Here is a 72,089-nt window from a genome sequence, read left to right as displayed (position 1 = left end):
TCTTTTTATGACTTTTTGCTTTTCACATAAAGAAGACCTTTCAAGTTTTTTTTATTGTTGTTGTTTGTTTGTTTTTTGTTTTTTTTTTTTAAGAATTGTGAGTGGTGACAAACACTTTCAGTTCTTGATTGTTTGGGAAACTCTTCATCTCTTCCTCATTTGTAAATGATAACCTTGTGGTGTAGAGTATCCTTGGATCATCTTTACTATCATTACTCTGAATTATTTTCATGTACTTTGCTTCTTTATTCTTCATTAATTTTGACTTGTGGGTTTCTAAGTTGTTCCTTCATTTGGACAATGTTTCTCTGTCTTTTCTTTTTTTTTTTAATTTAATGTGTTTGAGGTCTCCTTTAGTCAAGCTTCAAGGTTGAATTCTTTTTTTCCTTTTGGTTTCTGTCCTCAGTGGGTAAGGTTTTCCAGGATTTTGTGTAAGTTTTGTGTAGAGTGTTACTTGTGCTTGTGGGAGGAAGTGAGTTTTTTTTTTTCTTTTTAATGAACAGGGCTGTGTGAGGTGGTAATCCTGTCTGCTATTGATTGAGGTGGTATTTTGTCTTGTTTGTTGTTTGGATAAGGCGTCCTTCAGAGAGTCCTGCTGGCTGTTAGGTAATGCCATCTCTTTTATACAGGTGGTTGCCTTTGTGGGCATTTTCACTAATTAAGAGTTTTCTGGTAGTCTAGGTCTTGGATTCAGTGCTCCCACTTCAAAGGCTCAGGACTTTATCTCTGGCTGGGGAATTGAGATTCCACAGGTGGTTTGGTATGGCATTAAGTGGGATTAAAACAAGTACACAAAAACAAGAAACAAAACACACACCCCAGACAAATGCAATTTAAAAAATCAGGCAAATAATTACTAAAATAGTAGAATACACACACATATTTATATACCTATGAACAAAATCAAAACAATCCAAAAAATAAAAGTAAAAAATACAATAGATTCACTGTAGTGGCAAAAGTCTATAAAAGAAACTAAAAAGTGTGATTAAAAAATTCTCAAAACTTAAATAGATTTAATAATACTAATAAAATCAATAACTACAGCAAGGGTGGCGGGGAGGAAACAAAATAAAAAGAAAAAATCTGGAAGCAATTACAGAGCATGTCAAATAAAGTCAAAATATATGAATAATAAACATTTTTCTTAAGTCTCTTTTGTCAATGTCTCTTCCCTTGCTGGGAGTCACAGTTTATCTCACATCCCTAGGATGCCCTCTAATATTGGACTGGTCTCTGGATCTTCTGTATGGGCAGCTCACTACTCCTGTGTGATTTGCCTCCTATGTCCACTTCCATCAGAACTAGTGAATTTTCTTTTGTGGGAATTCTCACTGTCTTTTTATATATTCCATAGGTACAGAGTCTGCCTAATGAATCGTGTGTGGGAAGCTTTCTGTCCTCTTCCTTAGCCACAGTGCCCCTGGGTTTCAATTGTGGTTTTATCTCCACCTCTGCGTGTGAGTCGTCTACAGGGGTTTGCTCCTGAGGCTGCCCTGGAGGACTTGAGTCTGTCCCAGTGAGAACCAGGTGGTGGCTAGGGCAGCAGGAAATGTGGTGCTCTAGAAGAACATGGCAACCCACTCCACTTTTTTTTTTTCCTGGAAGATCCCTTGGATAGAGAAGCCCACAGGCTATGACCCACAGGATCCCAAAGAGCTGGCCACGGCCAAAGAAACTCCACTCATACTCATGCAGGATTTTTTTTTTTTTTCTTTTTCTTTTCTCTGGCAACTCTGTCCCAGTGGGGATCATGCATGGAAGGCATGGTTGCTTGGATCAAGGGGACCCTGGCAATGCCAGCCATACAGGGGCTCCAACAGTTATTATCACAGGAGATATGGTGACATATGAGATATGGTGACACAGAAGATACGGTGATAGGGCTTTTTCTAGACTGTGGCAGCTCTGTTCCAGTGAGGATTGAGTGTGAAGGTGCAGATGCTTGGGGTGCAAGGACTATGGCAGCACCAAGGGTGCAGGGACACCAACTGCCTCAGCCACAGAGCGGTGGCCCTAACAGAATATTTTCCTAACCTCTGGCAACTTGAGATCAGAGGGCCTCTTTGGCCAGACCCTCTCTGTTGATCTGCTCATTCAGGAATTTAAATGACCACCCTGGGTAGGATCCTTCTCTTTTGCTCGGCACATCAGGCACCTCATGGAGCCCCCTGACTGGGGTTTACTCCGTTGTTCAGCTGTGCATCTGTCACTTAAAGGCCAACTTCTCCATTGTTCAGCTGCCAGTGCCAGTGTTTGGGGAGAAGGAGACTACCGTGATGGCTCAACAGGATCGCCTTGCCTTCATGGCTGCCTGGTTTTTCTCCACAGGCATTTCTCGCCACAGTCTCCTCCCTCACATCCCCTTGGACCCCTCTCTGTGCCATAATCCCTATACTCCAGCTCCTAGGTGCTGTACTTTTTAGGGGACTTGCGTCCCTCTCAGGGTTAGGTATGGCTACAGCAAGGATTGTCTGTGTGATTCTTACTCCATGTAGACTGCCACAGGTCAGCTGCTTCACTCTCAGCCTCAAATGTTTCTCCTCTGTCCCAAACAATTGTCCCACTGTAGGGATCAGAACACTACTTCAGTTTTCCCACTTGGCAAGGGCAGGTCCAGTCCTGGTAACTCCACTTTTCCCCCCTACTTCCTTCATCCTACCGAATTTTGCATGTTGCTATATATCCTTTTCCAGTGGTCTGGTACTCTTGTTCACTCTAATCTGGTTTTCTTCAAGATCTTCTGTGTCTGAAGATGTAGTCCTGATGTATCCATGGAGAGAGATGTACTCCATATCCACCTGCTCCTCTGCCAGCTTGTTTTCTGTCTAGAGTATACTTGGTTTTAGGTTGTCCCTTTTCATTATTTAAATATATAATGTCACTTCCTTCTGGACGACACATTTTCTGCTATTTTTTTTTTCCCAATAGCTTTATGTGGGTTCCTTTGTATGTGATTCTTTATTTTTCTCTAGCTGTCTTTAAAATCCTCTCTTATCTTATTTTTTGACACTTTAATTATGATATGTCTTGTGTAGGTCTCTCTGGGTTCATCTTGTTTGAGATTCTATGTTTGAGAACCCAAGTATATGTTTTCTTCTTTCAGATTAGGGATGAGTTCAGCCATAATATTATCAAATACATCACTGTCTATTTTTCTCTTTCTTCTTCTGGGACCTCAAGAATCTTAGTGCATTTGATGTTATTCTAGAATCTTCTTAAATTATTTCTCAATACTTTTTCCTATTTTAATTTGGTGATTTCCATTATTCTATTTTCCAGGTGAGTTATGCATTCTTTTGTATCACTTAATATACTAATTCCTTCTAGTGCATATTTCATCTTGGTTATTATATTGTTTAGTTCTAATAAATTATTTTTATGCTTTCTAGTTTTTTGTTGAAGTTCTCATTGTGCCCCTCTATTTTTCTCCATGTTCAATAATCATTTTTATTACCAGTGCTTTGAAATCTTTATCAGAAAAATCATCTCCGTTTCATTGGTGATTTGTCCTGAGATTTTGCCTTATTCTTTCATTTGAAACCTATTCTTCTGTCTTCCTATTTTATTTTATTTGACTTTCTCTTATGTATCTCTATGAAATTAGGCTAAACTGTTAGATATCCTAGTCTTCTTGTGTTCAAGTTTCCATATAAAGTCTCTATGTACCTAATGGCTTTGGCAGGAGAGCTGGATTTGCAGCGAGCATGATCTATGTCTGCTCTTGGAGTGTACTGTCAGTCATCTCATTGGTTGAAAATACCATTGGAAAGGGAGTATCTAGAGCCAAAGCTAGGTGTGAACTACGGCTTCCCCCAGGCTCAGTGACTGTCATTCCCTGTCAGGCTGATGGGGCATGAGCAGGCGACCTGAGGGAGTTGGACTTCTCCCTTTTATGCTGGTAGTCTGTGCCTTGGGGTAGATTCAAGGCCTAAGTGCTGAAGATGTACTTATGAGCTGGCGTTGCATTGTCCCCAGTGTGCCTGAGAATGCACACAAGGACAATGGCAGTTTCCACCTTGGCTAGACTTGAGGGTGGAGCCTGAGGGGTTGGAGCCACACTTCTGATGTGACTCTGATGTTCCCTGGGTGCATGCACAGACACGGAACAGTAAAGGCAGTCCCACTCACTGGAAAGCAGGGCCGCACGGGAAGGGCTGGTTAAGAGTCCAGTTTAGGCCAAAGGAGTAAGGAACACTGGTGCTGGCCTGGCAAGCTGGCCAGAACACCATGCAACTTTCAATTTGCTGAGTATACCCTGGGACTTTGAGGAAGTAAGTTTGTGTACACTCTTTTAGAGTGAAATTTCAGCGTATATCAGCGCTCTGGTAAGCCCCATTGCCTTTCAAACTAACTAATAGTGCTCATCTAATGGTGGCAGATCCTAGGGCTAGGTTACCTAATAAGGAGCTCAAACGCCTTGCTGCTGAGGGAGGATCCCCAACCCTCTGGTATGTCCCTTCTCTTCTGGATTAGCTGATGGAGATTTGGGTCCCATCTAGATCACTTCTCCTGCCTGCCTCCCAGACACTGTGTAATTCTTGAACACGAAGTTGTAGGAAAGTCCTTCTGCTAGTCTTCATGTTGCTTTCAGTAAGAGTTGTTCTATATATAATTGCAATTTTGATGTGTTGTGGGGATATGTGAGCTCAGGGTCTTCCTACTCTGCCACCTTAATTCCACCCTTGTATACTTCTTTTGACCATTTCTCAAAAAGAAAATGTATTCATGTCTGGAAAGGTATGAATAATGTCCATCCTCAAACTTTTCAAAGAAAATAAGCAAGAGGTCAAGTCTGGTATCTTATTGATTTCCATTGCCATCTGTAAACTTGCTTCAACCCACCAACATAAGATTTTATTTTAATACTCATCAACACATTTGTTAATTAAAAAAATATGTCTTTAAAAATCAGCTGAGGTTATTTTGCATAGCTTTTATCCTTACTTGACATTTTATTAGACATTGGATGATAATTTTACTTCTGTTTCTTTTCATATTTGAAGTAAAGCTTTTATTCCTTCATTTAAAACCTTTTATCTCCAAACTCTCTATAACTTCCAATCTACTCTTAGTGGAAATGGTAGATTGCACTTAAATTTTTCACTCTTAATTTCTCATTTACCCTTCCTTGATCTGTTTACTAATGATGCGCCAAAGACAAAATGATCCACTAGGTCACTAATAATTATTCTAAGAATAAATTTGTGAGATGCATCTTTGACTTTAACTTACTCAGTTTTTCTTCCTGTGACATTATACTGTACTTCCTGAATTTTGAAACTTATTTCCCTTTGATTCTAAAAAAAATCAGAAAAAGAATTTTGATTCTAACAAAAAGTTTTGTTTTCCTCTAGCCTTTTTGTTCACTGCTTTGAAGTTTCTCTTCTCTCTTTTTCTCCTTAAGCCCCTTTTTTTCTTCCTTGCCTGCAGAAAGTTTTCTTTTCAGGTTTCATTCTTAGAGATGGTTTTATTGATCCATACAGTTTTTATTTCTTTAAATCTTTGGCTGTGCCATTTATATTAAAAAAATAAATATCATAGAATTGATGACGATATTAAATTATTTTCTTGTGCATTTAAGTCAGAGAATTTTGACTTTGGTGTCTCATCCATACCTGTACTTATACATGTTAACATTCAATTTTCATCTCTCCTTTGGCATCACTGTTTTCTCCAAAGTTTTTACATCAATAGTCTAGCCATTGATTTTCGGACACTAAGTTGCAGTAGTGCTTTGTGAATTTTAGGTACTACACTGTTCTTAACTGTATATTTTGCAAACATTTTCTACAAATCTATGCTCTCTCACATTTTATTTTGGTTTTGGTTTCTCTTGCTATGCAAAAGCTTTTGGGTTTAATTAAGTTCCATTTGTTTATTTTTGCTTTTATTCTCATTGCTCTAGAAGTATTGAAAAAGATATTGTGATTTATGTCAGAGTGTTCTGCCTATTTTCTCCTCAAATATTGTTATAGTATACAACCTTACATTTAGGACTTTATTTCATTTTGTGTTAATTTTTGTGTATGGTATTAAATAATGCTCTAGTTTCATTCTTTCATATGTAGCCAACCAATTTTCCCAGCACCACTAACTGTAGAAACTCTCTCTCTCCATTGTGTAGCCTTGACTCCTTTGCTGTAGATTAGCTCACCATATGTGTTGTGGGTTTATTTCTAGGCTTTGTTTCCTATTTTACTGAACTATCTTTATATTTTTGTGCCAGTACCATTCTGTTTTGACTCCTGTTCCTTTGTAATGTAGTGTGAAAACAGGGAACCTAATTGTCAAGAGGCACATGGCAAGATGTCCCACATTGCCAATTACTAGTGAAATGCTAATAAAGCCTACAGTGAGATATCATCTCACACCAGTCAGAATGGTCCTTATTAAAAAAAAAAAAAAATCTACAAACAACAAATGTAAGAAACTGCATTGCATTGCGTGTGTGCTTGGTAATATCTGATTCTTTGCAACCCCAAGGACTGTAACCCACTAGCTCCTCTGTCCATGGGTTTCAGCAGGCAAGAATACTGGAATGGGTTGCCATTTCTTTTTCCAGGGGATCTTCCTGACTCAGGGATTGGACCCTTGTCTCCTGCATTGGCAGGTGGATCTTTACCGCTGAGCCACCTAAGCCACTTGGGAAATGCTGGGAAGGGTGTGGAGAAAAGAGAATTCTATAGGAGAGTGGGGATGTAAATTGGGACAGCGATTATAGAAAACAATGTGGAAGTCCCTTAAAAATCTAAAATCCAGAAATCCCACCCTTGGTAATATATCCAGAGAATATGGCTTGAAAGTATCCATGAACTCCAACGTTCATTGCAGCTCTGTTTACAGAAGCCAAACATGGTATCAACCTAAATGTCTATCGATGGAGAAATGAATAAAGAAGATGTGGTTCGTATATACAATGGAATATCACTGAACTATTAAAAAGAATGCAATAATGCCAGTTACAGCAGCATAGATTGACATGGAGATTATCATACTGAGTGAAGTGAGTCAGACAGAGAAAGACAAATATCATATAATATTTCATACATGGAGTCTAAAATTTTATATATATATAAATGAGCTTATTTACAAAACAGAAACTAAACAAACTCGCAGTCTTAGAGAATGAACTTATGGTTACCAGCAGGAGAGAGATAGACTGGAATGTGGGGATTGACATGTACACAGTTAAGTTCAATTCAGTCCCTCGGTCGTGTCCCACTCTTTGTGACCCCATGAAACGTTAGGCTTCCCTGTCCATCACCAATACCCGGTGTCCACCCAAACCCATGTCCATTGAGTCAGTGATGCCATCCAACCATCTCATCCTCTGACATCCCCTTCTCCTCCTGCCCTCAATCTGTCCCAGCATCAGAGTCTTTACAAATGAGTCAGCTCTTCGCATCAGGTGGCCAAAGTATTGGAGTTTCAGCTTCAACACCAGTCCTTCCAATGAAAACCTAGGACTGATCTCCTTTAGGATGGACTGGATGGATATCCTTGCTGTCCAAGGGAATCTCAAGAGTCTTCTCCAACACCATAGTTCAAAAGCATCAATTCTTCAGCACTCAGCTTTCTGTATAGTTCACATATTATTAAAGCCTGTCTTGGAGAATTTTGAGCATTACTTTACTAGAGTGTGAGATGAGTGCAATTGTGTGGTAGTTTGAGCATTCTTTGGCATTGCCTTTCTTTGGGATTGGAGTGATAACTGACCTTTTCCAGTCCTGTGGCCAATGATGAGTTTTCCATATTTGCTGACATATTGAGTGTAGCACTTTCACAACTTCATCTTTCAGGATTTGAAATAGCTCAACTGGAATTCCATCACCTCCACTAGCTTTGTTCATAGTGATGCTTTCTAAGGCCCACTTGATGTCACATTCCAGGATGTCTGGCTCTAGGTGAGTGATCACACCATCGTGATTATCTGGGTCATGAAGATCTTTTTTATACAGTTCTTCTGTGTGTTCTTGCCAACTATTCTAAATATCATCTTCTTCTGTTAGGTCCATATCATTTCTGTCTTTTATTGAGCCCATCTTTGCATGAAATATTCCCTTGGTATCTCTAATTTTCTTGAAGACATCTCTAGTCTTTCCTGTTTCAATTTTTTCCTCTATTTCTTTGCATTGATTGCTGAGGAATTCTTTCTTATCTCTCCTTGTTATTCTCTGGAACTCTGTGTTCAAATGGCATATCTTTCCTTTTCCCCTTTGTTTTTCACATGTACACATTGCTGTACTTAAAATAGGTAATGGACAAGGACCTACTATTTTTTATATTTATTTTTTTAATTTTATTTTAATTGATGGATAATTACTTTGCAATGTTGTGATGGTTTTTACCATACTATAGCATGAACTGGTCATTGGTATACATGTGTTACCCCCATCCTGAACTACCCTCCCATCTCCCTCACCATCCTATCCCTCTGCCCCAGAACAAAAGGCAGAACATCATCTTTGTCTGTCCTTCTTCATACATCTAACTTGCAATTTCCATCCATTTTACTTGTGGTAATATAGATGTTTCAATGTTGCTCTCTCAAATCTTCCCCCCCTCAACTTCTTCCAAGGAGTCCAAATGTTTGTTTTTACATCTGTGCCTGTTTTGCTGTCCCACATGAAGGATTGTTGGTACCATTTTTCAAAATTCCATGTATATGTGTTAATATACCGTATTTGTCTTTCTCTTTCTGCCTTACTTTACTTTGTATAATGGGCTTTAGTTTCATCCAGCTCTTCAGAACTGACTCAAATGTGTTTCTTTTCATAGTTGAGGAATATTCCATTGTGTGCATGTACTTCCTTACCTTACAAAACTTACAAACCTTCTTTACCCATTCATCTACTGATGGACATCTAGGTACCTCCATGTCCTAAGTTATTGTAAATAGTGCTGCAATGACTATGGGGTATACATGTCTTTCAATTCTGTTTTCCTCAGGGTGTATGTCCACCAAAGGGGTTGCTTGGTCACATGGCAACTTTATTCCCATTTTTTTTTTTAAAGAATATCCACACTGTTCTGCATAATACCTATACCAGTTTGCACTTGTAACAGCAATGTAAGAGGGTTTCCTTTTTTTCCAAACCCTCTCCAGCATTTCTTGTTTCTAGAATTTTTGATGATGGCCATTCTGACTGGTGTGAGATGATACCACATTGTGGTTTTGATTTGCATTTCTCTAATAATGAATGATATTGAGCATCTTTTCATGTTTTTGTTAGCTCTCTCTATATGTCTTCTTTGGAGAAGTGTCTATTAGGCCTTTTGCCCACTTTTTGATTGGATTTTTCATGTATTTGTTATTGAGCTGCATGAGCTGTTTGTATGTTTTGGGATCAATTCTTTGTCAATTGTTTCATTTGTTATCATTTTCTCCCATTGTGAGGGCTGTCTTTTCACCCTGCTTATAGCTTCCTTTGTTGTGCAAAAGCTTTTAAGTTTAATTAGGTCCCATTTATATTTTTGTTTTTATTTGCATTGCTTTGAGATGTGGGTCATAGAGGATCTTACTGTGATTTGTGTGGGAGAGTGTTCTGCTTATGTTTTCCTCTAGGAGTTTTATAGTTTCCAGTCTTACACTTAGGTGTTTAATCCAGTTTGAGTTTATTTTTGTGTATGGTGTTAGAAAGTGTTCTAGTTTCATTATTTTATACATAGTTGACCAGTTTTCCCAGCACCACTTGTTGAAGAGACTATCTTTTCTCCATTTTATATATTTGACCTCTTTGTCAAAGATAGGTGTACATGGATTTATCTCTGGACTTTCTATGTTGTTCCATTGATCTATATTTCTGTCTTTGTGCCAGTACCATACTACCTTGAAGACTGCAGCTTTGTAGTATAGTCTGAAGTTAGGTAGGTTAATTTTAATTCCTCCAGTTCCATTCTACTTTCTCAAGATTGCTTTGGCTATTTGTGGTTTTCTTGTGCTTCCATACAAATTGTGAAATTATTTGTTATAGTTTGGTGAAAAATAATGTTGGCAGTTTGATAGGGATTGCATAGAAATCTATATATTGCTTTGGGTAGTATGCTAATTTTCACTAATCAATATGATTGTTCCAATCCAAGAACATGGCATATTTCTCCATCTATTTGTGTCATCTTTGTTTGTTTGTTTGTTTTTAATCAGTGTTTTATAGTTTTGCATGTATAGGTATTTTCTTTTTTTTTCCTTGAGGTAAATATATTCCTAAGTATTTTATTCTTTTAATCACAATGATGAATGGGGTTGTTTCCTTCATTCCATTTTCTGGTTTTTCACTGTTAGCATATAGAAATGAAAGGGATTTCTGCATATTAATTTTATATCCTGTGACCTTACTTTATGCAGTGATTAGTTTTAGTAATTTTCTGGTGGTATCTTTAGGATTTTCTATATAGTCATATCATCTGCAAACAGTGAGAGTTTCATTCTTCTTTTCTAGTCTGGATTATTTTATTTCTTTTTATTCACTAGTTGTTGCCACTAGGACTTCAAAAACTATGTTGAATAGTAGTGCTGAGAGTGGATACCCTTATCTTGTCCCTGATTTTAGAGGAAATGCTTTCAATTTACCGTCATTGATAATAATGTTTGTTGTGGGTTTTTCATATATTGCTTTTATTATGCTAAGATATGACGCTTGAGTGCCCATTTCTGGAGATTTTTTATGGTAAATCAGTTTGAGTTTTGTCAAATCTTTCTCTGTATCTATTGAAATAATCATATTTGTTTTAATCTTTCATTTTGTTAATATGGTGTATAACATTGACTGATTTGCAAATATTGATGAATCCTTGATTCCCTGAATTAAAGCCCACTTGATGATGATATATGTTCTTTTTAAAATGCTGTGAGATTCTGTTTGCTAGAATTTTTTTTTGAGGATTTATGCATGTATGTTCAACAGTGATATTAGTGTGTAGTTTTCTTTTTTTGTGTGGCATCTTTTTCTATTTTTGTTATCAGGGTGATGGTGGCCTTGTAGAATGAGTTTGAGAGTTGTCCATCTTCTGCAATTTTTCTGGAAGAGTTTGACAAGGATTGGTGTTAGTTCTACTCTAAATTTTTGGTAGAATTCATCTGTGAAGACATATGGACCTGGGCTTTTGTTTTTTACAAGATTTTTTTTTGAAGTTCCAATCCCCGTGCTTGTATGTGGTCTGTTCATATTTTCAGTTTCTTCCTGTTTAGTTTTGGAAATTTATACTTTTCTAACAAGTTGCCCATTTCTTCTAAGTTGTTCATTTTATTGGCATATAGTTGCTCGTAGTCTCAAGATTGCTTGTATTTCTATGTTGTCTGTTGTAATTTCTCTGTTTTCATTTCTAATTTTATTGATTTGAGTCAATAAATTTTTTACCTTTTTTACTTTATGAGTCTGGCTAATGATTTGCCTATTTTTTTTTTAATCATCCCAGGGAACCAGGTATTAATTTTATTTATCTTTGCTATGCTGCTGCTGCTGCTGCTAAGTCACTTCAGTCATGTCCAACTCTGTGTGACCCATAGACGGCAGCCCACCAGGCTCCGCCATCCCTGGGATTCTCCAGGCAAGAACAATGGGGTGGGTTGCCATTTCCTTCTCCAGTGCATGAAAGTGAAAAGTGAAAGTGAAGTCGCTCAGTCATGTCCGACTCTTAACGACCCTGTGGACTGCAGCCTACCAGGCTCCACCGTCCATGGATTTTCCAGGCAAGAGTACTGGAGTGGGGTGCCATTGCCTTCTCCCGATCTTTGCTATAGTTTCCTTCAATTCTTCTGCATTTATTTCTGCTCTGTTTTTTTGTGATTTATTTCCTTGTACTAACTTTGGCATCTTTTTGTTCTTTTTCTAGTTACTTTAGATGTAAAGTTAGATCGTTTATTTGCTGTTTCTCTTGTTTCTTGAGGTAGTCTTGTGTTCCTATGGACTTCTCTCTAATCACCGCTTTTACTGAATCTGATAAGTTTTGGGTTGTTGTGGTTTCATTATCATTTGTTTCTATGCATATTTTGATTTCCTTTTTGATTTCTTCCGTGAACTGTTGGTTCTTCAGAAGCTTGATGTTTCGCCTCCATATGTTTGTGTTTCTTTACAGTTTTTATTTTTCTTGTAGTTGATATCTAATCTTACAGCTTTGTGATCAAAAAGGATGCTTGAAATGATTTCAACATTTTAAAATTTATCAACTCAAGATTTGTGACCCAGGATGTGATCTATCCTGGAAAATGTTTCATGTGCACTTGAGAAGAAGGTGAAATCCATTGTTTTGGGGTGAAATGCCCTTTAGATATCAGTTGGGTCAAAGTAGCACAATGTAGAATTAAAGCTTACATTTCCTTGTTAATTTTGTGTCTGGATGATCTGCCCATTGGTGTGAGTTGTGTATTAATGTCCCATTATTATTGTGTTCTCATTTTCTCTCCTGGAAAAAATGAAAGATACGTCCATTTGAAAGAAGAGTTCCAAAGAATAGCAAGGACAGATAAGAAAGCCTTCCTCAGTGATCAGTGCAATGAAAAAGAGAAAAAGAATAGAATGGGGAAGACTAGAAAATATTTCAAGAAAATTAGAGATACCAGGGGAACTTTTCATGCAAAGATGGGCTCAATAAAGGACAGAAATAGTATGGACCTAACAGAAGCAGAAGATATTAAGAAGAGGTGGCAAGAATACACAGAACTATACAAAAAGATTGTTATGATCCAGATAATCATGACGGTGTGATCACTCACACTTACCTAGAGCCAGATATCCTGGAATGTGAAGTTAAGTCAGCCTTAGGAAGCATAACTATGAACAAAGCTAGTGGAGGTGAAAGAATTCCAGGTGAGCTAATTCAAATCCTAAAAGATGAAGCTGTGAAAGTGCTACACTCAATATGCCAGCAAATTTGGAAAACTCAGCAGTGGTCACATGACTGGAAAAGGTCAGTTTTCATTCCAATCCTAAAGAAAGACAATGCCAAAGAATGTTCCAACTACCACACAATTGCACTCATCTCACACTGTAGCAAAATAATGATGAAAATTCTCCAAGACTGTTTCAACAGTACGTGAACTGTGAAATTCCAGATGTTCAAGCTGGATTTATAAAAGACAGAGGAACCAGAGATCAAACTGCCAACTTCTGTCAGACCATCAAAAAAGTGAGAGAGTTCCGGAAAAAAAATTCTACTTCTTCTTTATTGACTATGCCAAAGCCTTTGACTGTGTGGATCAGAACAAACTGTGGAAAATTCTTCAAGTGATGGGAATACCAGACCACCTGACCTGCCTCCTGAGAAATCTGTATGAAACCAAAGAAGAAGCAGCTAGAACTGGACATGAAACAACAGACTGGTTCCAAATAGCTTAAGGAGTATGTCAAGCCTGTATATCATTACCCTGCTTATTTAACTTATATGCAGAGTACATCATGAGAAATGCTTTTCTGGGTGAAGTACAAGCTGGAATCAAATTGCTGGGAGAAATATCAATAACCTCAGATATGCAGATTACACCATACTTATGACAGAATGCGAAGGAGAACTAAAGAGCCTCTTGATGAAAGCAAAAGAGGAGAGTGAAAAAGTTGGCTTAAAGCTCAACATTCAGAAAACTAAGATCATGGCATCTGGTCCCATCACTTCATGGCAAATAGATGGGGAAACAATGGAAACAGTGACAGACTGTTTTGGGGAGTTCCATAATCACTGCAGATGGTGACTGTAGCTATGAAATTAAAAGATGCTTGTTCCTTGGAAGGAAAGTTATGACCAATCTAGACAACATATTAAAAAGCAGAGGCGTTACTTTGCCATCAAAAGTCCATCTAGTCAAAGCTATCTTTTTTCCAGTAGTCACATATGGATGTGAGAGTTGGACTCTAAGGAAATGTGAGCACCGAAGAATTGATGTTTTTGAACTCGGGTGTTGGAGAAGACTCTTGAGAGTCACTTGGACAGCAAGGATATCCAACCAATACCTGCTAGCGGAAATCAGTCCTGAATAATCATTGGAAGGACTGATGCTCTAATACTTTGGCCACTTGATGTGAAGAACTGATTCATTTGAAAAGACCCTGATGCTGGGAATAATTGAAGGTGGGGTGAGAAGGGGACAACAGAGGATGAGATGGTTGGATGGCATCACCAACTCATGGATTTGAGTAATCTCTCAGAGTTGGTGATGGATAGGGAAGACTGCATGCTGCAGTCCATGGGGTTGCAAAGGGTCTGACATCACTGAGTAACTGAACTGAACTCATTATTGTGATACTGTCAATTTCTCCTTTATTAGTTGTTAACACTTGCCTTATGTATTGCGGTTATCCTATGTTGGATGCATATATATTTATAATTGCTGTATCTTCTTCCTGGGTTGGTTCATTGATCATTATGCAGTGTCCTTCTTTGTCTCTTATAATGGTCTTTGTTTTTATATCTATTTTATTTGATGTGAGTATGGCTTCTCCTGCTTTCTTTTTGTCTACATTTGCATGAAGTATCTTTCTCCAGCCCCTCACTTTCAGTCTTTATGTTTCTCCAAGTTTGATATGGATCTCTTGTAGGGTCTTACTTTTGTTTCCATTCAGCCATTCTTTATCTTTAGATTGAGACATTTAATCTATTTACATTTAAGGTAATTATTGATAAGTATGATCCTGTTACCATTTACTTTATTGCTTCAGGTTCATTTTTATAATTTTTTTTCTGTGTTTCTTGTCTAGAGAAGATCTTTCAGCATTTGTTGAAGAGTTGGTTTGGTGATGTTGAATTTTCTAAGCTTTTGCTTTTCTGTAAAGCTTTTGATTTCTGTTTTCAATCTGAATGAAATCCTTGCTGGGTAGAATAATCTTGAGTGTAGTATTTGTCCCTTTTATCACTTTAAGTATCTACCCTTTTGACCTACAGAGTTTCTGTTGAAATATCAGCTGCTATCCTTATGGGGATACCCCTTTATGTTATGTGTTGGCTTTCCCTTGCTGCTTTTGATATTTATTCTTTATGCTTAATTTTTGTTAGTTTGATTAGTATGTGTCTTTGTGTGTTTCTTGTTGAATTTATCCTGTATGGGTCTTTCTGGGCTTCTTGAACTTGGGTGATTATTTTCTTCTCCATTTTAGGGAAGTTTTTGACTATTATCTCCTTAAATATTTTTTCATGCCCTCTTCTTTAGTCTACTTCTTCTGGGATGCCTATGATTCGAAAGTTGGGTCATTTAACATTGTCCCAGTGGTCTCTGGGGGCTGTCCTCCTTTCTTTTTATTATATTATCCTTTCTCCTATCTGTTTCATTTATTTTCATCATTTTATCTTCCACCTCACTTGCCTCTCTTCTGCCTCAGATACTCTACTGTCAGTTCCTTCCAAAGTGTTTTTAATCTCAGTTATTGCATTGTTTATTATTGATTGACTATCCTTTATTTTTTCTAACTCTTTGTTATACATTTTTTGCAACTTCTCTATCCATGTTTCTAGTGTATTTATCTGTATCTCCATTTTGTTTTCAGGTTTTGGACCATCTTTACTATCATTATTTTAGATTCTTTTTCAGGTAGACTCCTTATTTCCTCCTCTTTTGTTTGGTTTGTTGGATTTTTATCGTGTTCATTCACCTGCTGGGTATTTCTCTGCCTTTTCATTTTGTTTACTTTGCTATGTTTAGGATCCCCACTCTGCAGGCCAGAGGGTCACAGGTCCTCTTGCTTGTAGAATCTTCTCTCCGTGGATGGGGCTGGTCCGTTGGCTTGTGAAGGTTTCCTGGTTTGCAGGACTTGTGTCTGTGTTTTTGGAGATGAAGCTGTAGCTTGTCTCTCTGTAGGGCAGTGCAGGGTCCAATGGTGAGTTATGTAGTTTATGGGAGTGATATGGCTTTAGGCAGCCTGTCTTTTAATGTTAAAAGTTTTGAACATTAAAACATGTGTTTGTGTTTTGCTACAGGATTGGCATGGAGTGTCTTGCACTGGAGCTTGCTAATCTTAGGTGGAGCTTGGCCTCTGTAGGTTTGGGTGGGCTTTCATATGTTAATGTTCCCTGGAGTCAGGAATTCTAAAATTACCTAAAGTTTAGGAGTTGAGCCTTCTGCCTCTGGATTTCAGTCACCACCTCTTACAGTAGCATCAGGATTTTTCTGTCCACACAGGACAAAAGATAAAACCCCTAAGGTAATGGTGAAACAACTCTCCACAGTCACAAACACCCAAAAAGACTCACAGAGTTATATAGAGATGAGGGAGGAGTGAGATAGAGGTGACCAGGAGGAGAAAAGGGAAAGCCAAAAGGGTAGAGACAAATCAAGACTGTAGTCAAATCCCTAAGTGAAATTGGATATTAAAAATTAAACTCTTAAAAGTAAAAAAAAAAATAAAATAAAAACTAATATTAAATAGCAAAAATTAAAAATCTAGAATAAAAATTACACTTTCAAAAGTACAATTAAAAAAAAAAAAAAAAGAGGCAAACTCATTTTGAAGAAATTGATTTGCCATCCTGGGTATTTACAGTTTTCTGCCAGTGTTCAGAAGTTACTTTGTGGAAGTTGCTTCACAGGCAGATGATCTTTTCTTTTGATATATTAGTGGGGGAAAATGTGGTATCCCCATCTTATTCCTCTACAATCTCAGGACTGTCCAGGACCTAGTGTTAAAAATGTCTAGTCATTTATACCTAAAATCCAGATATCACTCTAAAAATTATCTTCCTTTAAGGAATGAGATATTTCCTTTCCCATGCTTCTCCTCATCCCATTGGTCAAAGCACACTGCTACAATATTTTCTAAATTTCTTTTCATGCTACTATTTCACTTCTATTCTATTATTGATTATTTCACCTTTACCATGTTCATATTGCTTTTTTATCTTAAAAGCAAATTAAATTATATTCTAAGTAATAAAGTAAAAAGTTCATTTTTTTTCTAAGTAAAAACAAAACAAAATACAAAAGACCCTTTTCAGTTTGACTTCATGCTACTTAAATTTGTTCTATCATGTTATGTTCATTCATATATTCTTGTCTCTGTACATATTGTCCTCTTTTTCAGGATATTTCAATTATCTGATAGTATGTGTTACTAGAAAATCATATTACTAGGAAATCATCAATATATCAATTGCTATACCTCATATATATATCTATATACAGATATAGATATATACCTCATATATATATCTATATATATAGATAGATACCTCATACATATATATACATATATATACCTCAACATATATAAGCTACCAATATATATAAAACTCTTGCTTGCCTTCTACACCACTTTCCTGTGCTCACATGCTTTTATCTATTTTTCAAATTGAGTTTGTCTCCCTTCTAGGTTCTCTGCTTCATTGATCATCCTCTTGGCTCTCCACCTGTACAACGTTTTAACAGCAAAATTTAATCTGAGGAATTGAATTCCTCAAAAGGCACACGAACAGTATCACAAAATAAGCCACATAAATATGTTTAGGCATATATTATATGCCTACGAATATTATAGGCATCAAAAGACTTGCATTAAAAAAACACAAGAAGCTCTTTGAGGAGTGTGCAAAGAATGAGATAGTTTGCTAAAATTTTTATTCATATTGAAAATATATATATGAAAATATGCTTAAATTCTTAGGCAAAAGAAAAAATCTAATTAGAAATCATGTCTTTCAGAATGTCTGACATTATTTCTAACTTCATCAATTTTCAGCAAAATGTAGAGCAACTAGAACTCTTGTGATATTATAAATTGATAAGAATATTTTGAGAAATATATCATTCTGTTAACAAAACAAAAGCTATACTCGGGCTGTCTCTGGTGTTCCAATGTTTAAGATCTGTGTTCCAATGAAGGGGGTATGGTTTTGATCCAAAGTTGGGAAGCTAAAATGTCACATGCAAAAAAAAAGAATACATAAACAGAAGAAATACTGTGACTAATTCAATAAAGACTTTAAAATGGTCTATATATTTTTTGAAGCTGTATTTAACTGATGATATACATATATGGTATACACTACAATGACTTATGTGCACTTATACAGTAGAATATATATTCAATGATATTCAAAGCTTCACTGCTTATAATAACTTACAACTGAAAACAACCAAAACTCTTCAAATAATTGTAAGAATAAATAAATCACAGTATGTTCAACCAATGAATATTATATAGCAGTGAAAGTGAATGTGCATCCATAAATATAACCTCCAAAATACAGTAAGGTGATAAGACAGTCAAATATATAAATTTAAGGATTTAATGACATATTTCTAAAGAAGAAAAATACAAAATGATTGCATGTCAAATAAAAATTACAGAAAACAAAAAATGGAGAAAGAACAGGAGAAATAATGTAATAAAACATAAAATAATTTTTAAAGAAAAATAAAACAGTAAAATGAAAATTTACAAAAAAACGCAATGAATTTTTATTAAAAATATAACAGCATAAATATGCCATTATAAAACCTAATCAACAAAAATTGTCATAGATGTACCAGGTTGAAGAGTTATGAATAAGAAAGAAAATATAATGTTAATATCATACAAATATAGAGAATTAAGAGATAATAATTTGCTTATCCCTGGAAATCAATTTGAAAGCAAATTGACATATAAGAGCTAGTAAATTCTCAATGCATGATTTCTTTCTCCATCTCACTTTCTCTCATATACACAAGTAAATGCAAGGCACAACTATTTCAAAGTAAATTTGAATAAATTTCTCAAAACAGAAAATTTCAGTAATTTAAAATATTCTTTGGAAACATCTTTGAAAATTTTACTCTTGAATCAGCAGCATCAACATTACATGATGCTTATTAGAAAGGCACAATCTCAGACCCTGGATAGACCTATATAAACAGAGCTAGGAATTTTAGCAAGCTTCACCAAAAATTCATATGCACATGAAACTATCAGAAGTCCTGTGTGAGAGCAGTTGTTCTTACATTGTTTACACATTAGAATCTCCCAGAAAGCTGTAAAATGAACAAAAAGTAGGAAAAAATAAACATTATGAACATCAGATTCACAATTGTAATTAAGTCAGTATGGAGTAGGTCCCAGGCAATAAAATATATATATTATTGACATATATCATTGACATAATATTATTGTAATATAATATAATATAACATAATATTGTCATATAATTGTCATATAATATAATTTTCACATAATATAATATAATATATATATATTTAATAGAGTTCTAAAAGGAGAAACAGACAGTGGCTTATGAATCAGATATGAATAGTATATAAACAAAATATTTTTGTTTTTTTTAATAAGTGATATCATGTACTAGACAACTAAAACAGTTTCTGTTTTAAAGGATGTGTGAGGAAACAGAGTCCTATGACAGAAACTGTTACAGAGTTCAAGTTCACACTGATTACTGCATGACGGGCCACTAAACTGAGATAAGGAACTGGGTCAAGAAATAGTGACTTAATTCAGAAGCCAGCAGACTAAGAAGATGGTGGACTAGTATCCCAAGGATCATCTTGCCTGAGTTAGAATCAAGGCTTTTCTTATGCTAAAAAGGAATGGGATATGGCTGGCTGTTGCAAATTTCTTGGTACAGGGATGGTTTGTTCTTGTGGCTTTCAAAGTAGGTCTGGTAACAAAGTTCTTATAAACCTTTAACAAGACAATTGTCATTTTCTGTTTTGCAGCTTTCTGTCTCTGTGAATGGAGAAGTGTTAAGACATCTGAACTTTTCTATATGTTATCTCGTATATTTCAGAGTATAGGCAACATTTATTTTACCAAAGGTGCAGAACCAGCATGACTAAACATAGGAAACAGGGCACAAGCATGTATGCCAAGTCACTCAGTCGTGTCTGACCCTTTGCAGACCCTTGGCCCACCAGGCTCCTCTGTCCATGGGATTCTCCTGGCAAGAATACTGGAGCGGGGTGCCATTTTGTCTTCCAGGGGATCTTCCCGACCCAGGGATCAAAACTTCATCCCTTACATCTCCTGAATTGGCAGGCGGGTTCCCAGTGCCACCTGGGAAGCTGAACAGAGCACAAGAGTTGAAGCTAAAGGAATATATCCAACATGAAGTTAGGCTTGCTCTTCTTCTTTATAAAGCCATGACACACGGATGATGTGAAGGACATTATTAAAACCTGAAATCTTGCCTCCCAGGAAGATAGTTTCCTCATCCGCTACCATCTTTGTAAGGCACAGGGGCAGTAGGCAGAGGTGCTGCAAGCCCAGTAGTGTACTTAATACTGCTGCTAAGTCACTTCAGTCGTGTACGACTCTGTGTGGCCCCATAGATGGCAGCCCACCAGGGTCCCCTGTCCCTGGGATTCTCCAGGCAAGAATACTGGAGTGGGTTGCCATCTCCTTCTCCAATGCATGAAAGTGAAAAGTGAAAATGAAGTTGCTCAGGCGTGTCTGACTCGCAGCGACCCAATGGACTGCAGCCTACCAGGCTCCTCCATCCATGGGATTTTCCAGGCAAGAGTACTGGAGTGGGGTGCCATTGCCTTCTCTGGTACTTAATACTAATGAAGTGCAATCTGTAGAAATTTTATCAGTTAGTTCCAGGACATAATCCTAGTCAAGATGGGCAAGTCATAAAACGGTTTAAAAAATATGTCTTGATGTTGGAAGTTATTCACAAATCTATGTGATTTATTAATATATTACCTTAAAATCTTAAAATATTACCAGGTATGCTAGGATCATGCTTAATATTTGTCCAATAAAAATGTTCTAAATATACTTATAAAAAATGCTAGCAAGCACCGTTTTACCTCTCTCATAAAAAAACATATTCTGTAGGTTTGTTAAAATAAATCTGATAAAAGAAAATGAATGTATATATATTGAAAAGAAAAAAAAAAGTCAAAAGGTGATAGAATTGTAGAAAATTCAAATATATTTGATATAAAATTCTATGGGCAAGATATTGAAATTCAGCCAAATGATTAGGTACCAAACTTTACATGTAAATAGTAGTTATTATACTGTTCATTACTCACTAAGTCATGTCCAATTTTTTTTGCAACCCATAGCTGTAGCCTAATAGGCTCCTCTGTCCATGGGATTTCCCAGGCAAGAATATTGGAGTAGGTTGTCATTTCCTTTTGCAGGAGACCTTCCCAATCCAGGTATCAGACCCACGTCTCCTGCATTGACAGGAGTATTCTTTATCACAGAGCCACTGGGGAAGCATAGCAAAATAATATAATGGCATAAAAGCAGCAACTAGATAAAAAGTATAAGTTAGTTCAGTCCAGTCCAACTCTTTGCAACCTCATGGACTGCAATACACCAGGCTTCCCTGCTAATCACCAATTCCTGGAGCTTACTTAAACTCATATCCATTGAGTTGGTGATGCCATCTAACCATCTCATCCTCTGTCATGCCCTTCTCCTCCTGCCTTCAATCTTTCCCAGCATCAGGGTCTTTTCAAATGAGTCAGTTCTTTGCATCAGATGAACAAAGTGTTGGAGTTTCAGCTTCAGTATCAGTCCTTCCAATGAATATTCAGGACTGAATTCCTATAGGATGGACAGGTTGGATATCCTTGCAGTCCAAGGGACTCTCAAGAGTCTTCTCCAACCCTCAGTTCAAAAGCATCAATTCCTCAGTGCTCATGTTTATTTATAGTCCAAATTTCACATTCATACATCACTACCGGAAAAAACAAAATTTTGACTAGACAGACCTTTGTTGGCAAAGTAATGCCTCTGCTTTTTAGTATGCTGTGTAGGTTGGCCATAACTTTTCTTCCAAGGAGCAAGCCTCTTTTAATTTCATGGCTGCAATCACCATCTGCAGTGATTTTTGAGCCCAAAATAATAAAGTCTGTCACTGTTTATCTTGTTTTCCTATCTATTTGTCATGAAGTAATGACCGGGTGCCATGATCTTAATTTTCTGAATGTTGAGTTTTAAGTCAACTTTTTCACTCTCCTCTTTCATGTTCATCAAGAAGCTCTTTTATGTCTTCTTCTCATTCTGCTATAAGGGTGGTGTCATCTGCATATCTGAGGTTATTGATATTTCTCCCCACAATCTTGATTCCAGCTTGTGTTTCACCCAGACCAGCATATAAGTTAAATAAGAAGGGTGACAATATACAGCCTTGACGTACTCCTCTCCCAATTTGGGTCAGCCTGTGGTTTCATGTCCAGATCTGTTGCTTCTTTAGCTGCATACAGATTTCTCAGGGGGCAGGTCAGGTGGTCTAGTATTCCCATCATTGAAGAATTTTTCACAGTTTATTGTGATCCATACAGTCAAAGGCTTTGGCATAGACAATAAAGAAGTAGATTTTTTTTTTTTTTTCTGGAATCCTCTTGCTTTTTCTATGATCCAGCAGATATTGGCAATTTGATCTCTGGCTCCTCTGTCTTTTCTAAATCCAGCTTAAACATCTGGAAGTTCATAGTTCATGTAATGTTGAAACCTGGCTTGGAGAATTTTGAGCATTACATTGCTAGCGTGTGAGATAAGTGTAATTGTGTGGTAGTTGGAACATTCTTTGGCATTGTCCTTCTTTGGGATTGGAATGAAAACTGACCTTTTCCAGTCCTGTGGCCACTGCTGAGTTTTCTAAATTTGCTGACTTATTTAGTGAAGCAATTTCACAGCTTCATCTTTTAGGATTTGAAATAGCTCAATTGGAATTATTTCACCTCCACTAGCTTTGTCCACACTGATGCTTCCTAAGGCCCACTTAACTTTGCATTCCAGGATGTCTGGCTCTAGATGAGTGGTCACCATCATGATTATCTGGGTCGTGAAGATCTTTTTTGTACAATTCTGTGTATTCTTGTCACCTCTTCTTAATATCTTCTGCATCTGTCAGGTCCATACTATTTCTGTCCTTTATTGTGCCCATCTTTGTGTGAAATGTCCCCTTGCTATCTCTGATTTTCTTGAAGAGATCTCTAGCCTTTCCCATTCTATTGTTTTCCTCTATTTCTTTTCATTGATCACTGAGGAAGGCTTTCTTATCTCTCCTTCCTCTTCGTTGCAACTCTGCATTCAAATGGATTTATCTTTCCTTGTCTCCTTTGCCTTTGCTTCTCTTCTTTACACAGATATTTTTAAGACCTCCTCAGACAACCATTCTGCCTCTTTGCATTTCTTTTTCTTGGAGATGGTCTTGATCACTGCCTCATGTACAATGTCACTAACCTCCATCCATAGTTCTTCAGACACTTTGCTTATCAGATCTAATCATTTGAGTCTATTTCTTACTTCCTTGTATAATTGTAAGGGATTTGATTTAGGTCACAGTTGAATGGTCTAGTTGTTGTCCCTATTTTCTTCAATTTAAGTCTGAATTTGGCAATAAGGAATTCATGATCTGAGCCAGTTAGCTCCCCGTCTTGTTTTTGTGACTATATAGAAGTGTACCATATGTTTCTCCATCTTTGGTTGCAAAGACTATAATCAATCTGATTTCAGTCTGGAAATGTCCATGTGTACAGTCTTTCCTTGTGTTATTTGAAGAGGATGTTTGCTATGACCAGTGAGTTAGCTTTGAAAAACTCTATTATCCTTTGTTCTGCTTCATTCTTTACTCCAAGGCTAAATTTTCCTGTTACTACAGGTATATCTTGACTTTCTCCCTTTGCATTCCAGTCCTCTAAAATGAAAAGGACATTGTTTTTGGATGTTTGTCCTAGAAGGTCTTATAGGTCTTATAGGTCTTCATAACTTCAACTTCTCAGCATTACTATTTGGGGCATAGACCTGGATTATTGTTCTATTGAATGGTTTGCTTTGGAAACACACAGAGATCATTCTGTCATTTTTGACATAGCATCTAAGTACTTCATTTTGGACTCTTTTGTTGACTATGATGGTTACTCCATTTATTCTAAGAGGTTCTTGCTCACAGTAGTCAATGTAATGGTCATCTGAGTTAAATTCACCCATTCCTGTACATTTTAGTTTGCTTCTTCCTAAAATGTCGATGATCACTCTTGCCATCTCCTGTTTAACCACTTCCTTTTGCCTTGATTCATGGACCTAACATTCCGGGTTCCTACACAATATTGCTCTTAGAGTATCGAAATTTACTTCCATCACCAGTCACATCCACAACTTTGGTTCTGTTTCTTCATTCTTTCTGGAGAAGGAAATGGCGACCCACTCCAGTATTCTTGCCTAGAATATCCTGTGGACAGAGGAGCCTGGTGGGCTGCCATCTAGGGGGTTGCACAGAGTTGGACACGACTGAAGCGACTTAGCATGCATGCATGCATGCATTGGAGAAGGAAATGGCAATCCACTCGAGTATTCTTGCCTGGAGAATCCCAGGGACAGAGGAGCTTAGTGGGCTGCTGTCTATGGGGTCACATAGAGTTGGGCACGACTTAGCAGCATCAGCAGCAGCTTCATTCTTTCTGGAGTTATTTCTTCACTGATCTCCAGTAGTATATTGGGCACCTACTGACCTGGGGAATTAATCTTTCATTGTCTTATCATTTTGCCTTTTCATATCATTCATTGGGTTCTCAAGGCAGGAATACTGAAGTGGTTTGTCATTCCCTTCTCCTGCAGACAACATTTTGTCAGAACTCTCCACCATGACCTGTCCATTTTGGGTGGTCCTACACAGCATAGTGCATAGTTTCATTGAGTTAGACAAGGCTGTGGTCCATGTGATCACAGATTGGTAGGTTTTCTGTGATTTTAATTTTCATTTGGCTACCCTCTGATAGAGAAAGATAAGAGGCTTATGAAAGTTTCCTGATAGGAGAGACTGAGGGGGAAAACTGAGTCTTGTTTTGATGGGCAGGGCCATGCTCAGTAAATCTCTAATCCAATTTTCTGTTGATGGGCAGGGCTGTGTTCCCTCTCTGTTATTTGACCTGAGCCCAAACTATGGTGGAGGTAATGAAGATAATGGCAACCTACTTCAAAAGGTCCCATGCAGACACTGCTGCATGCAATGTCCCCAACCCTGAAGAAGGCCACCATCAACATATGCATTCGCTGGAGACTCCTGGACACTCACAGACAAATCTGGCTCAGTCTCTTGTGGGGTCACTGCTCCTTTCTCCTGGGTCCTGGTGCACACAAGGTTTTGTCTGTGCCCTCCAAGAGTTTGTTTCCCAGTCCCGTGTAAGTCTGACAGCTCTATGGTGGGGTTAGGTCTACTGCGTCCAGAGTCCCTGTCCCTGCAGCAGTCAACTTCTGACCTGTATCTCCAAAGGAGACACTCAGACACAGTTATGTCTTAGTCTCTATGGGGTCTCTGGGTCCTGGTGCACACAAGGTTTGTTTGAGCCCTCTAAGTGTCTCTGGCGGGTATGGGATTTTATTTTAAATGTGACTTTGCCCCTCATACCATTTTACTGCTGTTTCTCCTTTGCCCTTGGACATGGGGCATCTCCTCAAAGTTGCTCCGGTGCCTTGCAGCCACCACTCCAGGGCTGTGCAGCTGTGGCTCCATCATCTAGCATCTTGCTGGGACTTCTCTGCCCTTGTATATGGGGTATCTCCTCAAGGTCACTCCAGCACTGTGAAGCTGCTACTTCAGCACAGCTCCAGATAGAGAGTATAATGTAAGAGTAAATAGCAATTTCAATAAGCAAACTAATAAAAAAAAAAAAAAAAAAGCTAAGAAACTAATAAAAGCTATAATGAACCTAAGTAAAGAAAACTTTGTTTATAAGTAGTGACACAAAGGAGAACTTTATAAATGGAAAACCAAACATTACCCCAGAAAGGAAGATATGTAATAAAAGTGTCCCATCTCACTTGGTAAGCCTAAAATTCAAAGCAATTCAAATCAAAATACTAAAGAAATATGTTTGAAACTTTACCAAATATCCCTAAATATTATATTGGAAAATAAACATTCAGAGTGACTAAGAATGTTTTGGAGAAGGCAATGGCACCCCACTCCAGTACTCTTGGCCTGGAAAATCCCATGGAAGGAGGAGCCTGGTAGGCTACAGTCTATGGGGTCGCTACGAGTCAGACACAACTGAGCGACTTCACGTTCACTTTTCACTTTCATGCATTGGAGAAGGAAATGGCAACCCACTCCAGTGTTCTTGCCTGGAGAATCCCAGGGACGGGGAAGCCTGGTGGGTTGCTGTCCATGGGGTCGCACAGAATCAGACACGACTGAAGCAACTTAGCAGGAGCAGCAAGAATGTGTAAATACACAAGGCCCTCTCAAATATTAACCATTTCAAACTTTCTGCTAATATATCTATAGTAATATCAATACACTGTGGTGGGAATACACAAATTGATGGGAAATAATAGAGTCTCTCATTAAATGATGAATGTAGTTCTTCACTGGAGAAGATAATGACAACACACTCCAGGATGCTTGCCTGGGGAATTTCAAGGACAGAGGACCTTGGCAGGCTATGGTCCATGGGATCCTAAAGAGTTGGACACGACTGAAACAACTTAGCAGAAGTTGTTCACATTAGTGAGGGAATGACTAGGTATATAATATTTTTTTTTCCTAATGATTGGATAGCTATTTAAAATAGTATACATTTTCTATTACAATAAGATAAAATACAAATGTAATCAAGGTTTATATGTTAAAAAAAAAAAAAAAAAAAAAAACCTCACTGTAAAAGCACTTCCCTAGTGGCTCAGTGATAAAGAACCCACCTGCCAGTGATGGAGACATAAGTTCCATCTGTGATCCAGAAAGATCCCATATGCCACAGAGCAACCAAGTCCATGTGCAACAGCTATTGAGCCCATGCTCTAGAGCCCTGAAGCCTCAACTACTAAGCCCATGTGCCATAGTTATTGAAGCCTGCATGCACTAAAGCCCTTTCTGAACAACAAGTGAAGCCACCTCAATGAGAAGCCCTGGCACCCAAACTGGAGAATAACCACCCCCCAATGCCTCAACTAGAGAAAAGCCTGCCCAGCAATGATGACTCAGAACAGCCAAAAACAAATACATAAATTTTTTAAAAATGTGCTTGAAAAATTATTAGAATTTTAAAATATAACATTGGAGTAGAGAAAGCTTTTTTTTGCATGATTTGAAAACTGACAGTTAAAATGAAAATGATAAATGAGTATATTTAATATAACATATTTAATAGTTAATATAGAATACTTAATATTTTTTAATGACTAGCTAGGGAAAATTTTTTCTATAAGCAAATTCTCACAACAAATTGGAGGATGCACCTCTGCAATGAATGACAAAGAAATAAATCCAGCAATATACATTTTTATAATAAATAAGAAAAATATTAACAGAAAAATGGGGAAAGGCATGGACATACGGAGAACAGAAAAAGAAAGAAAAATTAAACATTATGTAACCTCTATCATAATGAAATACCTTCATGTAACAATTAATAATATATCATTTTCAGAACTCAGATTGGCAAAAATTTGGAATAAATCAGTTAACATAAATATCTGAATATTTATATGACATGATATTATGACACATTATTAGTAAGAATATAAATTGAAAAAAAATGATTAGGAAAGTTTCCATGTTTATCCAATATGGAAATTCATATCCTTTAATGTATCAATTCCATTTTGATTAATATATGTTACCTAAATACTCACATACATGCAAAATTATTGACATATAATTTATTCTTTGCAGCACTGTTTTTAACAGAAAAAAAATAGTATTTAGAGCAACAAAACCTCCACATATATATATACATTTGGAAAAACTCTATCTGGTAATGGAGCTTGGCGTGAAACTGATAGACGAGTTGATTTCATTGATTTTGATTTAACGTTAGGATTACATTGATCTCATGCCTTTATAACAGAAAGATTCTTGTGTCTCAGTCTGCTTTATTTAACCCCATTTCACTGCTAGTTTTGAGGATGTATTTTTGTTTGTCCTCTTAGACAATTTTTACTGCCAAAAAACCATCCAGGGTAGTCATAGCAATTATGCTCAAAGAATGTCTTTGTTTCTGCTCTTTGCTATTTACCCTTGCCACTAGGTAATCCTTGGGGAAAATAGTTCTTAAAACATGATGGGTAGATACTATGCAGAAAATCTGGTTAGTCTCATTATCCCAAGACTAGTTAGAAAATAGATATGAAGTTCATTCATTGTTTCTTGATATACCACACATCATGAAGGATTCTAGCACACTAAGTTACCTGTGGGGGATGTTAGTTTATCTTGTGTCGAACTCTTTGCAACCCCATGAACTATAGCCTGCCAAACTCCTCTGCCCATGGAATCCACCAGGCAAGACTACTGGAGTGAGTAGCCAGTCTTTTCTCCAGAGGACTTCCCAACCCAGGGATTGAAACTGGGTCTCCTTTGTGTCAGGCAGATTCTTTACCATCTGAGCCACCAGGGAAGCCCACACTAAGCTAGGCTGTTGGTAAATAAGAAGATTCCTTAATAATGTATTTCTCATTAGTAGGTATAAACAGTGGTCTAAAATTGTTTTGTACAACAGAGCTATAAACATCCTGGATGTCAAAGAAAATTTACTTTGAATATGCTGTTTTTCCTCAATGATGCAAATTTAACAGATATCACAGCTCATAAAATGAACATTTGAAAATTTTAGAAAAATACTGATGACTCCTGGAAGACATTTTGGCATTCTGGAGGCTGCTGTCTGTATGCCAGCTGGGCTTACCCAGCCATTTTTGTGTGCAGAGAATGTGCCCTGGGTCCTGCGAGCAAAGAGAGTTAGCATACTTCCAACAAATGTGGGACTTTGCCTGGGTAGGATGAAGTCAGAGACATAGGAATAGATTTTAATAAGTGTAAAGTGTACATCAATTTTCTGCTCTGCATACAGAGAGAAATTGCTAATCAAAGGATTTTCTGAACATTCACTAAGGAAAATTAGTGTTTATATGTGGGAGGTAAGACCATGACTCGCCTACTGAGACCTGTGCCTCAAAATTCCACATGACCATCTCAATTTTCATCATTATTGTATGCAAAATGGTATAAAATTATTCTCAGCTTTTAACTGTATAATAACTTTAGCCCACAGACATGAGTTGGATCTATGTTGTGGCTGATTCAACTTTCTGCAATGTTAATTCATTATATTTGATAATCATTTAAAAATCCATGTAAATAATGCATCTAATTATCCAGCTTAAAAATTTCCTTCTCTCCCTCTCCACCATTGATCATTGCCTAAACCCTGGGTCATTATCCATCTTTATCATTAACAATACATGAACCACTATAATCTCTAAACACCATCTCCATGTTTCCAGGACATGCGGTTTGGTATACCATTTCCAAAATCTCTTGGACACCACTAGAACATTTTATCTGTTGGTTCAACTACATCTGTAATGTGCAGAGACTCTAATGTCTTTGGTTCTCTCTTTACACAGGTTGGATTATGTGACCCACATTTAGCTTCTATCTTGTATTTTCCTTCAAATTTTCAATTTTCCTGAAATGATCTCCCTTTATCATTGTCACCTACAAAAATCCAACCTTTAGTTTAATCCAAACCCTACCTATATTCCACCTGTAAACCAGTCCATGACCATAGCTGCCTCAAGGTTTTAATTTAAATTTATGACCATCTGTATGGAGGACAACCAAATCAGAAAATATTTTAGGTATTCCCTCTCCTTAGATCACCAAGATCCCCTTTGCAATTGCCAGAATTAACTCATAATTCTGTCCTTCTTTCCTACTGTGGAAGTTAAAGGCATGAGCAAAGAAGTTCTTTATCTTCCTACATATATGGATCTACTTGCACTGGAATAAAAACTTTTCTTTTTGGATGAATGGTTCTTGCCATTATAAGGCCAACTATTCACCTCTGTCAGATTATTTCTCCTTTTATCCAGATAAGACAAGCCACTACATCAATGGTATCAGTCTTATGCTCTATCATTCATTATTAAAAAAACAAAACAAAACAAAACAAAAAATGGGTTATAAACATATAACAAGGTTGTCTAAATCCAATCTTGAAAAGATAATAACTTTTAATATCATCTTCCTTTCCCTGCCTCATTTCCCATCACCATTCATCATAAAACTCCTTTAAAGGGTTGTCCATGGGGCTAGGTTTATGTCCTGACCTAGTTTTCCACTTCCTCTCATCCATTCCCTTATGAAAGTGAAGTTGCTCACTCGGGTCTGACTCTTTGCAACCCCATGGACTGTAGCTTACCAGGTTCCTCTGTCCATGGAGTTTTCCAGGCAAGAATACTAGAGTGGGTTGCCATTTCCTTCTTCAGGTGATCTTCCCAAACCAGGGATCGAATCCAGGTCTCTCGCATTGCAGTCAGACGCTTCACCATCTGAGCTATCAGGGAAGCCCCCATTCTCTTATGAACATACATCAAATCAAATTTGCATTTTTACCACTGTGCTCAAATTATACTTCTCAGAGCTACAAATGGTAACTTATCCACTTTGCCTAACCTTGTGGTTGATGTTTGGAACTTGAAATATTACCATTATCAGCATCATTTAGTACGTTTAATCACTCTCTACTTCACCAAAAGAAAAAAAAAATGATAATAAGTATTTTTCCCCCATAAGATATGTTTAGTACCTTCTTATTTTGTGAGGTTTTCCCTGATCTCTCTGTCACTACATGCTTATATAGAACACTCTTCCATATTCTCTTAGTATCTTTTGAATAATACATGAATTTCCTACTGAGAATGTAATCTTAAGGACAAAATCCTGTCTGTTTATAGTACCATAATTGCAGTGATTAACATCCTGCTGGAGGTTGCTCAATAAATATATTGAACTGAAAAAAAAAAATGAGTGCATGGATATTTTGTAAGATATTTCCTGTTTCTTTTCTTTGGTATGTCTAACACCTATCAGTTTTATTCTGATGAAAGTGAATGGAGAGTTCCAAAAATACTTCATCCATTTTGGCTTATCTTCCTGTATAACTGTGAAATCAAATAATACAAGGATCCAACATAATTCTTATTTATTTTACTTTTGGAGTAAGGATAAGACAAGTGATATTAAAATAATATTTCAGGATAGTATCTGACCTTGCATAAGTTAAGGGTTGTAATTTGTTTGGAATAAATAATTTGAAACCTTATTCAACATTTGTGTCTATGAAATAGATACATTGGTTAGTTGAGGTAGAACTTTCAAATTTGGTGGTATTTTCATCAAGAGAAAACTGGCTGCAAGGCAGAATCATCATTTGTGACTGCAGACATCCTCCCTTCTTCTGAAATATCTAGGTTGGATTAAGCCTCAGAGACTTTAAGTGTTCATATATCTTGATTCTTTACACAGATTTTTGTCTGATTTATGTCTTCATCTACATCTTTTCTCAAATTAAAATTGCACTCCCTTACCAGTTTTATTTACCTCAAAGCACTTATTACCTAGCACTGTGTATTTTACTCATTTATTTTTTTTCCTTTCTATCTTTTTCTCTCTACCAGATTGCAATCATCATATGGGCAAATATCCCTGTCATCTTTGTTTGCTGTGATATATGTAGCAAATTAAAATATTATCTCACATAAAAAAGCACTCAATAAATACATATTGAAATTAATAATCTTTACTTCTTAGTGTTGTTCCTCAGAAAGTAATACCTGCAAAGACCATGTTTTGCTTTAAACAGGTCTATGCCAGTTACACTAAAATTAATGTTATTAAATTCAACTAAAAGGAATTAAGGTTTTTCTGTTTAGGGAAAGTTGCATCTCCCTATCAAGATATCTGTAAATTTAGAAGTGGTACCATGTTTGCCTTTTTATCTGTAGCTTTCTAGAATTTCTTCATCTCTTCACTTTGTCCAGTTTAGAAGGTCTGAATCCATCCCACCATGGTTTTTTCATTTTATTTTTACCTGAACCCAGTCATCAACACAGCATCATCCTCAAAATTTACCAAACAAAATCAAAATATTCATGACAACTTTTTTGTGTGACTGGTGGGTTTCACTAAACTTTGAGTGCTCAGAAGTACTGTCTTCCCAACACAATGACTTAAGTCCCTGTGGAAATTTTGCCTCAAAATTTTCTGGTCACCCTCAACCTCTGTCACTTCTTTTCAACCCCAAATATACTTTTCTACTAACATATTGAGCAAAGTAGTTTTTCCTTGTTTGTTTGTTTTTTTTTTTTTTGTTACCTTTACTCAATGTAAATCTTAAAATTATTTATCAATCATGTGATTTATCAAGATAAACTACTAGTAAACTCACTTCTCACCCTAGGTGAAAATCTGGGGTGTGTGTGTGTGTGTGTGTGTGTGTGTGTGTGTGTGTGTGTGTGTGTAACACACAGTCCGGTATACATTTTTAAAATTTATTTAGCACATAGTCTTGTAATACAAACTCAATCAATGTGGGCTGTTTTGCTCTTTTCAGTTGTGCTTCTCTTTAAAATATATACCCTCACTTGCTTTGCTGAAACCACCAAGAGACAGCTGTGTGGACAGATGGCCTAGGTTGACTGCAGTGTAAGAAACTATATTAAAAGCAATTAACACATTTTCTTACTTCTAACAGGAAGTAGTTGAGTGTCATCTATTTCTGACCAGACTACCTTTAGGATGAACACATGTATTCATAAACCCTCAGTGAGCACTTCAGTCAGCATTTATAAAAATTTCTCAACTTATTTATTATAATTACTGTTAATTAACAAAAAGAGAGAAAGCGAAACTGATGTTGATTTGGTAGGGCTACAGGCTGAATAGAAGTTTTACTTCATGGTTCATAGTTATTGTTTTCCTTATTAAATGAAAGTTTGGTCACTCAGTTATGTCTGACACTTTGTGAACAGGCTGTAGCCTGCCTGATTCCTCTGTCTGTGGAATTTTCCAGTCAAGAATACTGAAATGAGTAGCCATTCTCTTTTGCACGGTATCTTCCTGACTCAGGGATCAAACACATGTTTCCTGCCTTGCAGGCTGACTCTTTACCATCTGAGATACCAGGGAAGCCCTCTTGTTGAATAGCTTTTAAGAACTATGTGGTGGTGGTGGTTTAGTTGCTAAGTTATGTCTGATCTTGTAACTCCATGGACCGTAGCCCATGAGGTTCCTCTGTCCATGTGATTCCCCAGGCAAGAATACTAGAGTGGGTTGTGATTTCCTTCCCCAGGGGATTTTCCCAACCAAGGGATTGAACCCATGTTATCTGCATTGCAGGTGGTTTCTTTATCACTAAGCCACCAGGGAAGACCTTAAGAAATACAATGGCTACTAAAAAAAATAAAATAAAAAAACAAATGTAATTTATGTCACTCAATTAAAACAAAGAAAAGAAATACTTATATTTTTCTTTGTAGAAAAATTTCTGTATAAATGATCAAGTACAATTTACAAATTGTACTTTTATGGCAGAAAGTGAAGAAGAACTAAAGAGTCTCCTGATGAAAGTGAAAGAGGAGACTGAAAAAGCTGGCTTAAAGCTCAACATTCAGAAAACAAAGATCATGGCATCTGGTCCCATCACTTCATGGGAAATAGATGGGGAAACAGTGGAAGCAGTGTCAGACTTAATTTTTTTGGGCTCCAAAATCACTGCAGATGGTGATTGCAGCCATGAAATTAAAAGACGCTTACTCTTTGGAAGGAAAGTTATGACCAACCTAGATAGCATATTAGAAAGCAGAGACATTACTTTGTCAACAAAGGTCCATCTAGTCAATGCTATGGTTTTTCCAGTGGTCATGTATGGATGTGAGAGTTGGACTATAAAGAAAGCTGAGCGCAGAAGAATTGATTCTTTTGAACTGTGGTGTTGGAGAAGACTCTTGAGAGTCCCTTGGACTGCAAGGAGATCCAACCAGTCTATCCTAAAGGAGATCAGTCCTGGGTGTTCATTGGAAGGACTGATGTTGAAACTGAAACTCTAATACTTTGGCCAACTGATGTGAAGAGCTGACCCATTTGAAAAAACCCTGATCCTGGAAAAGATTGAGGGCAGGAGGAGAAGGGGATGACAGAAGATGAGATGGTTGGATGGCATCACCGACTCAATGGACATGGGTTTGGGTGGACTCTGGGAGTTGGTGATGGACAGGGAGGCCTGGCGTGCTGTGGTTCATGGGGTCACAAAGAGTCAGACATGACTGAATGACTGAACTAAACTGAACAATTTACAAAAATGCAAAATGAAAAGTTTAAATAAATCTGTAGTAATAAAACACTATTTTTAATAGTAAGTTCAATCACTAAATAGTTTGTAAAATTGTGCTCTTAGAGCTTAAGTTATGAATGACAAGTTAAATTTTCTACACGATAAACATTTTTCTTTTATTAGAGCCATTCAACTGAATATAAAATTTGGCTTTCTTCTCCTCCTTCTCCTTCTCCTTCTTCTTCTTATGGTTCATTCTTCTGGTACAAGATGATAATGATGATGATAATAAATCATCTGATTTCTTAAGTAAAAAAAATAATAATTGTATATTATTCTGATAATTTTCTGACAATCACTGCTGAAGTCCTTTTGTCCATATCCCACTTCAGTATTTCCAATGCTATATTGGACTTCCTTGGTGGCACTAGTGGTAAGGAACCCACTTGCCAGTCAAGAGTTGTAAGAGAACATCCCCTAGAGCAGAGCATGGCAACTGACTCCAGTATTCTTACCTGGGAAATTCCCATTAACAAGGAGCCTGGCAGGTTAAATCCATAGGGTTGCAAAGAGTCAGACACGACTGAAGAGACTTATAACACACAGCACTTCCACTACTTGACACCATGATCCAGCTTCTGTTTATAAGAATAACTGCTACTCAATTTCAAGGTCTTATTTTTAAGCATCTCTTAACCAGAGAGGTATTTTCTAAATAGTTATAATAATAGCCTCCTGTTGCATTTTCTCCTTACATGGTTATGGGAAACATAATTACATCACTTAGAAAGATTTTGCTATTAATTGTATTTAATTTTATGTTTTCCACCCATCTCCATTCAGCATGATATGTCCCATGTGCTACCCTATGAGTGGCACAGAGTAAGTCCTCAGTACCTGTTTGCTATATGAATATGATAATTCTAGTTATGCTGTTTTGAGTTATACCATGTTCAGGCAAGATGTGTCCCCTTAATCAATTACTACATTTAAAATAATGTTTTGTGACAGATGTTACTGTAGGTATGAATTTAAATGTTTTTCATGGCTTCTTAAATCTACGCAAAATTATCATTCTACCTTTTAAACATTCTGGGAAAATACCTGGAATCTACTACCATTAGAAAAGAAGCATCTGTCTCCTCACTTGGGTTCCTAAATTATATGTTTCAAACTGCAGCTGGGATAATAGAAAATTGTAAAGGATTCTTTGCCTCCCCCCCCGCCAAAAAAAAAAAAAAAAAGTGTCCGCATCAGTTTGGTGGTTTTCTTCCCTGAGCTTTTATAAATCACTGGCTCAGGCTTGCTGAAGCTTTGGCTTTCTCTTCATCATTGAAATACACAATGCATTTGAAAAAATATAATTCAAGGAAGAAGATAAACAACTGAATATAATAGTCATCAAAACAACAAATAATTGGAGGAAGTGAAAATAGGAAACTGATACAGCGGGAAAATCTCACAAACCCAATCCACCTCCTATGAGAATGTTCTTTGAATGTTGATGACAAGCAACGCTACATTGAGCAATTAATCCATCTTTCTGATTCATTCTATAGCATCACCAAAATAGGATAGAAAATACATGGTGAAGCTCAAATTAGAAGGGAATAATAGCATTTAATTTGTCAAAAAAGCCAAAAATTATTCATAAAATATAAATATTTGTATCATAAAATATAAATATTTGTTAATGTGAGTAAGAAAATGAGTTTTATCACAAAAATTGCTTAAGATTCTTTTTCCACCATATTTGTCAATTTCAGACAATATTAGAAACTGGTGGTTCCTAAGATTTAATGTATTTGTGAATTGCTTAAAAAAGTTGTTAAAAGCTAGATTCTGAGTCAGATTTGCTGAGGCAGAGCCTGAGATTTCTTATTTCTAACAACCTTCGAGGTGATGTTAATTCAGTTAGTTTACCAGTCCACATTTTCAATCACAAGGGTGTCAGATTATAATGACTATTTATTAATAGATTTAGTTTGCACTAATAAGACAATTTCATTGAAAAATATATTAGCAGTTTTAAAGATTTTAAACCTTTCTCTTGTCTAATCCTCCCAGAAATGCTGTGAATATTTTCAATATGTTATTATAATTCTAATTTTAACAGGCTAGAAAATGAGTCTCAGGTATGTTAGAAAGTTTAACCAAAGGTACAAGCTAATATATATATATTATATTCATTTTATAATGGTACTTTATTCATTCTCTCTGAAAGTGAGAACAAATTAAAACTGTGACATATATCCAGATTGATTTATCCATGTGAGAATTATCTTTGAGGTAGTTAATATAAGGTTTTTTCCTTTTTTCCTTCTGCAGTATAGATCTGGGCAACTTTCTCTTATTTTTACAAAATAAAAAAAGCATCTGATACTTTAGCATGTGAGATATATATATATATGCATATATATACACACACATACATATATATACATATATATATATATATATACTTTTAAATACTGGTACTTATTTAAATTTTTTAACTATTAATTCTCACTTACAAATGTACTTTTTCAGCCAATATTTATTGAATATCTACTTTTTGCCTGATATTTCACTTGATAACAGGATAAATAACATTTAAAAATGTATAGTAATACTAATATTCATAGTGATAAGCAAGAAATATAAAATTGTGTTGTAGATATGCTCACAATATAGCAAAAAAAAAAAAAAAGAATAATTTTAAAAAGAGAGATAGTGATGGTTTTAAAAAGCCATCATGACCTGATGGCCTGGCCAGAAATGTTTACTGGCATCTATCTGAATGCAGGAGAGGTAAATACAAATCTTACTATTTCTATATATTGGGTTAAAGATTCTGATATATTCTAATTCTACTTTTTGAAGAAAATAGTTTATGAAGAATCTAAGTTGATGTAAAATTTTAGGTGCATACACAAGAGCAAAATTATGAGACTTCAGAGACCAAATTAAAAAACAAAACAAAAGAAGAATAAAATTGGAGAGGTGGTGAACATGGTGGACAAGGCAAAATCTAATCTCATTTCCTCCTATAGACACACCAAAATTGTAACTATTAAGGTGGCTCAGATGGTAAAGAATCTGCCTGCAATGCAGAAGACTCAATCCCTGAGTTGGGAAGATTCCTTTGGAGAAAGGAATGGCTACCTACTCAAGTATTGTTGCCTGGAGAATTGTATACAGAGAGGAGCCTGGCAAGCTACAGTCCATGGGGTTGCAAACAGTTGGACATTACCAAGACTAAACTTCTTTTTTTTTTTTTTTTTCACTCAGAAACTATTGATAAAAATGACCTCAAGATTACAAATATATATATACAGCTAAAGAAATAAAGAAGGAATGACAAGGAGGGATGGAAACATAGTTTGGTCAAGATCCATACCCTCAAGTGGATAACCAGAACTGAAAAGATTCTCTCCCAGAACCAAGAGTAGTGTCACAATAAGCTTGCAGGCCAGGGGTCTTGAACTAAGGAGATGAACTTTGAGAATGCTTGACTTTGAAGACCAACAGGGCTCACTTTTGAGAGATGCAGAGGGTTGTAGGAAATAGAGACTCTGTTGTTAAAGAGCACACACAAAGTCTCCTAAGCTCTGAATCCCAGTCTAGGGGCAGTAATTTGAAAATAGTCAGACTCAATTGCTGATCTTGAAATAATCTCTGGAGAGGCAAAAGCAACTGGGACTAACCCTGGGGACACAGACACTGGTGGCAGTTGTTTGAGGGAGGTTTCTTGTTTTTTAGTCACCCAGTCATATCTGACTCCTTGCAACCCATGTACTGCAGAATGCCAGGCCTCCCTGTCCCTCACTATCTCCTGGAGTTTGCCCAAGTTCATATTCATTGCACCCTAATCTACCTAGGCCTAATCTGTAGACCCCAGGACCTATTTATACCCACCAGTGTGTCAGTATTAGCCCCAAGTCCTTGCCATACACATCATCAGGCCCAAGTCAGCTTGAAGAACTCTGACCATGGTAGCCAGCCATGCCAGAAACTGAACCCACACATCAGTGGATGTCTGTCTCCACAATAGACAGAGCCCATCAACCAGCTGGGCCAGAGGCCATGCACAGCTACCAGCATGCCCCCAGTAGTCAGCTCAATGACAGCATAAGGGCAGATAAACCCACATAGAAGACATTCCAAGAATAGAGGATACCCTAAGAGTATATAGTCTTGCTGATCAGAGGTAAGTGTGCAGCTGCCCCCCACAGAAAGCCTTCTATAAAAGCTCACTATCTCAAGATAAAAAAGAAATAAAAAAAATAACTAACCTACCTAATACATAGAAATAGAAATGAGGTGATAACAAGAATGTGTTGGAAACAAAAAGCAAGATAAAACCCCAGAAGAAAAATTAGATAAACTGGAGATAAACAATCAACCAATAAAGAATCCAGGGTAATGATAATAAAGCTGCTTGAAGTACTGGACAGAAGAAGAATGAACCCAGTGAGAAGCTTAACACACTTTTAAACAATGCAAAGAAGAACTAAACTGAGTTGAATAACACAATAACTGAAAAAATACAGTAGAAAAAAAGCAGTGGAAGGTTAGATGATATTGAAGAACAAATCAGCAAACTGGAAGGTAGAGTAATGGAAATAACTCAAGCTGAAGTGAAAAAAAAGTAATTTTAAAAATGAGAAATTTTAAGAGATATCAGAGACAATATTAAGCATACTAATATCCACATTATAAAGGTCCCAGAAAGAGAGAGAGAGAAAGAGTCAGGGAACATATTTGAAGACATAATAGCTGAAAACTATGCATTTCTGGGAACGGAAATAGACATTCGGTTCTGGGAAGCACAAGGGTTCCCCAAACAATCAAACCAAAGGGAATTATACCATGATGCATTGTAACTAAGTGAATGAAAATAAAGATCAAGAGAGAATATTGAAAGGGACAAGGAAAATACAACTAGTTAAATAAAAGCCAATTTCCATAAATATCAACTCATAAAAACAAACGAACAAACAAACAAACAAAAAAACCTGCAGACTAAAAAGGAGTGGCATAATATATATAAAGTGATGAAAGACAAAGAAAAGAAAAAAGAACTTTTAGCAAGACTACTCTACTCAGCAAGATTATCATTCAGATTTGAAGGAAATGTCAAAAGTTTTACAGATAAGCAAAAGCTAAAAGAGTTTAGCACCATGAACCTGCCTTTATGAGAAATGTTACAGAGATTTCTCTAAGCTAAAAGAAAGGGTCACAGCAAGAAATATAATAATTGTGAAAGGGAAATCTCATTGATAAAGGAAAAAAATACAGTAAAGATAGGAAATCAACAACTTATGAAACTACTAAGAATGTTGAAAAACAAAAGTAGTAAAACCATATATCCACAAGTTATTGAGATTCAAAACAAAAGAATATTAAAATGTGATATGAAAATATTAAATGTGGATAATAAGGAATAAAAATAGCATTTTTAAAAATGCACTTGAACTTAAGATATCTGCAAATTAAACACTGAGATGGAGACCTCATGTAGCCACACGCCAAAAATCTATACTACTTGTTTAAAAAAGAGACAAGAATCCAAACATAAAATGAAAATTAATTAATTAAGCATACTAATATCCACATTATATATATATATATATCCACAGTCATCATACCACAAATGAAGAGAGTTGAAGAGGACAGAAACAAAGAACTACAAAACCATCAGAAAATAATAAAAATATATTCATATCAATAATTACTTTATTATAAATTAATTATAATTATATAATTATTAATATTAATTTAAACATGGACTAAATGTCCTAATTTTATAATATAGACTGGTAAGATGATAGAAAAATAAAAACAATTATACACTGCCTACAGGAGACTTACTTGTGTACTAAAGCAACACATAGAAAGTGAAGAGTTAGAAAAAAGTATTCCATGTAAATAGACACAGAAAGACAGGATAGTAATATTTACATCACACAAAGGAGACTTTAAGACAAATACTATAACAAGACATAGATTATTATAAAACCAATACAATGATTGCATAATGGTTTAGAGGTCTAGTAAAAAAAAAGTAACAATTCATGTTGATGTATGGAAAAATCATCACAATATTGTAAAATGATTATCTTTCAATTAAAACAAGTAAATCAATAAAAAAAATATGGCAATTGTAAATATATATGCACTCAACATAAGATCACCTAAATACATGAAGTATATATTAGCAACTGTAAAACAAAGTATTTTCAGTAGCACAATAATAGCTGGTGTGTTTAGCACCCCAATTACACAAGGGATTTTCTCCAGGGTAGATTACAAGCTTGGACACAAAACTACTCTCAGAAAATTTACAAAAGTTAAAATCACATCAAACACCTTTTCTCACCATAATGGTATGAGACTAGAAATCAAATACAAGAAGAAAAAAAAAATAAATAAATAAAAAATCCTACCAAACACACACACACACACACACACATGGAAATTAAACAATATGGTCTACAGAACAAGTGGGTCACTAAAGAAATCAAAAAGGAAAAAAAAAAAATCTGGAGGCAATTGAAAACAGAGGCTCAAGTATCAAAAACCAACAGGATGCAGCAAAATAAGTTCTAAGAGAGAATTTTATAGTGATACAAGTCTATATGAAGAAAAAAGAATAATCTCAAATAAAGAGCATGATCTTGAACAATGGAACTAGAAAGACAACACATAAAACCACTAGTTGACAGAAAGAAAGAAATAATAATGATCAGAGTAGAAATAAATGAAATGGAGACTAAAACAATAGAAAATGACAATGAAACTAAGGACTGTTTCTTTGATAAGTAACATTGATAAACCTTTTGCCAGATTTATCCAAAAAGAAGAGGAGACCAATTAAATAAAATCAGAAAGAATAAAAGTTACAACTGATACTGCAAATATTCAAGTTATCATAAGAGATCACTATGAATGATTATATGCCAATAAAATGATAAACCTAGAAGAATTGAATGAATTCTTAGATATGCACAATTTCCCAAGATTGAATCAGGAGGAAACAGAAAATATAAGCAGACCAACAATCCGTAACACAATTGAATCAGTAAACTAAAAACTCCCAACAAACAGAAGTCTAGGTGAATTTCATCAAACATCTAAAGAAGAATTAACATCTATAACTCTCCTATTATTCCAAAGAAATTGTAGAGAAAGGAAATGTCTGAACTTACTCTATAAGTAAGCATCAACCTGATACCAAAATCAAGTAAAACACACAGAAAAGGAAAGGATAGAAAATATAATTACAGGTCAATATCCCTCATGAATACAATTTAAAAAATCCTCAATAAAATTTTGGCAAACATCAGAAAAATCATACAATATGATCAAGTGGGCTTTATCCCAGGGATGTAAAGATGATGCAATATCTATAAATTAATCAATGTGATGAACCATATTAACAAACTGAAGAATACAAATCACACAATCATCTTAATAGATGCAGAAAATGATTCTGACAAAATTCGACATCCATTTGCAATAAAAACTCTCAAAAAAAGTGTGCATGGAGGCAATACACATCAACATAATAAAGGCTATAGGTGACAAACCCACAGATCATCATACTCTATGGCCATAGCCTGAAAGTGTTTTTTCTAAGATCAGAAACAAGAGAATGATTCTCACTTTCACAACTTTTATTCAACTTAGTATTGGAAGTCCTAACCATAGAAACCAGGCAAGGGAATAAAAGGCATCCAAATTGGAACTGAAGGAGTAAAACTGTCTCGTTCACAGAGGCTGTGGTACCATATATAGAAAATATTAAAGATGCTACCAAAAAACTTCTAGAATTTACTAAGAAATTCAGTAAATTTGCAGACAAGATGAGTATACAGAATGCTCACACTTTATATGATTAAACCTAACTATCAGGAAGACAAATTATGAAAAAATTATTTCAAAACAAGTAAAATACTTAGGAATAAGTATAAGGAGACAAAAGTCCTTCACTCAAAGAAGAAAAAGAAAAAGAAAGACATAAACTGGCCAATTCAAGTTAATGTATGGTAAAAACTGTCATAATTCTGTAAATTAATTATCCTCCAATTAAAATAAATGAATTAATTTAAAATAGAAAATAAAAGATGTATTGTGCTCATGGATTTAAGAAACAACGTTTAAATTAACATATGACCTAAGACAATCTACGTATTTGATGCAATGCCTATCAAAATACCAATGGCATTTTTTCACAAATCTATTCAAATATTTGTATGAAAACAGAAAAGACTCTAAGAAGCCAAACAATCTTGAAAAAGAGGGGAAAAAGCTAGGGGTTTCATATTCCGTGATTTTAAACTATAGAACAAAGATTCAGCAGTCAATACATTATGGTACTGACACAAAATAAACACATAGATGAATGGAATAAAATAAAGAGTCCAGAAGTGAATCCAGACTTATATAGTCAATTAATATTTTTTTCATTTATTTTTATCAGTTTGACAAATAAGGCAAGGATATACACTGGGAAGAAGACAGCCTCTTCAGTAAAAGATGTCATGAAAACTGGACAATCACATGTGAAAAATCAAACTGAATTACTTTCCCTCACCTCATCCAAAGAACTCATATAGCTCCACACTGAAGAAAAGAAAAGAACAACATGATTAGAGAATGGCAGAAAGCATGGATAGACATTTCTTCCAAAGAAGATATGCGGATGATAACATGACAAGCAAAAAATGCTCAACATCACTAATGATGAAATAAATGCAAATCAAAACCAAAATGAGATATCAACTCAGAGCTATCAGAAAGACTAATGTAAAACTATGACAACAAATGTTGGTGAAAATGAGGATAAAAGGAGACATTTCGCACTATTGGTAGTAAAGTAAATTGATGCAGCTACTGTATAAACAGTATGATGTTTCCTCAGAAAGTTAAAATGGGGCTTCCCCAGTAGCTCAATGGTTAAAGAATTTTCCTACGCAGGAGATACAGGAGACACAGGCTCAATCCCTGTGTCAGGATGATCCCTTGGAGGAGGGCACAGTAACTGATATTTTTGCCTGGAGGATCCCATGAACAAAGGAGCTTGGCAGGTTATAGTCCATTGGGTCGCAAAGAGTCAGACATGATGGAAGCAACTGAACTCACATGCACTCATGCATGTACTGTATAAAGAGTATGGCATTTCCTCAGAAAGTTAAGAATAGAACTATCATAGGATCCAGCAATTCCACTCCTAGGTATTTATCCCCAGAAAATGAAAACATTAGTTCAAAATATATATGCACCCCAATATTCACTGTAGCATTGTTTACAATAGCCAAAATGTGAAAGCATCCTTAGTGACCATGATTGAATGAATAAATAAAGAAGATATGATATGTATATACACATAAAGGGATATTACTCAGTGATGAAAAAAATGAAATATTACTGTTTGTAACAACATGGATGAGCCTAGAGGTTATTATGCTAGTGAAATAAGTCATATGGCAATAACAAAATGTTGTATAACTTCACTGATAAATGAATTTTTAAAACAAAACAAAGCAAATGGATAAACACAGCAATGTAAAAAACAGAACATATATACAGAGAACAAACAAGCAATTGACAGAGAGAAGGTTGAAGTGGAAATTAGAAGGTGAGGGAGATTGAGAAGCACAAACTTCCAGTTATGAAACAAATGAGTTAGAGATCTGAAAGGTACAGCGTGAAAAATATAGTCCATAATTATATAATATCTTTGTATAGTGATGGTAAAATAATCAAACAAAAATTTCTATAAACACGTATCAGATTTTTGATGATCAGAGATGTAGTTTAGGGGAAAGGGAAACTGGAGGGGAAGGTAATCAAAAGGTACACATTTCTAATTATAACATAAACAAGTAGTAGGGATACAATGTACAACATGATAAATATAATTAATATTGCTATACATTGTTTCTGAAAGTTTTTTAGTAAATCCTGAGTTTTCATCACCAAATTGTTGGTTTTTTTTTTTTTCCATTTCTTTAGTGTTGTATATATGACATTATGAAATTTAACTAAACATATGTTGGTAATAATTCTTAATGTGTGTAAGCCAGTCATTATGCTTTTTAAACTTACACAGGGCTATGTCAATTATATCTCAATAAAACTGGAAGAGAAGCTAAAAATTAAAATAATGAAAACAAATTAGAAAAAGGAACAAATAGAGTTAAATTAGGGAGTTAAAAAAATGTCTCATTGGTAATGAATTTCTACCTGATAAAAGAAAAAAAAAATAGAAAATAAATGCATTAGTGCAGAATGAACGAATTCTTAATTCACCAGAATTGAGACCCTTATCTGAAGTATTTACCAGATTTTCATAGGCAGTACTCCACGTTATGACATCATTAGGGAAGCTGAATACAAAATTGATATGCTATACGAAAAATCTGGGAGCTGAATCTCCTGTCATTATATATGCATCAGATTTGCATATCTTTTGTTGGTTGGAAGAACCTACCAAATTATCAGGAACAATGAGTTTATGTAGAGAGATATGTGGAAACAGGAAGGGGAGGACAAGTGCGGTTGTGTAATCAGACTTGAAATGTCTGGACATTTCCAGTTACTGTAGTCATCCAGCAACAAGATTTAAAACATATAGCATCAAGGTTGTTAGCAAATTTATTTTTTTGTAGCAAAAACTTTTTTTTCTGTTTTCTTAATTAAAAACTCTAATGAAAATAAAAATAGCTTTGGTGTGAAGCTGGACTGTCAAAATATGAGTTGTATTATCTGATTTAGAAGTTGTGCTCCTAGAGAGAATAAAGACTCTTCATTCACAAATGTAATTTTTATACTTCTGACCCATGCAGTATCAGAGCTTGATAGCTAAGTTTTAGATACAGGCTAAGTTCAATCTTAGTATAGAGTACATTTCCTTAAAAGTAAACATTAAATGGCCTCAAAAAGATAGAAAAATTACTTTAATACATACTATTTAAGATATAAGAAGATAAAGGAAACTTTCTTTTTGTCTTATTTTAAATTATTACTAACACTACTCAGAATAGAGTGGACTTGTCACTTGTTTATATACCATTTTGGTATAAACTAACTAATTTGAGGAATTAGTTCAAGCAACCAAATTCTTTATTCTATAATAAAATGTGTTAAAATATAAATATGATATCAGAATGCAAGGGTTCACACAAGATAATGACAAGGAAAGCATGTTTTTCTAATCAGTTATTAACTTTTAAGTAAAGTTTTTCTTTGATAAACATGATATCAACCTATAAATTAGAATTAAAAGAATATGATCTATTTCTGGATGCACTTTATAAATTCTCTCAAGCATTGTTATAGATCTAGATTTTTGTGACTTCATTTTCAATTTTGCTTTCTTCTAATGTCATTGATGATATGATTGCATTATAGCATTTTAGAGTAATTTATTATCTTAAGAAGGGACATTAATCACTCTCAATGCATTACTACTATTTCTAGTTCTTTGCAGATTTGTTTATTAGAATGTTCATACAAATAATTATCCTGCTATATACTTAGTTCTGTTGGTCCTCATCTTTTAAATTAAACATTAAAATACATCAAATAACTCTTTATTTTCTATTAAATACATTTACATTTGATTGTTCTGATGAACTTCAAGAAACTTTATTATAAGTCATATTCTCTTCTTAACCTTCACTAGTTCCATCAATATTCTTCTTACATTTCAGACTGACATTAAAAATTTTAATCTATAGGTGGGGTTTCCTACTTTCAGATAAGGCCATACATTCTTTATACATAAATGCACTTCAAATGACCAGTTAAATTAAAAACTCATTCTGGGAAATTGGGTGGAACTCTTTTATTGCACGGGAGGTTAATATCATGTCCTTATTGAGAAAATGTCAGAGTGGAGAACATTCTTTTACAATCTTTATTTTGGTCAGCATGCAGGTCCAGGTTTTACTAATGAACATCTGCAGGCAGTGGTGCAGGAAACCTTGGCATAGGATAGAAAAGAGCCAACCTTAATCTTAGTCCCCATTACCAAGAAAATAATATCTATTACAAAAAAGAAATGGAAGTGATAAATACATTGACTCATGTACATCTTCAAAAATATTTACTTAATACTTAAGGACACCAGCTGGCCTGATGATTCACTATTTTAAAGTTTATATGAATAAAATAAGTGATAGAATAGAAAATGATTTAAATATAATGTTCACATATAATTTCAAGCTCTACAGGACTCTAAAGATCATTCTACTTCAATCAGTGTTTAAGCAATTGAATAAACAATGTTGTTGATATTCATCACCCAGTCGTGTTCAACTCTCTGGGACCCCCATGAACTGCAACGTGACAGTCTTCCCTGTTCTTCACTATCACCCTGAATTTGCACAAACTCATATCCACTAAGTCTGTGATGCCATTCAAACATCACATCTTCTGTCACCCCCTTCCCCTCTTGTCCTCAGTCTTTCCAGTATCAGGATTTTTTTTTTTTTTTTTTTCAAGTGAATCTGTTTTACGAATGAGATAGCCAAAGTACTGGAGTTCAGCTTCAGCGTCAGTCCTCCTAAAAAATATTCAGGGTTGATTTCCTTTAAGATTTACTGGTTTGATCTCCTTGTTATTCAACGGACTCTCAAAAGTCTTCTCCAACACCATGGTTTGAAAGCATGAATCTTCAGTGCTCAGCCTCCTGATGGTCCAAAGCTTATATCCACACACGAATGCTGGAAAACCCATGGCTTTGACTATACACACCTTTTTCAGCAAAGTGATGTCTCTGCTTTATAATATGCTGTCTAATTTGTCATAGTTTTTCTTCCAATTAAAATATTTTAATGTCAAGGCTACAGTTACTGGCCACAGTGATTTTGGACCCCAAGAAAATGAAACCTGTCACTGTTTCCAGTTTTTCCCCATCTATTTGCCATGATGTGATTGGACTGGATGTCATGATCTTAGCTTTTTGAATGCTTAGTTTTTAGCTAGCTTTTTCACTCTCCTCTTTCACCTTCATCAAGAGGCTCTTTAATTTCTCTTCATTTTCTGTCATTAAAGTGGTATCATCTTCATATATGAGATTGTTAATATTTCTCCTGGCAATATTGATTTCAGCCTGTACTTCATCCAGCCCATCATTCTGCATGATATACTTTGCATATAAGTTAAATAAGCAGGGTGACAATATACAGCCTTGATATACTCCTTTCCCAATTTTGAACCAGTCTATTGTTCCATATCTGGCTCTAATCATTATTTCTTGTTCAAGTTTCTCAAGAGGCAGGTAAGGTAGTCAGGTATTCCCACCTCTTTAAGAATTTTCCACTGTTTATTGAAACCCACAGCAGAATTATGCAAAAAAAGATCTTCATGACCCAGATAGCCACAATGGTGTGACCACTCACCAAGAACCAGACACCCTGGAATGTGAAGTCAAGTGGGCCTTAGGAAGCATCACTATGAACAAAGCTAGTGAAGGTGATGTAACTCCAGCTGAGTTATTTAAAATCCTAAAAGATGATGCTGTGAAAGTGCTGCACTATATATGCCAGCAAATTTGGAAAACTCAGCAGTGGCCACAGGACTGGAAAAGGTCAGTTTTCATTCCAATACCAAACAAAGGCAATGAAAAATAATGTTCAAACTACTGCACAATTACACTCATCTCACATGCTAGCAAAGTAATGTTTAAAATTCTCCAAGCCAGGTTCCAACAGTATGTGAACTGTGAACTTCCAGATGTTCAAGATGGTTTTAAAAAAGGCAAAGAAAACAGAGATCAAATTGCTAGCATATGTTGGATCTTAGAAAAAGCAAGAGGATTCCAGAAAAACATCTATTTCTTCTTTATTGACTATGCCAAAGCCTTTGACTGTGTGGATCACAACAAACTGGAAAATTCTTACAGAGATGGGAATCCCAGAACACCTGACCTGCCTCCTGAAAAATCTGTACACAGGCCAAGAAACAGCAGTTAGAACTGGACATGAAACAATGGACTGGTTCCAAATTGGGAAAGGATAATATCAAGCCTGTATATTGTCACCCTGCTTATTTAACTTATATGCAGGGTACATCATGAGAAACACTGGGCTGGACAAAGCACAAGCTGGAATCAAGATTTCCAGGAGAAATATCAATAACTTCAGTAACACAAATGACACTACCCTTTTGGCAGAAAGCAGAGAGGAACTAAAGAGTCTCTTGATGAAAGTGAAAGAAGAGAGTGAAAAAGTTGACTTGAAATTCAACATTCAGAAAATCAAGATCATGGCATCCAGTCCCATCACTTAATGGCAAATAGATGTGGAAACAATAGAAACAGTGAGATACTTTATTTCCTTGGGCTCCAAAACACTGCAGATGGTGACTACAGCCATGACGTTAAAAAATGCTTGCCTCCTTAGAAGTAAAGCTAAGACTAATCTACACAGCATGTGATCTGTCTAGACAGCACAATGTTCTGTCTAGTTAAATCTATGATTTTTCCAGTAGTCATGTATAGATGTAAGAGTTAGATTATAAAGGAAGGTGAACACCAAAGAATTAATATTTTTGAACTGTGATGTTGGAGACTCTGGAGGGTCCTTTGGACTGCAAGGAGATCAAACCAGTCAGTCCTAAAGCAAATCATTCCTGAATAGTCATTGAAAAGACTGCTGCTGAAGCTGAAACTCCAATACTTGGACCACTTGATGAGAAGAACTGACTCATTGGAAAAGACCCTGATGTTGGGAAAGATTGAAGGTGGGAGGAGAAGACGACTACTCAGGATGATATGGTTAAATGGCATCACTGACTCAATGGACATGAGTTTGAGCAAGCTTTGGGATTTGGTGATGGACAGGAGAGTTTGGTATGCTTCAGTCCATGGGATCGCAAAGAGTCAGACATGACTGAACAACTGAACTGATCTGAACACAGTCAAAATCTTTAAGGTAGTCTATGAAGCAGAAGTAGATTTTTTTTTTTTAATCCCCTTGCTTTTTCTATGATTCAATGGATGTTGTCAAGTTGATCTCTTGTTCCTCTGCCTTTTCTAAATGCAGCTTGTACATCTAGACATTCTTGACTCACATACTGCTGAAGCCTAGCTTGAAGGATTGTGAGCTTTGTCTTGGTAGCATGTGAAATGTGTGCAATAATATGGTAATTTGAGTAATTCTTGGCATTGCTTTTCTTTGGGGTTGGAATGAAAATTGATCTTTTACAGTCCCATTTCCACTGCTGTGTTTTCCAGATTTGCTGGCATATTGAGTGCAACACTGTAACAACATCATCTTTTAGGATTTGAAATAGTTCAACTGGAATTCCATCAGCTTTGTAGAAATGCTTTCCAAGGCCCTCTTGACTTCAAACTCCAGGATATCTGGCTCTAGGTGAGTGACCACACCATTGTGGTTATCTGGGCCACCAATAATTTTTTTGTACAGTTCTTCTTTGTAATATTGCCACCTCTTTTAATCTCTTTTACTTCTGTTAGGTCTTTGCCATTTCTGTCCTTAATTGTGTCCATCTTTACATGAAATATACCCTTGGAGTCTCTAATTTTCTTGAAGAGATCTCTAATTCCTCCCATTCTATTGCTTTTCTCTATTTCTTTGTGTTGTTTACTTAAGAAGGTTTCTTATGTCTCTTTGTTATTCTCTGGAGCTCTGCATTTAGTTGGGTATATCTTTCCCTTTTACTTCTCTTCTTTTCTGAGCTATTTCTAAGGACTCACACAACCACTTTTCCCTCTTGTATTTCTTTTGGGGGGGATGATTTTGGTCACCACCTCCTATAGAATGTTATGAGCCCCTATGCATAGTTCTTCAGGCATTCTGTATACTAGGTCTAATCCCTTGAGTCTACTTGTTACCCCCACTGTATAATCATAAAGGGTTTGATTTAGGTCATACATGAAATAGATTAGTTGTAACCAATTCTGCTTAATATTCTCGTTTACTCTCTTAATCTGTTTTTATTTCCACTATTTTCTACTAAGGTTATTTTAACACTGTTTAGGTTGTTTGATTTTTATTTTTTTTATTTTACTTAACTACTCACTTTGACTCCCTTGCTCTCAATTTTATATACTTTCTGTGTCCTCTTTTTGCATTTGTTAGAAAAACAGAATTTTTTTAAAAGGTTTAGAGATTTTAGACAGATTTTAGTTTAAAAATTTTCCTTGGTCAATTAGATTTTTCTTCTAATATTGAAGAAACGATATCATACTTTAAAAAAATGTTTTGCAAAATCACTATTATTATTTCATTGAGGCTTCACTGAGAACTTTTACCAATTTGAATAAAGTGCTGTAATCTCACCAGGGAAGCCTATGGTTGCCTGGTATAATATTAGATTTTATCACACAGGTATTGAATGATCAGTGCCCCTTCTTAGCTACCACATATTTCAGTCATTCATATGCATTTTTGACAATAATGCATGCTTGATTGAATTTCAAATTTAAAAAAAAAAAGTATAAGAAAAGAGGAGACACAATTTTCAATGAAATGATAGCCAGTAAAGAAACATGGCACTCCTATTAGGTCTACCAGACAAGATTAAGTAATACTCTCAACATATAAAAATAATGGCCATAGCAGTTGGTGAAAATGGGCTGTCTATGTAAGCTTAATAAAATCATTGACCAGAAAACTAAGTGGAGTTAATTGGACCACTCTGAATATTTGAACAATGTAAATGTTCCTTTGTTAAGGAACTGCACCATCTAGAGTTAATCCAATCCAGTTTATTGTGCATTTCCAACTGATCAATTAACATTAATATAACAGGACTTTTACCTCTACTCTTTGGTAAAAAATACTGGCTCTTTTGAGTTTTTAATCAGTTGTCAAATTAATTCTGAGGAGCTTCTATAAATGATACAAGAAGCCTCATTTGTTTTCCTTATTGGTCCATTTGGTCCTTGGCAAAAAAATCTTCCTCTATTAATCATTAGAAAAATGTTAATTTTCCTTGGCAGAGTTGGCTTTGGAGTATATATCTATAAATATATAAGATCATTTTATGGAAAAGTATGCAGATGAAGAAGGATTAGAATCATAAAAAAGCAAGAGAATGAATACTCAGGAGAATGGAAAACAAGAGCATTAGGAACCAGACATCAAGGGGCAGGTGTGAAGTAGTGCTGCAGTGAGAGGAACTTATAAAGGGGAACCTTAGTTCCAGCCAGTGTGTCTGATTAAAACACAAGAGAAGTGGCCCCAGCATAGAAACCTCACAGGCTTATCATGTCTTACTTTCATTTCTAGGAGTTTAATTATACAGAATCTTCACTGCTAAACTCTTGAGACTAATATTTTTAATGTAAGTTAAATAAGTCAGTAAAAAGATATATGGAGATTTTGCAAGGACTATATAATCATAGAATATGCATTTAAATTTAAAGAAATTCCAAAAGGATTTAAAATTCCAAAAAATTTAAATTTAATGAAATTTCAGAAATTCCAAAATAATTACTATCTTAATTTCTTCAAGAAAGAATATGCATTAAATATAATACATTTAATATATATCAAATGTTGAACATATAGTCACATCCAACTCTTTGCACCCCCTTGGACTGTAGCCTACCAGGCTTCTCTGTCCATGGAATTTACCATGCAAGAATAGTGGAGTGAGTTGAACTTTCCTACTTTAAGGGATCTTTTTGACATGTGTTTCTGTGTTTCTGTTTCTCCTGCATTGGCAGGTGAATTCTTTACCACTGGTGCCACCTATTCTAACACCTGTGCTTTCCACGGTTCTCAGTAAAAATGGTGGAAATACTGCTTCCAACTAGGATAATCCTTCACCACTTAGAGGCACTGGGAACATGAGGGGTGTTTCTAGGCGCTGCAATTCCTGGATGGTGCTACTGTAGCTCATGGCCCATTCCAAGTGGCAGTGTTCCCTTTGCTACTGGGAAATACTAGCTGTCACAGTATCAGGCCAGAGTTATTTATTCATTTATTTATTTATTTTATGTAACTCTATTTATGTGGAAGGGAATGAGTGGGGTGGCAGTTTGACTTAAATAGCTTTGCTTTTAGTTTGCCAAAAGTCAGTTTTTGGAATTCCTGTTTTGGCATATCTGCATTCTATCTTTAGTTAGAATAGGAAATTTATGTTGGGTACAAGTGGGAAATACAGTCATCTTTAGATGACTACATACATCTTTTCTAAAGAACTAATTTCCAAAAGTGGAGTGCTCTTAAAAATTTAGTTGTTAAATATCACCTCTTAGGTCTGTTCAGATTTTTTGAAACTGTATTTCTATTCAGACTGTGATATATATTTATGCTTTCCCCCACAATATTAGTTATTAACAATTGACTGGAAAAATTTCAGTCTTCAACTCCAAGTTTTTGGGTATCTGGTCATTACATTTCACCTATTCCCATGATTTATAAACAAAACCACAAATGCTACAATGAAACAGAAGCAAAAAAGAAAATTTACCCTATGAGTTATAAATATATTCTATGTAGGCTAAGAACAATAGCAATGAAATAATATTCTAACATGCCAAATACTCTAAGAGCTCAAACGTAATACCACATTTAATCCTGACAATGCTATTAAGAATGTAAAAGCTATCATGTTACTTATTTTGCAGGTAGGAATGTGATATACACAAAAATTAAGTAACATCATATAACTACCATAAGATAGTTAGAATATAGTCCCAGATAAACTAACTTATATAATAAATTCCAATGTTCTCTCTTTACAACTTTCTCTGTATCACACACACACACACACACACACACACACACAATGTATATTGTCTTTCTAAAACAAAGCAATTCAAGATAAAACTTACTGCTAGAATTTTCAGAGATTTTTAAATGTGTAAAAGAGAAAATAAATAACATTTCTAATGGACAAAAATTAAGGGAAATATTTAAAGCTATTAACTCAATCAAGAATTACAATTGCTTTGGTTGATTTCCACTCTTTAGGGAGTGAGAAGAAAAAGAGAGAGGTGGAGAAAAGAAAAACCAGAGAAAGAATGATTAATTCAGATTTCCTACAGTCTAGAAATGTTACTATTATGTATAATTAGCATAATACCATTTAAGATGTTAAAAGTGGATTGACACAATAGTCTAAAATATGAAATGTATTAAGTAATTTTTAAAGTATCCTCAATAAAAGCTTCAAAAATATGTATTTCATAGTCTTATTTTATTTAAAACTGTAGGGTTTATAACTCATCTTCATCCACTGAAAGAATAAGTCATTGAGAAGAAAAAGGTTTTTTCAACATAATTTCTGATATTGGTACATTCTGCATCCAAAATTTTTCAGAATTTATTTTTGTACAAAAGTAGACCCTTTCAGGGTTTGTACTTTTTCCAATGATTCATTTCAATGATTTATTACTTATTATTATCATGTACAGTTAATCATCCCCTTCTTTGAATGCATTCTATCTTTAATTCCATTATGTCAAACTCCACTCTTTTCCTTTCCCATCTTGGGGCATGCCTCCTCAGCATCCTCAGATTGACCTTCTTCACCTAAAGAGCATTCTAGGGCTCAGTCTCTTCTCTTTTCCTCTTTCTTATCTTTCCCCAACTTTCAATCTGCAGTATTTCTTCAGTCAACCTACTCAGGTTCTTGATGACAATTCCATCTACACCCTCCCTCCTTAAATGAGCTAGAGTTCTAGATTCATACAGACATACTAATTGATATAACTACTTTAATCTTCACCTACATTTATAAAACATTTCAAACTGAATGTCTCCCACCTCCTTATTATAATCTTCTCCAGCCTTCTCAGTATCAGGAGATTGTCAAACCCCAAACTAGCAGTCATCCTTAATAATTTTTATTTCCCTGATATCACTTGATCAAAGCTAATTGTAATGTATTGATCTTATCTCCAAAGTGTAATCCTTTACCCCATTACTTCTGCCACTACCCTAGTCCAAGATATTCTTTCTTCTTCCCTAGATTTCCACAATTACCACCTAACTGGTGTCCCTGCTTCAACTCTTACCAATGGAGGAACAGCTAAGTGCATTTCAAAGGGTCTCAATGAGTATTCACCTCCCTGCCCAGAGTCTTTACATCACACTGAGAATAAGTGACTAAACTTTTCAAACATCCTCTCTCTACTTCCCTAGACTCATTTGCTTTCATACTCCAGGCTTCTTTCCTTTTTTCTTTCATGGTTTTCCAGGTTTCTCTTCTCCTCAGATCTTTGAGCTTGCTTCTATCCCTGCTAAATTTAATCTGTGCAAGGGAGATTATATGTCTAGCTGTTTTTACCGATTTTGACCTAATTAAACATGTCCTTTTCCAGATTCCTTCATTTCTCTTTTATTTAAGAAAGTTCTTCATCCCCAAATCACCCTCCTATTTCCCCCATTTTATTTGATACAATATACTGTTATAACTCTTTAAAACCATATGTTTCTATTTACTGATAAGAATTTATTGATAATCTCTCCCCACTATCTTCCTATCTGATTTTTTTCCCCCAGGGCTTCAACAGTAACTGGTGAATTTCTACTGCTTTCTAATCATCTATTCAATAAGTGAACAAAGTAACACACTAAACTTTGAATAATAAATAAAAATATTAAATGTACATCAGAATATACAGCTTTGAATTATTTAGCTATATTGAAAGGATAAAATATTTACTCAGAGAAAGTTGACCACAAAATCTGGAAGAAGGCCATAGGCAGTTTTGCAGGTAACAGAACATCACCAAGTAATTATGATGCCTTTACAATCTCTGAAAATAAATATAAAAAAACCCAGGAGACTTTGTTTTTCAAACATTATGTATCAGCCAAAAAGATTGTTGGACCAGAACCTGGTGGTCTGGAGTTGACGATGAGAGAGTGAAAGAAGGAAAGAGGCTAATATTCCCTGGGTTACGCAGCCGGTTTTCATGCTCCAGGGAATCAGCCAGAAAGCTCCAGGGAATCAGCCAGAAAGCTCCAAGGAATCAGCCAGAAACACACACACACACACACACACACACACACACACACAGAGAAAGAAAGAAAGAAAGACAGACAGACAGACATGGAGACCCAAGCTGTGATGGAGCAAAGGTGTTTTAATCAGCATGGTGTGGGCATGTATATTGTCTTACAAGGTAGCTATTCTCCTCAAAGATAAAGATTAAAATTCCAGACTTACAAAACACAAGGTGATCCCTATTAAGAGAGAAGAGGGTACTTATCACCATAATGAGAAACTAACAAAGGAAATGCCTGGATTCCTCAGCCCCAGGAAAGGCGTGCCTCTCTTAATTCCTGAATATTCAGGAATTAATAAAGACCAAAGGATTCCTGACAGATCCAAAACAGCACATAGGAAGCCTCCTGTTAAATTCTTCCTGAAAAAGATGTTTGAGATAGGCAGTAGAAGTACTATAAAGGATAGGAAATGTAAACATGAATAAAACCTAATCACATATAAGTAGCTCTGTATTTCACCATGGACTTCCCTTCCCTCCTATCCCAGGTGGGAGTTCCTTTCATCTAGACTGATCTCCAAAGATTAAGAATACAGTCATTCAAGAAGTCCCTTGTTTTCCTCTGTTTTCTGTGTCTCCCGGGAGGACTCTGCCTTGAGTCTGTAGGCTTCAACTGGAGGCAGCTCAATTCTACACCATATGGGAATCTGAATTATATGAAAACTCCTTCCACTCACCTCTGCAATATACAAAGTAGCATTTCTATTCCAAATATGAAAAACTTGTTTCCAAATTTGACTTATTTATATAGTCTAACTAAATCTATCTTATAGATACTAGAAGCATGGCATCTCATTTCACCCCTAACTTGTTGGAGAAATGAACATAGTAGACTCTTGTTGGGAGTGAACTCCAAAACACTAAACATTGTGGACTTTTTAGTAAAGAGGGAAGATGTCAATTTTCTAAATTCAGCATGAATAGATACAGATTCAGCTCATGACTACATAACATAAACAATAGTCAAATCTTTATCTTCCTCTGATTGAAATCTCATTTAATTGCTTCACTTACAAGCTAACCAATTTCCTTATTTCAACTATTTGATTATTTATTAGTTACCAATGGATGATTCTTCTATATCACAGATTTAAGAGAAAATTTTAGTTCAAAACCCTTAATGGACAAACACTAAGTCAAGTTCTCAATTGTGTAATTTACATATTTTTCCAGTGTACAGCTGGGTGTGAAATACAGCTTTGTGGTGTCATTTAAGGAATATGAGTTGTTCAAATCAAAACTTAAAACGATGAGGACTTCTCCCTGAGAGTTGTTCTAAATGTTAAATCAAGTGTTACAGGATCAAGAGGTAGTTCTACAAAGAATCTTCTTTGTGAAAAGGAGGGAAAAAATGGGAAAAAGAATCCAAGAGACTATAACCTCTGAGACCGAAAGATAAACATATAGCATATATAGGTATAGCAAAACAATAATGATGACATATTGCTATTCCACATTTTCTCATTGATACAGTAAATATCTTCTTATGATTTACTATAGATCAAAACAATATAAGACAAGTGAAACCTTAAACATACTGAACTGACAGCTCTCTATGAATTGTAACTGTATCGTATTATATTTGGAACCAGTTATTTGAGCTCTCTCTTGAAATGGACAATATATTAGCAAATATATATGAAAGTGTTCTTTCATCTTGAAAATACTCCCCTAAAGAAGTTACTACTGTTAAAAATTCACAGAGGATTGTCTTTAATTTTAAGTAACTAAGGGTTTCCCTGGTGGCTCAGGCAGTAAAGAATCTGCCTGTAAAGCAGGAGACCCAGGTTGGATCCCTAGATCTGATTCCTGGGTCAGGAAGATCCCTTGGAGAAGGGAATGGTAACTCACTCCAGTATTCTTGCCTGGGAAATCTCATGAACAGAGGAGCCTGGTGGGCTACTGTCCTTGGAGTTGCAAAGAGTCAAACATGACTGAGCAACCAAGCATAGCACATGGTTGAAATACATACTAACATTAATTTTAGAGTCTATGTCTTTTTGTATAACACAAGCACTTTATTCACTTTTTTTACCCCTATGGGGAAAACTGTTTATCATAAACTAGCAACTAGAAAGTTTGATCTGTAACATATATATCCTTATATTAGTGGAATCACAAGATAAAAACATCTCAGTGGTGTAGCACAGTTCATATCAGGAAGGAATTCCCTTCCAATTGTTCATTCAGGAATAATGAATATTATTCTTTCATTTGTGTCATTGCTAATTTCAAGGTGTTGCTTCCATGATACCCCCCTTTTATTTTATTTTTTGCATCAAATCATAGAAAGGGGCCTGGAAATGGTGTTTATACCTTCTCAGTTCCATTGACTACAATTCAATCACATGGTAACATTTAGCTAAAAGAGAGGATTAGAAATGAGACTTAGTTCCATGCCTGGGAAGACAATAAAACAGTTGGTGAAGAAACAGAGATGGTCAATATTCTTTATCATCTAAAGAATTTATCATCTAAATCTATTTCATTCTTTCTCCCATAACTAGAATTCCTTATTCTCTCTTACAAAGAGAGCAAACCCAAGTCATACCCAATCATTTAATACACAAAAACTTACCATGTCCTTGTTGTCTAACAAAATACTGTCCTATTTTGGGAGCCATGCAAACCTCCACTTTAAAAAATATATTCATCATTGTAGGAGCTTTTTTATATCATGATGCTTAAATTTATATGAAAGTATTCTTGATATCTATCCTGGTTTCTTATGAAGAAATTTAATAGAATGCACATGCACTTAATGTCTAGTCTATGTTTAATTTGTTATCAAGATGAATTATCTGACTTTTAATATAATAGTCAGGATTTGTTGCAATAAATGTGCAATCTAATTTTCTGACACAATTTTTCTAGAAGTGATTATAACTTGTTCTTTATCTTAAAATAAATAAATAAATAAAGATGTAATAAACATGGAAAGCAGAGGCTCGACAATTTTTTCTACTTTGTTCTGGAGAACATCCATTTTATGTTGAAAATTTGTTACCAAAAACACATATGTTGCTTTCACAGTTAACATTTCCCAAACATATAATTTCCTTTTCTTTGTTCCTGGAAACATTGTTACTTACAAAAGAAACAACAAGAAATTGAGGAAAGGTTCAGTAAATATTATTGCACCAACGTGTATGTTTTTTTTTTTTTTAATGAAATTTTCTGGAGAGAAGGAAAACCAGAAATTTTTATATTAGGACTATTTGATTTTTTCTGCTGGTCTCAACTTGTGTACCTCTTGGGATAGTCTATATTTTCAAATATAGCTTTCCACTATTTCCCTTAAATGCCCAAATAGTTTTTTAAAAAGAAATTTTGTCCATTATTTTTTGCTTATTTATTGGTGGCATTTACATAAATTTAAATATAGTCATTATTATAATTTTCATCCTCCAAAACCCATTTCCAACAAATTCAATACTCACTGAAATGTGATGCAAATCTGCCAAACGGTACTTCTCCTGCCCTGTTTTCTAATTTACATAAAATGCTATTTTTTTCAGAATATTCCAACATTTGTAAAAAGAAGAAACAATAAGAAATTAAGTTAAGCTCATAGTGAACATTCAACTGTAAAATCATTTCTATAGATTTTTTTTTATGTTTACACATTTTTCCTATTGAACTGCAAAAAAAAAAAAAAATTGACTTATTTAGGGTTTCCATGTATCATGATTATGAAGAATCAGTTTATTTGTCTTTAAACTTGAAATACGATTATTATCAAAGTTAAATCAAACCACAGCAAATTATTTGAGTTGCAGAAAACATAACCCAGATCGTACTTCAGAGACTTATTTTATCTTTTGTGAAAAAGAGCTGAAAAAAGATTCAGCTGACCAAAATAACAGAGATAAAAGTTTAATAAGTAGTGTCTTTTTCTGAAATTTAAATGCATTTGTGATTTATGGATATTTCAAAATTTGATATGCTGCTGTTAAAAAAAAATAAGAAAATAAGGTGCCTACTTTAGTCCCCACTTAAAAAAAAAAAAATACCTATAAAGAGGAACACACTCTATCTGGAGGTGAAATACAAATGATGGTAGTCTAAAATTTATTTCAAGAGGAACCATTGAAGATATGACAGTAGGAGAAGAGAGGCATATAAATACCTCAGACAAGTTGTTTTGAGCCCTATGGCAAACAGGCAAAACAGCCATACAAAAGAAGGAAGTTCACGTAACTGTGGTTCTGGAGCTGCATCCGGAAAGATGAAGAACTGATGAGTTCATTTGAGTAAGGAGTGAAAAACCTGGCCAGGCAGTGTGAGGGTATTGATCAGAGCCAGAGGAGCTGAGGAGAAAGCAAATCGTGTTTTAGGAATATGAGATACAGTATATGCATAGATGCCAAATGTGAGATGTGTGAGAGGAATTTGCAGATGGTTAAGTCCTTGTGCAGTGGCTTTCTCCCTTCCGGGTTCCCTTATATGCATACTTATTCTGGCTGAATCTTCTCACTCAGACTAATCCAAGAGGTGGGTACCACTCTCTCTTTCTCAGAAATAGAGTTTATACTCCTTCAAGTTGGAGCTTGTACTATGTAGCTTCTTTCAATATTCTGAGCCATTGTTGACCTTAGATTAGCACTGCGTGCTTTAATATTTTATTGTACACATATTCTTCTTCCTCCAACTCTTTAAACACATTTAAACTGACTGTGGGGAAAGAGCAAATTAACTAAGAAGGGGTGGTCAGGATCTCTTGCCCCACGGACTCGCTCTTGCCTCACATTTTGTGAATAATGATTATGTAACTGTTGAGATCATTTATAGCACTGGGATGCATGCCATGAGATACTTGCTTGGTCACGGGCTACTTGTGCAGTATGCTTATGTGAGCTTCACCATGAAGCCCTGGCGCTGCTATATTGTGGCTACGCTGGAGCAGCATCATGGCTATGTGATATGAGGTTATGTTATGGCAGCTGCCATGGCGGCTCCATCAGCCGGAGAGAGGCCGTGTTATGGCTGCCGCGCCAGCCAGGAGAGCGTGAATGTGTCTGCAGTTCCTACAGCTCCTCCCATCTTCTCCCAGCCTCCTAGCTCATGCCTTGCCCACCCTGGGTTCAGTGAACAGTGAGGACAGTGTGAACAGCGAGACTCTGACTCTACTTAAGCTTTTACCACTGCTACAAACTGTTCAATGCATAGCAGTGGTTTAATAAAGTTTTGACTAACTTTCACAATTTAGAACTTCTTGTTAGCCTTTCTGATGGTAGAATGGAATTACCAGAAAAACGCAGTATCCGGTCGCCTTCTTAGGAACAGTATGTATTAACTTTATTAGTATTGTAACAAATTACCACATCTAGAAGCTTAAAACAACACCAAATTATTATTTTATTGTTTTTGGAGGTTAGAAGTCTCACGGCTTCACCCAGCTAAAACTAGAATGTTGACAAGGATGCATTCCTTTACTTGACTTTACTTTGCCTTACCTTACCTTACCTTTCTTTATTTTACTTTGCCTTACGTTAGTTTACTGGAGGCTAATCATTTCCTTGCCTCTCCAGATTCTAGAGGGTGTTTGTTTTCTTTTGCTCATGTCCACCTTCCTCTGTCATCAAAGTCTGAAAAAATGGGTAAAATTCTTTTCAACTTTCATCATTGTAATCTTGATTCCACTGTGACATCTCCGCTGGCTTTTCTGTCTCCCTCTTCCACTTTTAGGGATGTTTGTGTTTTATTGAGTCCACTGAAATAGCCCTCACTGTTTGTCCCTCACTATTGAGATGAAATCTCACATCTTCAATTCAGCTGATTAGCAACCTGAATTCCACCAACGACCTCATTTCCACTTTCTTCTATAACCTGAATATATTCATAAATCTGAGGACTGGGAAGTGGATATATTTATATTCTGCCTATTACAGGAACTTTTGGTGAGTTTTTATTTCAGGATCAATTCCAATTGATATTTAACTATTTTCCTTTCTAGAGGGTTTTCATGTTTAGATACGATGGCCAAATGCTAAATAAATGAATACCAAAAAAACATCTGATTCTTCTCATTATTGGTTTCTAATCATTTATCTTGTTGAGAATGTATAATCAATTTTAAATACATAATTTATCTCTAATGTAGACTTAAATTTATTATTCATACATTTCTGATAGTTAATCTCTGGAAGTAAAAGCTTGCAAATTTGTGAAACACATAAACAGATGCTCTGCTCCATCAGACTAATTCCAGATATTTTAATTGATTACTCCAACGTTTTCTATAAAGCAAGTCACCTGTGAGCCAGACCTGTTTCTAATCTTATTTGAAAATTAAAATCAAGCTACAATGAAAAAAGTTCCATGTCCTTATGTGTAAAGGTATCTGAAGTAAACGACCTACCACTTCATTTTATGAGGTTTTTAATAGTCTGACAATTTTTGTCTTTTGATTGGAGAGTTTAACACTCTAGCATTAAATGTGATTCCTAATTTATTTGAATTGATTTTATCCATCTTATGTAAGCAGCCTTTTAATATATTTTAATCTAATTTTTAACATTCCTGTATTATTTGAAACATGTAAATGTTTTTGGCCCCTGACAAAAAATTTTGATTTATTTAACTGTCTTATATAAGCAGTAGCTTATTATGTTTTCTCCCCTCATTTTTTTTTTTACCTTCATGTATTCTTTAAAATATTTTCAAATTTTTTTGTACTCTATCTCATTTCTATTTTTTTCTGTTGTTGAGATGCATAATGCTAGTCAGCAACTTATTTGTGGATTTTGTTTCTATGTTTGTTTTTTTTAAAAACTAATTGATTTTTAAGATCGTATGCTTTTGTTTGTTATTCTATACTCTTAGTAAGGTAAGTCTGGTTACATTTTTTAAATTTAATTTTCTTTAATTTCAATCATTGAGCTTGAGTATGTTTCATTGACTTTTGCAAATTTTAAGCTATAATAACCCATTTATTTTCATAGGATTGTGTAATCTTTTCATAGGCTTGTGTCAGAACTGAAGTCTCTTTCCTCATAGCTGCTTCTGAATGATCACACCCAGCACTGCCTGACTTCTTCACTGCACTCTAGGTAATTATTCAGTTCAGTTCAGTTCAGTCACTCAGTCGTGTCCGATTCTTTGCGACCCCATGAATCACAGCATGCCAGGCCTCCCTGTCCATCACCAACTCCCGAAGTTTACTCAAACTCATCTCCATCGAGTCAGTGATGCCATCCAGCCATCTCATCCTCTGTCGTCCCCTTCTCCTGCCCCAAATCACTCCTAGCAACAGGATCTTTTGCAATGAGTCAACTCCTCGTATGAGGTAGCCAAAGTATTTGAGTTTCAGCTTCAGCATCAGTTCTTCCAATGAACACCCAAGACTGATCTCCTTTAGGATGGGCTGGTTGGATCTCCTTGCAGTCCAAGGGACTCTCAAGAGTCTTCGCCAACACCACAGTTCAAAAGCATCAATTTTTAGGTGCTCAGCCTTCCTCACAGTCCAACTCTCACATCTATATATGGTAATCATTAACATGCCCCAATTAATTAAAATTTTGTTCCATTATTTAAATATTACCTTGATTTCTTTTCTTTTTTTTTTTTTTTTTGATGTTTCATTTTACTTCTGAAAAATTTCTTCAAAAGCTCTTTGGATCAGTTTGCTTAGTTTTATACCTCCTGTTCAGTTAAGTTCAGTCTCTCAGTTGTGTCCGACTCTTTGAGAACTTATGGACTGCAGCACGCCAGACTTCCCTGTCCTTTACCAACTCCCAAAGATTGCTCAAACTCATGTCCATTGAGTCAGTGATGTCATCCAACAATCTCCTCCTCTGGCATCCTCTTCTCCTCCTGCCTTCAATTTTTCCCAGCTTCAGGGTCTTTTCCAATGAGTCAGTTCTTCAAATCAGGTGGCCAATGTATTGGAGCTTGAATTTTAGCATCAGTCCTTCCAATGGATATTCAGGACTTATTTACTTTAAGATTGACTAGTCTGACCTTTTGGATTGATCAGCAGTCCAAGAGACTCTCAAGAGTCTTCTCCAACACCACAGTTCAAAAGCGTCAATTCTTCAGTGCTCAGCTTTCTTTATGGTTCTGTTCTCACATCCACACATGACTACTGGAAAAACCATAGCTTTGACTAGAAAGAACTTTGTCAGCAAAGTAATGCCTCTGTTTTTTAATATGCTGTCTAGGCTGACCATAGCTTTTCTTCTAAGGAGCAAGCGTCTTTTAATTTCATGGCTGCAGTCATCATCTGCAGTGACTTTGGAGCTCAAGAAAATAAAGTCTCTCATTGTTTTCACTGTTTCCCCATCTACTTTCCCTGAAGCGATGGGACTTGATGTCATGATCTTAGTTTTCTGAATGTTGAGTTTTAAGCCAACTTAACACCTCTTGAATTTCTTTTCCATGGGAATGGTCTTGATCCCTGTCTCTTGTACAATGTCACAAACCTCCGTCCGTAGTTCATCAGGCACTCTATCAGATCTAGTCCCTTAAATCTATTTCTCACTTCCACTGTATAGTCATAATGGATTTGATTTAGGTCGTACATGAATGGTTTCTCTTGGCAAAGCTCTATTAGTCTTTGCCCTGCTTCATTCCATACTCCAAGGCCAAATTTGCCTGTTACTCCAGGTGTTTCGTGACTTCCTACTTTTGCATTCCAGTCCCCTATAATGAAAAGGACATCTTTTCTGGGTGTTAGTTCTAAAAGGTCTTGTAGGTCTTCATAGAACCCTTCAATTTCAGCTTCTTCAGCATTACTGGTTGGGGCATAGGCTTGGATTACCGTGATATTGAATGGGTTGCCTTGGAAACAAACACAGATCATTCTGTTGTTTTTGAGATTGCATCCAAGTACTGCATTTCAGACTCTTTTGTTGACCATGATGGTTACTCCATTTCTTCTAAGGGATTCCTGCCCACAGTAGTAGATATAATGGCCATCTGAGTTAAATTAACCCATTCCAGTCCATTTTAGTTCTCTGATTCCTAGAATGTCGACATTCACACTTGCCATCTCCTGTTTGACACTTCCAATTTGCCTTGATTCATGGACCTTACATACCAGGTTCCTATGCATTATTACTCTTTATAGCATCAGACCTTGCTTCTATCACCAGTCACATCCACAACTGGTATTGTTTTTGCCTTGGCCCCATCCCTTCATTCTGTCTGGAGTTATTTATCCATTGATCTCCATTAGCATATTGGGCACCTACCGACCTGGGGAATTCCTCTTTCAGTATCCTATCATTTTGCCTTCTCATACTGTTCATGGGGTTCTCAAGGCAAGAATACTGAAGTGGTTTGCCATTCTCTTCTCCAGTGGACCACATTCTGTCAGAGCTCTCCACCATGACCCTACCATTTTGGGTGGCCCCACACAGCATGGCTTAGTTTCATTGAGTTAGACATGACTGTGGTCCTGGGATCAGATTGGCTAGTTTTCTGTGATTATGGTTTTAGTGTGTCTTCCCTCTGATATCCTCTGGCAACACTTACAGTCTTACTTGGTTTTCTCTTACCTTGGACGTGGGGTATCTCTTCACGGCTGCTCCAGGACCTAACAGAAGCAGAAGATATTAAGAAGAGGTGGCAAGAATACACAGAAGAACTGTACAAAAAAGATCTTCATGACCCAGATAATCACAATGGTATGATCACTGACCTAGAGCCAGACATCCTGGAATGTGAAGTCAAGTGGGCCTTGGAAAGCATCACTACTAACAAAGATAGTGGATGTGATGGAATTCCAGTTCAGCTATTTCACTTACTCCTTGGAAGGAAAGTTACAACAAACCTAGATAGCATTTTAAAAAGCAGAGACATTATTTTTCCAACAAAGGTCCATCTGGTCAAGGCTATGGTTTTTCCAGTGGTCATGTATGGATATGAGAGTTAGACTGTGAAGAAAGCTGAGGGCTGAAGAATTGATGCTTTTGAACTGTGGTGTTGGAGAAGACTCTTGAGAGTCCCTTGGACTGCAAGGAGATCCAACCAGTCCATCCTGAATGAGTTCAGTCTTGGTTGTTCATTGGAAGGACTGATGCTCTAGCTGAAACTCCAATACTTTGGCCACCTCATGCGAAGAGTTGACTCATTGGAATAGACCCTGAGGCTGGGAGGGTTGGGCGCAGGAGGAGAAGGGGACGACAGAGGATGAGATGGCTGGATGGCATCACTGACTCGATGGACATGAGTTTGAGTAAATTCTGTGAGTTTGTGATGGACAGGGATGCCTGGCATGCTGCGATTCATGGGGTCGCAAAGAGTCGGACACGACTGAGTGACTGAACTGAAGTGAACTGAACACCTCTTGCTACTTATATATATTTTAACAACTTTTTTTTCTTTTTACTTTTAAAAACAAATTTACCATATTCTCTTTATAGTCAATGATTTATAATTACCACATATGAATTTTTGCCAATCTCATTTCATTCTTCATTCTACTTTCTATTTCTCATTATGTTATATTTTATCTGCTTTTGGCCCTTCTTGACTGTGAGTTCATAATATTTTATCTTTGGGAATGTGGCCTGATTTTGATGATGATTTTGATTAGTTATAGTGCAAGCCATTTTTTGATGGGCTCCTCCAACACAGGAAAATATTTACAATACTCTTACAGTTTTCCCAGGAAAAAAGTAGTATGAATTTGGGATGCAAAACTGCATGGGATCTAGTCTGTGCTTGTAGTTTCTCATGAAGAATTCCTTTTCCTCCCCACAGAGCTAAATTCAAGTTAGGTAGCTCTTAATTTCACTCCTTCTCATGAGTGGGTTTATCCTTATTCCTCTTATTCACTATAGGTAGAAACAATTCTATGCAGACTCCTTTGGGACTCCTACTTAGGGTGAAATCCCTAGGTTTTTCTCCTGTCCTTTGTATGCCAGTTGTCAGTAGAAACAGAAACTGATGTCACCAGGTTTTGTGGCCTTCTCTAAAGCAGAAAGCTTAACTCTTCTCTTAGATTTCAGTATCAGCATTTAAATTTGCATTTATTTTCTGAGAATCCCTTAGTTTTGTGTCAACTTAACTCTACATATATAATTTTATCCTGCATATTTAGTTTTTTGAATGCAAGACTAGTTAGTGTGCAAGTTATCTAAATTCACATAAACATCAGGAATAAAAATACCCTTATAATTTATATTGCTTATATCAAACTAAGTGCCATTGAAAACTCTTCATTGTAGTATCCTTTTCCTCCATCTCTTCATTGGCGTACGCAGTTGTTGGGGTCCTTTAATGGACTGGAACATGGTGTCTGGACTCGATGATAAGAAAGTGAAAGAGAGAGCCAGAGGGAGGGAGGGAGAGACAGAGCAAGAGAGCGAGAGAGAGAGAGAGAGAGACAGGGACCCAAGCTCTGATGGAGCAAAGATACTTTATTAGCAGAAATGCAGGCTTATATATCTTTAATAAGATGATTACTCAGCTATTACACAGGATGGAATTTTATCAATAGCCACACTATGGATAGTCTAATACATACAAGGTCGCTGACGCTAAAAAGAGTCACTGAAGGGAGTTACCGAAAGGAATCCAAGCAGATACCCTTTCTCATGATCTCAGTCCAGAGAGCTGCATGCAGCTCTACTCGTTCATGGAATAGGAATTGATAAGGAACAGAGAAACCTTGAGAAATGGCACACAAAGGAAGAAAAATGCAACATATTGGATTCCTTAAAGTTAAATGTCCCCTGACAATTCCCTCTTTTTTATTTTTCATAATTAGGGGTGCCTGTAGATGCTTTAGTGAAAAAGGCCCTGACCAAATGAGCTTGTTTAGTTTTAACAATTTTTGCACAAAGGCAATGGTAAACAACAAATATAATTGTCAAGACAATCACCAAAGTTACAGTTCTAGACCTGATGCTGTGAGCAATGTTCTGAAACCATCTGCGTGGGTCTAGCCCAAATAACTGATCAGCTAATTGTTTAGCTAAAGTTTCTAAATTAGTGGAAGAGGGCAGACTTTTAGAAAAGGTCTCAAAGACTTCTTTTTGCAACAATTATGCATTCAGAGAGGCATTATCATGTATGTTTTGTAAATGAAATTTGTTTTGTTCCCTGTTGTAGGCACTATGATTGAATTGAACTGGAGTAACACAAAATTGAGTAGAATTCCAATCACACTTTAGTATCACTTGTTTTTGCAAATCTATTAATTGATCTCCAACCCATTTGATGGATGTTTTTAGGTCCTGTATTTCATCTTGAACATCTTCATTTATCTGAGCCTGAATGGTCCACATAGTATAAGCATCTTTAGTCCAATTTTGGATAAAATTATGTGTTTAAATTGAGGTTTGTAAAGCAATGCCAGTGATGGCAGCAGTGGTGCAAATAGCTATTAATCACAAAATGTCAAGAATCAGCTATCCAGTGAATTGTTTACATTGTTGGAGCAGTTTAGTAAGTAAGCATGAAGCAAGCCCTGCCATGGAACCTTCTTCCCAGGGCTGCTAGAAATTTATTGGTAACCATGGATTATGTTGAGATCAAAGAATCGAAAAGGGAATCATTTCTTAAGGAAATAGAGGAGTTAAGACAAGTATATAATTTGTAATTTATACAAGTTATAGAATGTAAAGTCTTACTGAATTGTAAGTTTCCTATAGCTACAACAAAAGGAAGTGGAACACAGGCTTGTATGAAATATGATTGATTATAGCAAAAGAAATAATTACTATGACTATGATTGGTCCCTGTGAAATGTCCAGTCTCAGTCCAAAGTTCTTCAGTGCTTGCACAAGTTCCCAGATGTCCCATTATTTAGGCCCAATCTGTTTATCAAGGATGATTTGAGGGCAAGAAGGTGTCATTTCGCCATCAAGCCAGCCAAGGAGTCCTTTTAATGGAAGTGTTTCATTGAACTGTTGGAAATCTTTTATGTTACTTGAGTAACATAATCACATATAGTACTGGTAATATCATCTGAGCAGTTAGATAGCCATATACCATGGGGTCACCAATCAACAATGGTGTAATTGGCCACAAACATCAATTTCCCTGATTTAACTTGACATCTATCTCAATAAATAGGAGTACATTTATAGTCTTTATAAGTAAACCCCTTACATTCTAACTTTTGTCATTTTCCTAGAGTTTTGGTAGTGTTGACATGGTTTTCATAAAAGGACAGGGCAGTAAACAGTCCAAGCAATGTGCAGAAGTTCTTTTTTGGAGGCAGGACAATAGCCCATGTTTGTCGACTAACATTAATACATAATTTTGTTGGGCCCATGCCTTAAGGAAGGATTTCATAGTCTAGAGAAATGTTAATTAGTCTTCATTCTTTCTCACGATGAGAGGGCCCCTCCAAACTCCAAGGAGGGGGTATATGTGTTGAGTCATTAGTGGATATGATTGGTCCTATATCTGTCCATTCTGCAACCTACAATAAAAAGGGAGGTTAGGTAAATAAGCCCAATAAGTGTGATCAATCAAGTCAGCCTGATCGGGGGAAGCAAAAGCAAGCAAAGCAAGCATAGCAATAAATAAATAAATAAATAAAGTTCATGATTCTGAAACATTCCCTGTTGAGAAATCATATTTTCAGTTTGATTAGTAAGGGTTTTTATCTGTCCCCAAGTAGGGAGATCATAAGGTCGATGATGTCGAGTGCGGCGTTTTTGGGAACTTTTAAAATCTGCCATGGCTTGTACTGGAATTTTTTCCTCTTGGGGTTTTTGTTGTTTTGTCTCTAGTTTGAAACTTGGGGGCCCCCTTAGGTAGAATCTTCCGTAGAGGAAGCCATGTGAGTTCGCTGGATCCATCTGGAGAAATAGAAGCATACCCCTTTCCCCGTAAGAGTAGTTTCCTAGAGTTCCATTGATTAGTTAACCCATCTTGATACTAAATGGGCAGAGGAAGGGAGGTGTCCTTCAATGTCTCAAAATGTTTTTCTACTTTTGTCAAAATATCTCCTTGAGGTAAGTTTTAAAAAAATAAGACAAATACAGCTATATTAACAATAGTTATAGGCTTAAAGAATATATTGCATTGGAATCTAGTAGAGTCTGCTCTGGATAAGGAAGATAGAAGTGTTCCTGTGTATTTCCCCTTTTTTATTTTATTTTATTATTATTACTATTATTATTATTAGTTTCTGTGTGTGATGTGTTTGTTTAACTAAGTCTTGTGTTTGTGGATTATAAGGAATGTCTGTCATGTGTTTAATAGAGAATGAAAGTAAAAATTGTTTGAACTGTCTAGAAATGTAGGCAGGGCCATTGTCTGTTTTTATAGAATTAGGTGTTCTCATTATTGCAAAGTAACCTAAAAGGTGGATTATAATATGTCTTGTAGCTTCACCTGGGAGAGGTGTGGCCTATATAAAAGAAGAATTTGTATCGATCAAGACATGTAAGAAGGAAGAGGAAGAAAGTTCAGAGCAATGAGTTACATCCATTTGCCATAAAACTCTCTTCCATTTGCCATAAACCTTTTTTTAAGGTTTTGTATTCATCATTCCATTTGTCATTCCTTATAACTTTTTATTAAAAATATATATCTTATGTTTCTTCAGCAAGAAAGAACTGTCTTGTATATTTGCATTTTTATAGATTGGTGAATATATTTATTATATTATATATTATAATATATATATTTATTATATATAAATATGTAGTATATTGTACATTTATATATAAATATACTATATATTTATATGATTGTATTTATACAATAAATTTATTAAAATATAATATATGTATTATAATATAACATATTTATATAATATATTTATTAATAGTCCAAATTCTCTTTAGTTTTTCTGTAAAAAAAACTTTCTCTAAGAGGAAGTTAGTGTTCAGTAATTAATGTTTTAAAGTCTTACTTTATTTGGAAATGACTTAGCTATTTAATAACTTTATCATTTACTTTATCATTTCTAAAGTATAATTATTTTAATAGAGTTTATCTAAAAGTTTTCATCTTATTTATATATATAGATATAGATATATAATGAGTTACTTTTCTGTTGACAAATTTAGTTTTACCTTAAACCTAGGCATAATAAAAGTATTATACAATGTTGATGACTTAAGACATGTCTTAATTAGATTAGCAATTATATTTAAATTATATATTTAACTTATATTAAATAAACATTATATTTAATATTGAATATTTTCCAGTTCATGTGAACCTGAATTTAAATGGAGCTCATTAACTTCATATTATCCAAAAATAAAGACATACATTGAGACACAGATAAATTTAGATAGACAGACAGAGATAGTTTCCATTTGAAATTAAAGTATCTTTTTGTCATGTTTTTCCTGTTGTTGTTTGAGTTTTACCAATTTTTTTATGGCTGGAGTCCCAGATAGAGTGGGCTGTGTTTCCCAAGTACATGATAAGAGTTAACTTTAGTTTTTTTGTTTCCCAGGCAGAATTGGAGCTACAAAAAAATATTTTAACAAGTTAACCTTTTCCTAACTGCAAGTGTAAGAAGAACCAGTTTTGCAATTTCAAGAAATAGTTTATTTTAATCAGTTTTTTCTGAACTCTAAAGAATATCATGGCCATTCAGTTTCAAAAATATCATTTTTCTTTTTTTGTAGTCACAGTATATCCTTAATGATATATGCATGAGGGAATGTCTGTCACATTGGGTGTAAAGCCTTGGCTACAAAATTTTGACAAATAGGGGAACCGTTAAGCATACCTTGAGGTAATATAGTCCATTAAAATCTTTTATGAGGCCCCATATGATTAGGATAAGGGAGAGAGAAAGTGAATCTCCCCCAGTCTAAAGGGTGTAGGGGTATATTGAAAAAGCAATCTTGTAAATCAATAATAATGTCAGTTTTGAGGAATAGTGGTAGGTGATGGGATTCCTGGTTGTAATGCACCCATAGGTTTCATAGATGAATTAGCTTTTCTAAGGTCTGTTAAGAGGCACCATTTGTTAGATTTCTTTTTTATAACAAAAATAGGAGAGTTCCAACAAGTTTCCTCAATATGTTTCAATTCTAATTGTGTGTTTATAAGTTCTTTAGTAGCCTGTAATTTTTCTTTCGTAAGAGGGCATTGCTCTGTCTAAATAGGCTCATCATTCTTACAGGTTATTTTAATAATTGCTTTGTTTGTTAAGTGAGCAGTGGCCCCTAGGAAAAGTGTGGAATATATATCTAAGTTTGCCATTGCATAAGTAAGTCCATTCCTACTAGATTAAGGGGTGCATCTATCACATAAGGTCTTAATGTTGCAGGCTGGCCTTCTAGTCCCTCACATGGGTAGATTTGAACAGTTTGACAAACTTCTTGTACTTTGGTTTGAGAAATTGCTGTAATTTGACAAGAGGCTTTTGTATAGGCCAGGATTTGGGCCATAAGTGTTTGGAAATAATAGTAATATCAGATCCAGTGTTGAGGACACCAGACAATCTTTTATCATTAATTTTGATATTTATATTTAGTCAGGCATATTCAGATACCAATGATGTCTATAAGGATTGTTTTTGATCTGTACTGCCAAATCCGCCTGTCCATACATTATTAGAGGAGTTAATAGAAATGTAAGGTAAAAGAAGTAATTGAACAATTGTATCCCCCTTTTTGAATTGTCATAGAATCTGAGATGGCATCATAATTTGAATCTCTCCTTTATAATCTGAATCAATTATTCCAGGGTGTACAGTAATTCCTTTAGAAGTCAAACTAGATTGGACAAGTGGGCGCAGGAGTCCAAAAAGTCCAGTAGGTATTTTAGAAGGGACTGCTTGAGGGTAAAGGAAAAAAAATATCATTTAGGGCTGGTATATCAATGGGAGCACTGCCGGATGTTTGAGGGTTTGAGGGAAAAGATAGAATTTGTCCCTGGTTTTTGTTGAGGGGGCCTGGGGCCCCCTGCTTGGAGTTTCCTGAATAGGTTTTCTTTTAATATCAAATTTAGATTTACAATCTTTGGCCCAATGCGTTCTTCTATGGCAGCGAGGGCAGATTTTTGGAGATTTTTGTATTAGCCTTCTTAGGGCAGTCCCTTTTTAAATGGTTCTTATCTCCACTTGTAAAACATCCTTTATTTCCCCTTTTAAAGGTAGCAGCCATTGTTTCAGCTAGCATTTGCATCTTTTGAGTTTCTGATCCTAGATTGTGACAATCCTTCAAATAATCAATAATAGTCCCA

Source organism: Cervus canadensis, chromosome 20 (assembly GCF_019320065.1).
Source record: "Cervus canadensis isolate Bull #8, Minnesota chromosome 20, ASM1932006v1, whole genome shotgun sequence".
NCBI lineage: Eukaryota > Metazoa > Chordata > Mammalia > Artiodactyla > Cervidae > Cervus > Cervus canadensis.
This window is presented reverse-complemented; position numbering follows the sequence as displayed.